The sequence below is a fragment of the Zingiber officinale genome, chromosome 9B (genome assembly GCF_018446385.1).
Source record: "Zingiber officinale cultivar Zhangliang chromosome 9B, Zo_v1.1, whole genome shotgun sequence".
Taxonomy (NCBI): Eukaryota; Viridiplantae; Streptophyta; class Magnoliopsida; order Zingiberales; family Zingiberaceae; genus Zingiber; species Zingiber officinale.
The window spans coordinates 113,410,688-113,477,523 of NC_056003.1; the positions used below are offsets into that span (position 1 = coordinate 113,410,688).

General features: G+C 34.1%; 2 protein-coding genes across 6 annotated transcripts; both read right to left on the bottom strand.

Annotated features, from left to right (window-relative positions):
* Positions 1 to 2,863: 2,863 nt before the first annotated feature.
* On the bottom strand, positions 2,864 to 21,949 carry LOC122023599 (serine/threonine protein phosphatase 2A 57 kDa regulatory subunit B' theta isoform-like). 2 transcript variants are annotated; one of them, XM_042581799.1, is made up of 3 exons: positions 21,791 to 21,949; positions 19,942 to 21,315; positions 2,864 to 3,612 (listed from the first exon to the last, which is right to left on the bottom strand). In XM_042581799.1, the coding sequence occupies exons 2-3, from the start codon at positions 21,136 to 21,138 to the stop codon at positions 3,301 to 3,303; spliced, it is 1,509 nt and encodes a 502-aa protein (XP_042437733.1). In that variant the 5' UTR covers positions 21,139 to 21,315; positions 21,791 to 21,949; the 3' UTR covers positions 2,864 to 3,300. The 2 variants fall into 2 exon arrangements, with proteins under 2 accessions (XP_042437733.1, XP_042437732.1); XM_042581798.1 differs by having other exon boundaries at positions 19,942 to 21,334.
* A 26,379-nt stretch (positions 21,950 to 48,328) lies between these two features.
* Positions 48,329 to 60,109, bottom strand: LOC122024216 (putative polyketide hydroxylase). 4 transcript variants are annotated; one of them, XR_006123372.1, is made up of 12 exons: positions 59,699 to 60,109; positions 57,973 to 58,055; positions 57,616 to 57,751; positions 57,042 to 57,523; positions 56,681 to 56,728; positions 55,661 to 55,835; positions 50,634 to 50,746; positions 50,447 to 50,543; positions 50,148 to 50,367; positions 49,631 to 49,793; positions 49,067 to 49,557; positions 48,329 to 48,807 (listed from the first exon to the last, which is right to left on the bottom strand). XR_006123372.1 is itself a non-coding variant. In XM_042582778.1 (11 exons), the coding sequence occupies exons 1-11, from the start codon at positions 59,913 to 59,915 to the stop codon at positions 49,153 to 49,155; spliced, it is 2,139 nt and encodes a 712-aa protein (XP_042438712.1). In that variant the 5' UTR covers positions 59,916 to 60,109; the 3' UTR covers positions 48,329 to 49,152. The 4 variants fall into 4 exon arrangements, 3 of the variants coding, with proteins under 3 accessions (XP_042438712.1, XP_042438713.1, XP_042438714.1); XM_042582778.1 differs by having other exon boundaries at positions 48,329 to 49,557; XM_042582779.1 differs by having other exon boundaries at positions 48,329 to 49,557; positions 57,042 to 57,402; positions 57,962 to 58,055; positions 59,699 to 59,953.
* Between the last annotated feature and the right edge of the window lie 6,727 nt (positions 60,110 to 66,836).

Genomic DNA, 66,836 nt, shown 5'->3' on the forward strand with positions numbered 1-66,836 from the left:
CATCTTGACTAGATACTGAGCAAAGCTAGAAGACATGGCAAGTCAAGGACCCCATGTGGGAAGTCTAGACGAGTCAATGGACTGGATGTCTAGTAAGTCGATGGGTCAACAAAGCTTGGACATTGAAGGAAGCCATAGGGTCAGAGAATCGGATGCTAAGCAGAAATTCTAAACAAGGTCTGAAGGACTGGATGTTTAGCAAATCAGGTAAATGCTCCTGAGTTGAGAGATTCTTTTGAAAGGAAGTATGTGAAGATGCATTCCCATTGAGGAACATTAGGTATCGATCCAACCGAAAGGTTTCACTGGAAATCCTAAGTCAAGATCGGACAATTGAATAATTATCCAAATTACACATATTATATTATTATGTTAACTATGTAGCATAGGGACTTGAAATTGGCAAAGTGGACGAAACAACAATTTTAGGCGACCGGAGAGGATACGGGCGATAGGAGGTCCAGACAACTGGAGAGTGTCAGATTGGATGAGGCCTAGCTAGGGGCGCACGAAGGCTATATGCATAACCGGAAGGGACTATAAAAGAAGCTGTGAATAGTAGCCTCAGAACAACACCTACGACTATCTTCCTACTCTCATCTTGCTCTAAAATTCGGACACAACACTCAGGTGTTGCTTTGATAACCATGCTTGACCTTGGATCCTTAAAGTTGTTGGTATTCTTATTTCTTTAAATTATCTTTTCATGCATTAATTCGTAAGGAGCGATAAATATGTTATCGTTCCTCTACTTTTGTAAAGGACGAATCTTTACATCCGAATCATTATTCGAAGGAGAGATTTTTAATGAATTAACTATCGAAAATGGTCAACAATTGCGGGCCTTGGACTAGTAGCACGGGCTATGAACCAAGTAAAAATAAAAGTGTATGTGTTGTGTTATACTGTTGCGCTTTATTTTGCTACGCACTTCAAAAAAGTGACATGAGCTATTCACTCCTCTCAAGCGCTCTTTTCGATCCTATAGATCAGACTTAAAAACTTCACCTTAGCTAAGATGGTCCTCAGAAAAAAAAAAAATTAGTTTGGATAGATGGGAGGCATGCCCCTCAATCTACGAGATGTTGGCTGCATTCAATGATGATCCAGATCATATACCGACCCCGCTACTAGGACCTCCAGCACCTCCACCTTCACTTACCTTAGAGGACTGGATTGTTGGGAATACAATTAAAGTCTTACATTAGAAATATATAAAAAATATCATGAGTTTAAAAGATAAAAGATATTTTCATTGGTGTGAAACATTTTGAGTAGAGCCCAAAAATAAATCCATAAGGGCTAAGTGGGTAATATTATACTATTATGGAGATATATAAATTTTTTTAATCCTAACAAGTGGTATTAGAATCATGGTCTAGGTCAAGTCATGTGGGTGGAATAGTGACCTTGAACTATAAGAAAAAAGTCCAAGTAGTTCAAGGGTGACCAGATGCTTAAAGAAAATCCTAGGAGTAAACCCTACATGGTGAAAATGTTCGGATCAAAGAAATTTAGATATCTCTATAATGATATATTGTCCACTTTAGACCTAAACTATTATGACGATACTTTTGAGATGCCTCCAATGGGTATGAAAGACTAGAGAGCTAATTAAAAAACAAAGGATTTCTTCTCATAGTGTTTGTTGAGTACTTGAGATAGAAATTTATAAAATTTTCTCTGTATTAATATTAAGAGAACAATAAGGACGCCAAATGTTTGGTACACAATGTGAATAACAATTTATCCAAAATCCTTATCTTGCATTTCATTAAACTCATGTTTGAAATTTCTTTTCATCAACTCTGAAATTAGATTAAACAAACTTTCTTTCCCTTCGGCACGGTGTCCGTCGGTATAACGGTTTCATCTTTTTACGGTAAAAAAATGACCTTGTGACCGCAAGATTCTATGACACAATTGTGGACCCCACGAAATCACCAAAATTCGTCGCTCTCTTTTTTGACCTTTTTCCTTTGTCTTTCCCTCTCCTTGTTCCTTATTTTTTTTCTCGTCAATTTTGTTTTTTCCAACTAGATTCTATTCATCTTCAATTCACACCCTAAGTAAACAAAGCATACGAGAACAATCCAAGATACAAGTGTGTGGTACACAATATGGACACCGATTTATCTGATACGATCATAGAATTGTTCAAATAACTCCTTCAAAATATTATAATTTAAATATACTATTATATTTATTATTAATTTAGATAAGATCATTAAATTTATCCCTGGAATAGATTATTAGATTTATTAATAATTTTTATATTGATTTAGTATTATTGTATGGCGGGTTTGTTACGCTGCACACCTAGCATACGCAACAGACATGCACGCGTAAGAGGCCTCTCCACGTGGCAACTGCCCACTACTGAAATTTTATTTTCTAGTGAGATGACAAACCTAAAAAAGTTAACCTCTTGAATAAATTTTCATAAATACTTTTAAATTTATCATAATGATTAATAAAAAAATTTATATAAAATCAGACTGATCATATTCATGTTTGATCAATTCGAAGAGTTAGATACTTAGATTATATATAAAACATAACAAAAACAAAATTCCTAGCCAATTTGTCACGCTTGCCTTAGACAGAATAAACTTACACCCATATATAAAGAAATCTCTGAGTAAATACTAAAAAAATGCAAGTATTTGTGACCATGGACATGATGTTAATATCTTCAACTATGGGAGACTGGTTTTGTCATTCATCTTTGTAGTGGCCTGAGAATAAAGAGTCAAAAACATACATATCTTATTGGTACTAGTCCTACAAATGGTCTTTTGATTGTGTTAATATCAACATAAGCATAGCAACCTTAATCCAATAATGAGTTAAGTCTGCTACATAACAACAGAAAAAGGTATCAAATTCATTCAAGAACCTTAACCATGGCCACATTCACAAGAAATAAAAACTGCTTCAATAAAAACACTAAACAAGTTGTAAACAACTCAGAATACAGCAAGTGGCAAAACAGAAGCCTGCAATTTTGCATATCACCATCAAATTTAATCATTCCAGCTCTTCCTCCAGTAATAATTGGTTGGCTCCCAGATTTGACATCTTTTCTTCTCTTCTCCAATCGCTCTATTGACCATTTAGGCCTGTATTCTAGATCCCAAAGTATTGGGCAAAATCAGCCAATGTGGAAGTAGTTGGGTGAGATAACACTGTGGACATCGATATCAATACGCATAACCATGTCTGATTAAGTATGCTGAGCTACCACATAACAACGATATCATCTAGAGGAAATTCAATGTGGTACAATGTGGGGAGGGGTTACCCCTTTGCAGCATTTGAAGCAGCAACTTCTTCGAGGCGCTTCCATGTTGCTTCGTGTTTTGAAATAATCTCATTGTTTTTTGCTTCATCTTCCTCAAACTTCTTCAAGCACTCGGCTACTAGATCAGGATCATGACTGGAGAAAATCTTGCGAACGTTGAGTGTGAGACTTTGAACAGCTTGATTCCAGTGGCTCTTTGAGTTTCTCTCCAATGCAGGAAAGATGATAGGTAGTATGACCTTGTTGTTCTGTTTAATCAAGTTCTCAATATGATCATTATTCCAAAGGAACAATGCTCTTTCTGCCACCTAAAACGCAACAGAAGATTGTATCAGAGACCTTGTATCAAACTGTGATAGATCCATCAATCTATCACAACCCAAGCAAGGTAGATGCAAGTAATCTAATTTACAGATCAGCAAATTAACATGGATGATAAGACAGACATGAAACAAGATCCATCATTCTCGTATAATTGTGAAAAGATGGATCATCATCATATATCACATTGTGTCGTTTAGGTCCAACCATTAATCATCTAACATAGATACTCAGTTTGTTCAAGTGCAGAAGGAGACATACAAAAGCTGGAATTGCCAAATCTACAGCTATTCGATCATCTCAAATGTTGAAAAAAGTAAGCTAGGAAATAGGAGTTAAGCTATGCAATCATCTCCAATGTTCAAAAAAAGTAAGCTAGGAAATAGGAGTTTACTAATCAGTCATACCAAGACTACTCCAGTTTATTCTAATATTATACACATGGCAGAAGAAATAATAAACTGGTTAAGTAAAATTTAACACAGAACTGCTGTTTCTAATGTTCTATAATATTAATACCAAAACTTTGGAGGCTAGGTGATCGATCTTTGACATTAGGCATGTTAATCAATTTCTGAGTTCCAAGAATTCGGCATGAACAGAAGTAGCTAATACCTATCAACAACTATCCATTGTCGTGTATAATTAAGATATCTAATACAAATAAGGAAACAAATATTGTGGAAACGAAAATAAATTAAAGAGATATTTCAAATTGGCTCATCCACGAAAGAAATTGAAAATCTTCAAGATTAGAAAATATTCAAGATCAACACATCAGCAATAAATGAAAGTAAATTAAAAAATATTCAAAATTGGTGTATCTATGACAAATTAAAATTTTATTTTTTATCATATCATAATTAGTATTTTTATTTTGGTAATAAATAGGGAATAATTATAATTTTTATTAATATTAGCACATTTTCTTTATTTAAAATATTTATTTCTATATTTATTGTTGAATCGATTTATAAAAGAAGCCAAAAATCTTGTATTTAATCATCCTTGAATTAATATAATTTCCAATTTCACTTCTCCATATGAGAATTTTTCCCTCTGGGTGACATAATTTTCTTTCTTAACTTTGCCAACTTGGATCCAAGTTCCTAGTGGTTCACTTCGACAGATCGATTTTGGTGTTGCATTAATTCATATTGGAGCCTAAGTCTGGTAGTTTGGTTTCAATACTAGTTATATGCATTATCCATCATTCCCAAACTTCAACTCCACCCCTATCCAGGACTCATTCGCAGTTGGTGACCTAGTTTGTTTCTTTATATCTTTCTTTAACACTACTCTATTTTTTATTGTGATCACATTTTGTTCCTACCACATCACCACCACAAGCACTAGTGCCACCGCCACGAATATCTCTGTCACTTCTGCTACCTTACCCTTCCGCCCCACTGCTCCTCATCACCCTCACCCTATCAGATCACCAGTCATTGCTTCCACCGTTACAACAAAGTTGATCGATGTCACAACCCATCAACTCAAAACATCACCGTTTTCTCAAACATTACACCATAATCTTATTGATTTGCTGCCTTCCCAATCCACCAACACTAGCTCATCACAATGACCATGACAGTAATGTGCTAGCTCTTCCTGATTGCAAACAACACACATGGGGGCAACCAAAAGGCAACAGAATCTCTAAAAAGTTTTAATTGAGCTTTTGCATTTTAATAAGCGAAAAAAGTCGTTATCTCTTCTAAATTCAACAAAGCACAGATTAACTATCTTCCTTAAGCAACTTCCACATCAATGAATCTCATATCATCTGGGTATAAATGCAGTTCCTCTTCTTAAAAATTTAATTTTTATTTATTTAATTGTTAATTTTAAATTACTAGCATTTAATAAGTTTTTTCTCACAAATTTATACATATTAGCATTTTATTCATATAAAAAATATCATCAAATTTTCCCATTTTAATTTAGCCTTCATTAAAAATTATTTCTTATTTAGTTTAATCTTCATCCATTAAAAAAATATTTTCTATTTTAGTTTAATCATCCATAAAAAAATATATATATTTTCTATATAATTTAAGTCATAATCCATAAAAAATAATATCATTATTAGTTTAATGATTATACTTGCATATTAGCATTTATCATATTCTTCAACATCTCATTTAATTATCACATCATTTTATTTTATAATTATCAATATTTAAATTAATTTAATGACAGAAAACACCATACCAACTACTAAATATATGTGAGATTCAAATTTTAGGAACATGAGATATCAACCAAATTATACCCATGTGATCAATGAACTTAATCACTATAGTAACTATTCTTCATAAATTGCTAAATTTAAGAATGACATGTATATAAGATCAAGATTAAATTGTCCCATATATAAAGAAGAATTTAATTATTTTTGTGAAACGCATTAAGTCGCATACCCCTATATTTGATGGAACTACAAACCCTAATATATTTCTTAATTGGTTAGACGACATTAGAAATTATTTTGACCAACATAGTATAAACCCTATTAGTTCACACTCCGCGGACCTACTAATAATTATTGGCAATGCATCCCAAGCATTAAAAACCAAGACAGACAAGAATCCATTTATACATTATCATGAAATGAAAAGACAAATGATGAAAAGATCAGTGTTACTGCCTACCACCTCGGCCGCCTAAGGGGTGCCTAGGCATTTGAATTTTTTTTTATTATTTTTATATATAATTAAATAATATATTAATTAAAGGATAAAAAATTAAATAAATGATCAAATTTTAAAAAAAAAAATACTATAAAATATATTAACTAAAAATAAAAAAGTTAATTTAATTTTTTAAAAATAACTAAGAATAATTTTTAAATATATATTAAATTAATAGAATAATTTTATTGGGCTTTAATTAAGCCAATTAAACTATCCCAATCATGATTAAAATTATTTAATTTAAAGTTTCAATTAAATTCTAAGTTAAAACCCTATTTATTCGGCGATCAACTTCGGTGTTTCGACGTCGAACGCGTCGCCTAAGCCCGACGATGAGACACGTCGCCCGAGTTTGAATTGGAAACGCTTTACCACCGTCCGAGTCCGAATTGGACAAGACGGTGCGGTTGAAGTTGACCTCCCGCCTAGGCAGTGCCTAGGCAACTGCCTCAACCGCCATTTAGAACACCGGAAAAGATGTCCCACTAAATTTTAATAGATGATTGCCTAACAAGCATGTAAAAATGAAAACTTAATTTTCAAAACCATCACCCGACCTTAATTCCCGTAAAATCGATGAGCTTGTCACTAAAATGAAAGAATTGTGTTTGAATAAACGTCCTCATAACCCAATCTTAGAAAAATCCTCCAAGAAGAATGCTCCAATAACATTTTGGATGATCCCTTTGATGATGTGGTATTAGGAGAACATCTCTTATTGCCTTAACTTCTTTGGAGTCTAATCAACTAGATATTAATCATGACTTTGACTTACAAAATATAATGCATTCATGTTATCTAGAAATGCCAAAAGAACTATATAGAACAAGCTACATAAACTAATAATGAAATATGCCAACTTAAAAAAATGTAAATTACTTGACATGAGTCCTCCCATAGCTATTTATATCTTTGATGTTCGTAGTTGAATGTTTTTTTATCTACCAAATTAAGAAATGCACCATGAGAGGTATATCTACCAAGGTGGAAATTGTATTGAGTAAAAATTATTATAAAATGTCTAGTGATATTGTAAATTTCTATATTGCATTTATTAATTCAAAATTCCATATCACAACTACATTATATAAATCCAAACTCATCAAATCTACTTCATTTGCTCATATTGTCGGAAATGTTTTTTATAATGCTTGTTCATTTTAACTTTCTAACTTATTTAAATACAAGTTCAATTTTTAAATTGGAGGATGTGCTAATTTGCTTAGAGAAGTTCGAGCATTCATCTTCGTATATTGATTTTATTATAGGTTTTGTGGAATCATCTCATCATTATTGCTTTGTGTCATATGATTTCAATGAAAGCATGAATATTTTATTCTTATCATACAACAAACTTAGATATTTCTTAATCGTTGGAAAGGATGACCAAAAAAGAAATATCACAATTAAGCTATAAAAAGAGAAACAAAATGTATCGATTTCTTTCTTATTGGAAAGGATGTCAATAGAATAAAATTAATGAAGAAACATTGCTAAACAGAATTATCAAATAATTATTCCTTATGCTTAGAAACGACAATCTAACTAGTCAGGAGTGAACTTATATAGACGACGACAAAATAACAACCACCTCCAAATCTTATCCCACTAGATGGGGTCTGTTATATGGACCCTTCTACGCTATTGAGCTCTATCCCCTACTATATCATCATTTATATTTAAATAAATTTTATCTTGTTTTATTGTTACTAACCAAGTCTTTTTTGGTCTGTTGCTTCCTCGTTTGATATGGACATTTGTCATAATTTCACATCGCCTAACTGGAGTATTTATTGGTCGTCTAAGTACATATCCGTATCATCTTAAACTTGTTTCCCTGAGTTTTCCCTCAATAGGTGCAACCCGACTTTCTCTCTAATATTTTCATTTCTTATTCAATCCATTCTTGTGTATACGCACATCAACCTTAACATTCTCATCTCTGTAACTCTATCTTCTGCTCATGTGCTAAAAAAAACTTATGTAGACAAGGAAACAAATATGGCAACAAAAATGCTCATCTATGATGAAGGAAAAGAAATTGAGAAATCTTCAAGATTAGAAAATATTAAAAATTTGCACATCTGCAATAAATTAGAGATTTAATTTTTATAGGAAAAAAATCAAAAGGGCATCCCTTGTTATCGTTTTTGTCAAAAGGGCACCTCTTTTTCATCATATAGCTGCTACAACATGCTAAAATTAGTCAAAATTATTATACATTGAGTACTATTATATCAAGATAATCTTACCAACTTGGTCAAAATTGTCTAAACATAATCAAAATCTCTTCAACATGTTTAAAATCGGGTCAACATTGTTATTGCAGCTATTGTCCATAGTTGCTACAATTATAGCAACTATGTCATAACTCTTACAGCGTTGTAACAGCTATGGCATAGCTACTATGAACCATTATAGCAACTATTGTCAATATTTGTTGCAAGTTGTGTTAGCTATATCATAACTACTACAATAGTTTTGAATTGATTTTGAATAAGTTGAAGTGATATGGACCAAGTTGGTAAAGAGCATTTTGCTATAGCAGCTACACTATAGTTGCTACAAGTTGGTAAACGTGTTCTATGTGTAGTAATTTTGATTAAGTTGAGCCGGTTTACTTTAACACACGTTGTAGCAGCTACACTATAGTTGCTACCACACTAGAAGAAGAGTTCTTTCGAGATTAAAAATATATTGGGGGCATTGTTTTGATTTTTTTTAAAAAAAAAAAAAAAAAAAGAGGCGCCCATTTGATTTTGCCCAATTTTTATCATATGGTAATTAACATTTTCTATTTTAATAATATATATGGAATAATTATAATTCATATTAAGATTACCATATTTTCTTTATTTAGAATATCTATTTCTATATTTTATGTTAAGTCGAGTCTATATAAAAGGAGTTAGCCCTCTATTTTAATCACCTTTAAATTAATACAATTTCTAATTTAACTTCTCTATGTGAGAAATTTTGCCTCTAGGTGAGGTGATTTTCTTCTTAGCTTCACCAACTTCATTCCAAATTCCTAGATGGTTCAATAGTTCCATTTTGGTGTTGTGTTAATATCATAGGAACAGACATGGATCAAGTTTACTATCTGATCTGCACAGTTCAAGTATGTGGACCCTGTATGGAGAATATAGACAAGTTTGAATTTGAACTGCCTTTTGTAATGAGAAATATTAACAAGTAATTGCCAATGATTTCATGTGTCAACAGGATCAGATTCATTAACATCTTAGATACTTGATATCGTACCTATGGTCGTATGCAACACAAATCTACATGCTGGAACTGGAGGGATCCAGACTAAGAGATATCTACTGACAGTATGACATTGATAGTGTAGATTTATATCCAACGGAATGCAGAGAAATGAAAAATCCCATAAAAGAAGTTCAATCAATGACAACTAAGCTGACTACAAAGGTAAGGACATAGATAAAGCTCAGCCTTCCCCACGTGTAAACTTAGAAAGTGTCATCTTTCACAAAGATATACTAAGAAACACTTGCAGGTGAGTGTTTACCTTATGATGATACTAACTCATCTGACTGTTTATACCTTATGATGATACTAACTTGCAAGAAACTGAGAAACACTAGCAGGTGATTTTACTTGGACAAGCAGATTATGTTTGAAGTATGAGTTGGAGTACATTTCTATTAAGTCATAAAATGGATAGTTTGGGATCAACTTAATAACAGAATCTGGGACTTCCAACCATATGGGAACAAACAAGTACATGGAAATCGAAGCATTGGGATCCAAAGCAATAGACTCAAGGTCTTCTGTACCAACAGTATAAGCTTTACTTCAATTCTAGACATTTGAATGCACATATAAAGTGACATTTACACATGTATTTTTTAGACGATGGATTGTTAAAAAATAATTTACAAAACAAAACAGAAATCAACAATAGCAACGCACCAACAGCTTTGACTAACCAATATAAGAGAGGGTGGAGAGGAACGGGGGAAGATGAAGATGATTAACTTTACCAAAAAAGAAATTGACGAGATAAAGCAGATGTTGATGGTAGAGGTGAACATTTAGTAAGGTTATGTTTGGTTGTGTGGAATGAAATGGAAAGGGGATATTTCACTTCCATCATTCCATTTACATATTTAGGTGGACAATTAGAGTGAACGATCATTTCAAAGAATGAACCATTTCATTCCACCTATTGCATAACTTAAGCAGTGGATTCCCTTCATTCCACCTCTCTTAAATGTAATATTTCATGACATTTTCAAATCTAAAACTGAGAAATATGATTGAATTAGGTGGCTTGAGTGGGCAAGACAGGTTGAGCAAATGGGTTACATTGGCCTAGTGAGTCAAATGGCAAGATAAACCAAGCGGATGGAGTGGATTGGGCCGAACGATCCATGTGGGACAGGCAAGCAAGCCAAAAGGAATGGGTTGGTTGGTCAAGTCACACTAAGATAGACCAAGCAGAATGGGCAAAGCAAACTGAAAATAGGAGGTTAAATTGGTTGAAAGAATTAGATGAATCAAATGAGTACATAGAATAAATCATTCTATTTCCTTTCCCATTGCGTTACTACAGTCAAACAAAGGAATCGTTGGATCACTCCACTCCATTCCTGATCCATTCCATTTCATCAGTTCATCCTACCAAACATAACCTAAGTTCATAACAACAGACTTGTAAAATCATCATAATCAAAAAGCAAATGAGAAGGTATAGTAGATGAGAATGGGAAAATAAAGTTAATGTTAAATTCCCTACCCCATACAATCAAAATCCTGAATGCATTAGCAATTTATCCTCAAAAGTCAACTTGACAATATTAAGATACACTCATGACGCCTAGTCTAGACTCAAGTTTCCAAGTATTAAAAACCAAAACTTAATAAATGATTCTAGAAACAAACAATTGATAATCAATCGTGTTGGCCTATAAATGATGACATTGAAAAATTCATACAAAATTCAGCCGGAGAGAGAAACATTCAAAACAGTATCATTCCATTTCAGTCGGATGCTGGCTTACTCCGAAGAGGAGAGGAAAAAAGGAGGAGGAGGAAGAAGAGGATGAAGAGGGCAGCTTGGGCAAAGCTCGTAGGAGAATGAAGAGGAGTTTGTATTGGAAAGAGGTGGATGGCGAAGGCGGAAGGCATTCATTGTGGCTCAAGTGGCTTGGTCAACTCAAACAGGAAACAAAGGCATAAGATGTTTTGGCACAGCTTGAGCAGAGGAAAATGCGGACAAAGGTGAAAGAAGACATGAACCAAGGCAGAGGAAAAAAAGGAAGACATGGACAAAGGTAGAGGAAGAGGAGGAAGACACAAGAGAAGGCATAGGGAGAAGAAGACAACACAAATGGAGGCGGATGAAAGCTTATCTCATAGACCAAGGTGCCTTGTTTGCTCACGGCTGCTCACTAAGAACATAGTTCTCATGGCCATGCCTCATGTCCTTCCACATTCTGATGAGCGGACGGAACGAAATGTTTTGCATGTGCCATCTGACATAGAACAAACCCTTAAACCTTGAGTGGTATCATGTCAAATCACCCAAAACAATCACACTTGTATTAAAACCAGTGAATAAAATTTCGTTTCGTGCCGGGCGGAACGGGCGAAACTTACCGTTCCGCCCGCGCACTGAAACCGGCACCGGACGAGTGACAATTTCTTCGCGTCGTGCGTCACGCGCCAGGAGGAGTCACGCGCGCAGCAGAAATCGTCGCCAGAAGCTTCGCAGCGCCTGAAGCGCGTTGCGGGCGCTGGGTCGCGGGGTAGGAATCACTGTGCAAAATTACAATTTAAATAAATTAAACAATTCCCATTTAATTGTGATATTTTAAAAGGGCTTTTTTAAATCCTAATTAAATTATCCCAATAAAATATAAAAAATATATTTAAAATTTTTAATCAATTTTATTAAATAATATTCTGAAATTATTTTTACTATTTTAAATTTTTTAAAAATTTTAAAAATTCTTTAAAATTAAAAAATTTTATAAAAATTCTATTAAATCAAATTTATATTCCTATATATATATTTTAATTATTTTATATTTTTTATGATTTAATGTTTAAATAAAAATATAAAATTACCGAAACCGTATCGGCACGGCACGATATGATACCGAAACCGTATCGTTCCGGTCTCGGACCGAAACCTCGGCACGGGTCGAAATTTTAAACTTTGATTAAAACCATTTTAATTTTAATGGTCAAATAAGAAAACAAGCACAGCTTTGACCAATTTACTCAATTAAAATTTAACATCTGTTCTGAAGTTCGATATGCTTAACCGGAATTATCTATCTAGTCACTGAATTCCTTCATCATAAGGTTAAAATACATCAAAGTGATTATCGTGGCACACTGATGCCAAAAAAGGATGAATAGAGTACAGAAATTAGAATTAATATAAGAAGGCAGAATGAGAGGGCAGTATCAAACATAGTATGCAAATTCATTCAAAATTCCATCAACAAACTCACATTTCAAGTTCAACTTTAGTAAATATATAGATGACTAGATAAACTGATATAAACATCAATTGCTGAAGTTAGAAAACAAAAGGTATTCCTTAAAAGGAATACTTATTACTTACTTAGACTACAACTTATGGCAGCCAACATCATCATTAGGCAACAAGTGTGCACAATTTTAGAGTGACCAAGGAAGAGCAAATAAGTGTGGCAAATAGAAAGTCTATGTCTGCCTAATGAGATGACAGAACATGGGGGACTTTTTAAAAAATAGAGACAGAGATCATAGGTGGGGATAGAAAAATAGAAAATTGAGGAAGAAAGTTTACAAATTTCTCTAATTAATAGGAAAGATAGGGAATAGAGGAGAATGCAAAGTTTAAGTTAATTACTTTGTTTACTTGGGAAGAAAAGTTAGCAATAAAAAACAAAATGTATAATTACCATATTAACCAGCCTAACAATCACATATATCCTCTACCCGTAGGTTAATTCATTGTCCTTTATCTCTCCTGTCAGCCAATTCAATGAACTTCAGATGCAAATGGAGAGAATTTAACGTAGAAAAACATATCCCTTAAACAAAGTAGTTATCAATCGGATTACAAAGTTATTCAGCATAATTACTAGGCACTCCTAGCAGCTAGGGTATAGGCAATACAGATAAAATGCATTCAGTAACATATATGAAATGGTTTTCTAGATGCAATAAATTAGAGTGGTGAGGCAAAGCAAAAAAAAAGTGCGGTGAATAGAAAGCCACACTGGGCTAATGAGATGATGATCCAAGTTCAACATTAGGTGTCATTGCTAAACAAATAATGCAGAACGAAACTCTCGTTCCTATTTTACAATTTATGACTCTTCGGCAAGTCACTCTTGAAAGCCCCCCTAGCTTTTCTTCTTCTCGTACTTCTTTCGGAGATAGAGAAGCCTCTTACAATTCTTTACAAGATGAACAATGAGGCTAAGATATCTAAGGCCTAAGATTAGTCAAGAAAGAGCTCAGAATATGAATACAAATAAGTGTGAATGCCACCTTTAATTGCTCCCCATGCTCCTCCTTTTATAACTCTTCAATGTCTTGGATCCACCATCTGTCAATTGTTTTCCCAATTGCAAAAACTTCTAGACTGCCAAAGGCTACCATAGTTGACTGGATTCCATTATGAATCCACTGGTTTCTTGTAGTCCTTAGACCACCTATCGTTGTCATTCAATTTGTATCATAAGGTCACTTGAATTTCCCATCAGGTCTACTGATGCCACATTCAGTTAGTTGGTTAATCAGCTTGAATTGATTACTTGGTGGATTCAACCTCCATCAGTTGACTAACTAGACTGACTCTGAACCAATCAACTAGTCAACTCAACGAGAATAGAGATATTCCATGGTTGATAAATCTTGAGTCCACTACTTGGTCCACACAACCACTGGTAAATTGAAACCACTTTCAGTTGCAAGGATCGTCGACTACAACCATCCTAATGGTCAAGTCATTGCCTGAATTAAAGACTTCCCTCTCCCAAGTACAAATTTCTCACTCTCAACTCATTCAAGAGTTTACCTAGAAGTCATTCACCATAAGGTTATCTTCCGTCAAGTTATTCGGTCCTCGGATGCACCGAGCCCTCAGCTCACTCCATGTGTCATCTTCACTCTTCACCAATGTAGTTCCAATTTGACTCAACTAAACCTGATACTTCTCATCCAACGGTCCCTCAAATGTCTCATACCATCCTTATCCGAGATCTAAGCTATTGAGCCATCAAACTAATCTCTGACCTTGGCTAAGCCAAGTCTTCATATGCATACAAACAAAAAATGGAGTGGTATTATTGTAGATAGTTCATTAAAGGATGAAGTTGTAAGAATAGTTAGAAAAGGGGATAGAATTATAGCTCTCAAGATAGTAGTGACGAAAGAAACTATAAACGTAATTAGCATATATGCACCTCAAGTAGGATTAGAAGAAGCTACCAAATCAAGGTTTTGAGACGACCTAGATGAAGTATTACAAAATATTCCATCAAATGAAATGATTTTAATAGGAAACAATTTAAATGGACATGTCGGAGTAAAAAATAAGGAATATGAGAGGGTAGAGTCATGGGTTTGGAATGAGAAATAAAGAAGGGAAAATTATATTGGATTTTGCGATAGCATATAACCTTATATTAGCTAATATATTTTTTAAGAAAAGAAAAGAACACTTTGTCACATTTAAAAGTGGGAAAAATAAATTACAAATTGACTTTCTTATGATTAGGAAGAGAAAGATTACGGGTCATCTTGAAGAAAGCTTAACTACCCAACATATGTTAGTAATGTTGGATAAACACCTCAAACATAGTATCAATAAAAACAAAAATATATACGACTCTTAGAATTTAATGGTGAAAGTTAAATGATGGGAAGCAAAACATATTTAAGGAGAAGGGAAGAGTACAAGCATTAGGTGAAATATACGATGAGTCTAATACGACATGGGATAAGTTAATATCAAAATTGAAAATAATAGCTAAGAGAATTTTGGTGGTGGAATGAGAAAGTATAAGAGAAAGTTTTAGGAAAAAACGAATAGCTTATAACGAATTATATATTTGTAAAAATGAAGAAAACTTAAAAAATTATACAATAGCCAAAAAAAACTAAGAAAATAATGAATGAAGCAAAAAATGAAATTTTTGAACAGTTATATCGAAAATTGGATAAAAAGAAGGGGAAAGAAACATTTATAAAATAACTAAAGTAAGAGAAAGGGCAATAGAAAAAACATAATAGAAAAAAATAATAAAGGAGATCACGGTGACCGAAAATTAATTCAGGTTCATGCTTGGAAGGTCGACAATAGAAATTATACATCTTCAGATCTTCTCATACAACTAATTGAAAAGTATTGGGAGCAAAAATAAGATCTACATATGATATTCATTGACTTAGAAAAATCTTATGATAGAGTCCCAAGAGAAATTATATGGAGAATTCTAGAAAAGAGAGGTGTTAGCGTAGCATATATTGAACTAATTAAGGATATATATATGAATGTAACGACCACTTCAAACAGATTAACTGAAACATTTCCAATTAAGATGAGGTTACATCAAGGATCAGCTCTAAGTCCCTATCTTTTTAGGATAATTATGGACAAACTCACTTGCCACATTCAAAACACACTACCGTGGTGCATGTTGTTGGTAGATAATATTATTTTAATAAATGAGACACGTGAAGGAATAAATATTAACCTAGAATCTGGGTAGAAAACACTAGAAATGAAAGGTTTTAACCTTAGTAGAGTAAAAACAAAATATATAGAATTTAAGTTTAGCAATATTAGACCTAATGAGTCAATTATTAAGATAGGAGATAACAAGTTGTTTGGAACTTAGAGCTTTAAGTATTTAGGATCAATTTTTTAAAACAATGGAGGGATTGAGAGAAATATCTTACATAAAATACAAGCAAGATGGTTAAAATGGATGAGAGAGTCAGGTGTTTTATATTCTACAAAATAGCGATTAGACCTGCTATGTTACATGACGTTGAATGTTGGACTATGACTCGAGCACAAGAGTAGAAGATGAGAGTTGCAGAGATGAGGATGTTAAGGTGGATATGTGGACATACAAGAATAGACAGAATAATAAATGAGAGCATTAAAAAGAAAGTCAAAATTACATCTACGGAGGAAAAACTCCGAGAGACACGTTTAAGATGGTACAAACATGTACTTAGACGGTCAATAAATACTCCAGTTAGGCGATATGAAACTATGAAAAATACGCACATCAAACAAGAAAGAGAAAGATAAAAAAAACTTAGTTAGGAACAATAAAGCAAGATAACATTTATTTAGCATAGATGATAATATAAGTAGAGGATAGAACCCAATAGCATAAAAGAATCCACATAGTCAACCCACCTAATAGGATAAGCCTTGTAGCAAATTTATGCAACACTTCTTGCTAGCCTTTATTGTGAAACAAGCTCACGTGCCAAAAAAAAATTGAGGTCATTTTGTTTACCTAGGATGCTCTAAAATCCCAATCTTCCATCATATGGATGATAACAAGAAAGAATGTTGCATGTTACTAATTCATAGGGCAATGGCCAGGTGATTTGGTTTGAGGCAATAAACATATGTTCCCAATTTCAGAGTTTACCAATATACAAATGAAACACAAATATAATGAAGCTCGTGCACTGCTAATCCATACAAAAATCATCAAAAGTTAGTGATGGTCTATAAGTATGTCAGCATAAATTTAAAGTTGGTGAATGGTATATAAGTATGTCTTCATAAATTTATACTTCATAAAAACAAAGCTTGAATATTCAACATAACATAGGCTACACAAGTTTTGTAAATGAATAACTACTCCTTTTGAATTCATTATACTCATTGCTAGCACATATATTGATTTGTTGGGAAAAAAAATCAAAGGGCGCTCCAAGTTGATAGAACCATCAAACATGCATCCTTTTTAAATTCTTTTATCAAACCAGCACTCCCCCAAATTACTCCTACTCTCATCTTTGTCCATCCTAGCTTCCCTCCTCCTTGTCAATGTATACGCCTACACTCACTGTCAACCCTGCAACATTCCCTATCGATGGTTGCAACAACCGTAATGTTAGCATCCACATTGGAGTGTCAAAGTTGGTGGCAAGCAGCTCCATATAGTTGATCCACATCTACAGCACCAACGAACCAGTGGCGACATGGGCATCGACGAATTAATCTAGCAAGTTTAGAAGTTCAATTATGCTTGGCACTCTAGATGTCGATGACTCCTTAGTGTTATGACGCAAGCATCACCGACTCCTTGATTCAACAATGCGATTGTGGGTGACTCCTTAGCATGGAAACAAATGCGCAGACAACTCTTAGGCATTGGTAACTACTTCAAACTCAAGAAGTCCAAGAACTCTCATAGTGGCGAGAGCATTAGTGACTCCTTGGTGCAACAACGCAAGCAATGACAGCTACTTAGCATTGTGGTGATTTCTTGATGCTCTAGAAGTCCAACGAATCCAATGGCAACACAACCGTTGATGATTCCTTGGCACTCTAACACACACATCAACACCACCATGACTACAACCCTTGAAAGGGGGTTGCGGGAGTGGAAAAGGGTGCAGGCATATACGGTAACAATAATGTAAGGGAAGTAGGGATGGAGAAAGATAATGACAAGATTAATTTGGGAAACATGGGTGTCAACTTGAAAAAAAAAAAAACTTCTAAAAATGCCTCTTTGATGATTTTATAAATTTGTATCGTCCCCTTGATTATTGCCTTAGTTTATTTGGATATTCAATTAGAAATATACATTACATAAATAGAATATTGAAAGCTATATACAAAACAATATATGATAAGTTTGATCAAAATAAAGACATCATGATTGTTATTAGCATTGTGACATTTTAATATGATTCAAACTCATAAACAAGTCTTTCAATAAGTTAATATAAAATTTGATTGTTTAAATTATTTATAACAAGTTTACTATATTTACATGTCATAAAATACTTTGGATTTAATTTATTAGCTTGAAGTGAAGATTCACTTAACTATGTGGCTCTAGTTGGAGAGTAAATGTGACTAAGCTAGAGTTTGAATCATGCTTGACAAGCTTTTTTGATAAACAAGCTTAAAGTCTTTTAAAATCGGCTGAACATGAATCTGACTTGATCTTGCTACTATTTTTTAATAAGCAAGTTTAAATATGGTTGAACTCGACATGACTCGACTTAACTTGTTTACAACTCTAGGTCTTAAGTTTTTGTGACTTTCAATGGTCTACATCATGTAGTCATGTTGCATATGTAATCACTTGATCAAGTGTACCTCAATTTTACTAGGCATGCACCAAATCCTCTAACCTATAGGCGCCTACTTGTGTCTGACACATTTGAAATGTCACAATGCTTGCTTGCAGAACTGACATTGATGTTATTTCAAATTGGATTGCCAACAATTAACCCTTCAGCACTCAACTAGAATAGCTATATAAGGTTCATGATTTATCCTAATGCCTATAACTAGAGGGAAAAAGTTATATTTCCTTGAAAAAACTTCAAATTTAAAATAATAAAACAAACGAAATTACAACACTACCAAACAAAAAGTTATATGCATGTCCAAGATCAATGCATGCACCAAAAGTTCAGTGATAAATTTATTCTATGCAAAACAAAGATGTGACTTTAACTACATGCAATGGTAGCCTGTCTTTGTATACACTACTGCGATGTGTCTAGATATTAGTTGAAATCATTAATTCATCCATTCAAACATTAAATTAGTAACAAATCTTATCAAATGTTACCTTATCAAACAAACTACTTATTTTGATTACCACTATTATTTTCAACTTAGAATATTTGTCCTAGAAGAGAAGGAAAATGATGAATAAACCAAACTTGTTGCAAATAGTTAATTCAACTCAGATGGGATGAGGTTAAGAGTAACATAAACCAGGAAAAAAAAGGATAATATGGTGCACTTCTGCAAATCTTCAATCACAAATTTGAATAACAAGTGCAACTACCCTCCACAATAGCAAATAGGTTCATCCAAAAACTTCTTATGACAAGCTAAAGTTGTATAAATTACAGATGTGGTGAGCAGCTTATTATGAGAGGAAATTTTCATACTTCCAATTAGGTGACACTTTAGTTGGAGACTACACTGGCATAATATACGTAAAGTACAGTTATAACTACTTACCAATAAATAGTATGACAAAATCCATTTATGTAATATTATCATAATGAGATCATGTATTAATTTAACAATGAAATGGAAATTCACTCGAGATCTATTGTGTTGGCAAAAGAAAAAAGACCGATGTAGATATGGCATGCACATTTCTTATCTAATGAAGTTAATTGATGTGGATAGCTTACACATGTGAGAGCGTGGCATGATTATCATGGCAACCTAGAAAAAACTTTTAAGGATTAAAAGGCCTATGCCAACTAACAGCTAATTGCTTTTAGAAAGCCTGAAAAAAGTAATGAAATATAAGTTGTGGCAGGAAATATATTTTCAGAAGCAAGAAGTATACATGCATCTGTGAATGGCCTAACATGAAAAATTTATAATTCAGATAATGGGGTTGCTACCTGAAAGTGAGAACTGTTCAAACATCGAGCAATCTTGTAGAAAAGTGGAACCATGCATCGTTGAAAATCTGCAGGCTGAGTAGCTTCTAGAACCTCTTCTAACTCTCCCAAGAACATGACTTCTTTTGTACTGTTTGTAAGAGGCCAGTATTTCAATAAGCCCCTTATAACAGTATCAGCAAGTTTGCAATCCTTCTCAATAAATTGGGTTACGCAATATGATAATTGCTGATGGTACATTGCTATGCACCTTGGCTTGTGAAGTGGGATCAGGGCCCGTACAAGGAATAATTTATGCTCTTCTTTTAATGGCAATGCAAACCCACTGATGATACTTCCTAAAATCTCCAATAGCTCAGCAATCCCATTGTGTTTTTCTGTCTCAAAGATAAAACGATAAAATATGTTGTTTATAGCTTTTCTGATGTAGGGTCGGTGCACCATAAATTTTCCATAGATACGATGCAGTATCGTCTTTAAGTACTCCCTCTCTCTAGGATCTTCAGAATCAAATAGATCAAGGAGCTTAAGAACAAAGGAATGATCTATATACCTTTTTGCCAACTTAGCATCAGTCTCAGGAGATGCAACAAACCGTAGAAAAAACTCATAGACAACCTGCAAGTGAGGCCATGCTGGATCCATTACAGGCTCTTCCTCTTCTGCATCAATTTTTTCCAAAACCATGTGTTCTCGAGGTGGAATAGTTAGGTTTCTGAACAAGTTGATAGACACCATCTTGGTTGTCTCTTGCATGACATTTTCTGGAAATTTGCTACTTGCTGAAGTCACATAGTCAACAAGTTCCAATAAAGTCTGACGCTTTATGTCTTTCTCTTTCAAGTTCTTTGTTGGGTCAATGAAATCAAATATAGCACAACACAAGTCCAACTTTCTAATGAACAAACTCTGCCTCTCAGACTGTTGAACATCCTTAAAGCTAGGCAATGCTTCATATATTGGGACATAGTTCCCATTCAATCTCGAATTAACAGATAGAGAATATGTATTTAGATGATTTGACCCAGGATTTGAACCAGGAGGGACCTGACTGTTGAGACTTGTGGTCCTATTGCCTTGCAAATCTCCACTCCTCGAACTGCTAGAAGAAGAGGTCGGAGGAACCGATCCACCAACTGAACTATCAGATGATTTTGATGGTTTCCTTGGGAGCCGGTTTAGTATCTGCTTAATCATGCTTGAAGGTAAGATATTTAAGTTGGAAAATAACAACAGTCTGAGATCTTAAGGATGTCTCTTCAGGGGCACAAGTCTCATAGTTAATGGTTGCCTTAGCTGGCAGACACTGCCTTTAACCTCATGGTTCTTCCTTTGCCTTTTCCATAGATATCCAAGGAAATGTTTAACAAATTCCTAGACAAGTTTCAAAATCCTGAGAAAAAATATTTTTTTTTCACTTAAAAGAAGATTGTTGGAACATCCACAATCTAAGGAACTATCACACAAGCAAAGATCCATTACGTAGAGCAGATCAAAAGAAAAAAGAAAAAAAAAAAACCGTTCAGCTGGTCGTTATCTCTGTAAAAAAAAAAAGAAAAACAGCAAGCGCCGGCACCCAAATCAACCCGACGCTCCACTCAATCAGCAGTGCATATTTCCACTCACCGCCCCCAAATTTGATGGGCTGCCCGAACAGGATCAAAACGATCTGTGCGATCCCGAGCGGTCAAGGTCACGCTTTGAAGCGAGAATTGGAGAGAAGTTGCAATAAGGGCGAAAGTTAATGACAAAAAACAATTATTAAAAGACAGAATTTTTGCAAATCCAAAGCCACAATTTCGGAGAGGGAGGAGCAATGAATGGAAGAAAGAAAGAAAAAAAAAACTACCTTTTTTGTGAGACGAAAGAAGGATCTCACGCACTCGCCTCTCGATCGGCCTCTGCCTCTTTCCTCCTATTACGAACGAGCCAGCGAGAAGAAGACCCTGGTCCTCTCTTTTCTTTCGTCTTTCCTTCGTAGTTTATTGAGCAAATCGGGATTGGGGATGAGCAAAAATAAAAAGGGTATAAATAAAATTTATATTTTTGAATTCTTTTTTATGAAATTAAATAATATTCAATTGAATTGAAAAAAACTTAATATATTTTCTTCGTGAATATGTTTACTTTATTTTTATAATATAAAAAATCTAGAACAAACTCTGATTTTGTTACTAAACAAGTATTCAGGAGATGAACTAGATGGTAATAAGGCAGCCCAGACCGCCCACTTGCAAAGCGATGAATTAATCCTTAATTATTTAATTAAAAATTATATGAAATTAAAAAGTTTAAAAGATAATAATTAGCTTGATTAAATCGCTATTGGCATGAATTGATGACTTAACACAGGACAAGAGAGGGAAAATGAATAACTTTATAATTTTTTTATTAGTAATTTTTTACGATCCAACTAATGTTTAAGATGATTAATTTAATCCTATCAAAATTTTCCTCCAACTAATAAAATAAATTGAGAAGTACAAATGTACGGCTCAATGTCATAAATTGTTTAAATGTAATTTGCTATGCGTGAGATTTAAACTCTCGATCTGTCAAATTTTTTACCATTGCACCCAAGTCCAGGGGCATGAATGACCTTATACTGTCCTCTCGGATGGATCTAGTGGCTAGCGCATGAGGTGTTATCATCATGAATGGCTTTACACTTTATCCCCTCAAATGGATCTAGTGGCTAATGCTTGTCTTATGTGTTAGTCACTATTCTAAAGAGTAGTAGCCGCCTGTGATTTACCTCCTTCGTGTTGATCCTGGAATGAATTAACGGGGAGCTAGGGGTGAACGTATTCGTCTTTTATCACCATGAATGACCTTACGCTTTGATAGATGAGGTGAGGAGAATTGAAAGATATGACACTTCTCATTTACTATATTGGACTAAATATGGTCCATTCTTCACAAGGAAGTTGTTTGTGACAATACACAATCTAAATAATTATAATTATAATAATTATCAAAACTTTATTTATTTTTTTTACTTAAGCCACGCTATTATATTTGTTGGGTCAATAAAAACATACGAGTAATGTGCTTACTACACTTATCTACACTATTTTTCCTATGGCTTTAAGCATGGCCGGAGACAATGTGAGCCCAATAGTCATCTACATTGGCCATAAAATAATAAAAAATTATTATACATATTTTGACCCAAGGCCCTCTCCAAAAGGAATAGCCTGGCTTCGTCTCCTTCCAACCTTCTCTCTCCGTAACAAGCTAGCAAACGATGCCTTTGGTCTAGATTGTCTTCTTTTCTCTCCATAGCAAACAACCCTCCGTCTCCTTCTATCTCTGTGGTAAGCTAGCAAACAATGTCCTGTATCTGGACTGTTTCCTTCCCTCTCCATAGCAAGCAACCCTCTATCTTCTTCCCTCTCCGTAGCACAAACAACCCTCCGTCTCCTTCTATCTCCGTGGCAAGCTAGCAAACAATGTCCTCTGCCTGGACTGTTTCCTTCCCTCTCCATAGCAAACAACCCTCTATATTCTTCCCTCTCCGTAGCAAGCAACCCTATGTCTTCTTCCCTTTTCGAAGCAAGCAATGTCCCGCACACAATAAGCAATATTTTGCTCAAAGGTAATCCTAATTTTTTTCTTGTTCAATACAAAAGATACAACGCGGCGATGCAGCCGCTTGCGCTGAGGCAGTGATGTGGCAGCCCCTGAGCGGTCACTGCCCCACCAAACAACAACACGATCACTGCCTTACCAGGCAATGACACAACCGCTCGTGAAACAGCCATTATATTGCTTGCAAGGTAGTGGTGATGGTGCTACTTGGTGCTGCCATTCGCGAAATGGTCATTGCCCGTAAGGCAGCGGCGTGGTTGCATTGCGCAACGACCACATCACTACTTGGTGGGGCAACTATTGCTTGTGAGATTGTCACATCATTGTCATGTTAGATAGTACTAGCGACCATGTCTATACTGAATTAATATCCTAGCTCCGCTCCTGGACATGGACGTGGAGGAAGTGATAATTCATATTATAGCAATATCACTCAATTATTCACAACTTCATATCGACTTGCTTATTTCATGAGAGTTCAATTTCTTGCATCGATAAGGTCTTCACTTGTCAAACTAACTTTGATCCTCTCCTCCCTCGTGCCTTTCCACGCCCACAACTAACAATGATAGATGGAAATTTTGAGTCTCTAATGTAGCTTAAGATTATGTAGTCCTCTTTACCTTCTCACGAACATTGCCCCTCCTTTTAGGTATACAAAGCTAGAATTTGGCAAAGAGGTTGAGTGCATGATTCTTAGGTATGGGTCATTATAAACACTTAGATGAAAATTTACATATACAATGAATTTGTTATAATTTTATATTGTATATAAAAGATTTATTATTTTTAAAAGTAAGATGATAAATTTGTTAAACTCATAAAATACATTATAAATTAGCAATCAATTATTATAAAAAGAAAAAATTACATTTCACTCGAGATTTACCTTGTTAATTTTTACCAAACGCCTTCAAAATTCTTAAGATAGACAAAATACTCACAATTATGATGATGCAATCTTCTATCATTTTGCATTTCATTATGTAACATGATGGTGTTAGTTAAGCAAAAGGTAAAAATAATAAAATATTTGTTCTTTCAAATTGTGAACATAATGATGATCCTAAAACTCAGAAGTTCTATCCATTCTCTCTATATAGGGAAAAATGTATAAAATAAAATTTATACATACCGAAGTTGGTAGGACAAATTTATAATAAAGGTTTGTATTGAAAGCATGCAATAGTGATACATCGGAACGAAACCATATGGTGCATCGTAGGATTTAGTTATTATCATCTGTTATGTTACATTAGAAAACCGAATGTCATGGCAAGAGAGTACTGATCTGAATCCATCGCAAGAGTCATTGTTCCTTACTTATGGTCGGATGAATTCCTACAAACCATAAAAATCTTCTATGAGAATGAGCGACAACCTTAGTCTTTAATGGGAAAAGAGGAGGAAGATGAAGCAACCAAAATCAGGAGCATGCCCAAATGTCTCAAGTCTTCTTCCTTATATACTAGGCTCATCTTACAGTGATCACCCACTTAAAGCTCATAATTCGTTAATAGTCCATTAATGTTAACGAACCAAGTTATTAGATCAATACATTGAATCTACATCCAATAGTCTAAACCCCACTTCAAGCTTAAAGTGTTATATCACTTAATTGAGGTTTAAATCCTTAATGACAAAATCGTTATGTGTTATTATCAATCTCATATTAGGCCACCAAATAGAGGCGTAGGCTGCGTTTGGTAGGGTGTAATCTGCCTTGTAATGTAATCCAGATTACATTACAAGGCTGATTATTTTGTTTGGTTTCATTTTTAACTTGTAATATAATGTAATCTGGATTACAAAATATAATGAAGTTTTGTAATCTGGATTACAAGACAAACTCATTGTAATCCGATTACATTACGAGGTCACCTTTTTTAACAAAAATTTGAATGTCAAATATACCCCTAGTCTGTCACCGCCCACCAACGGCAAGCTCCGACAGAGATGTAGCGCCCGCTGGTAGAAGTCGTAAGTTATTTTTGTCATTTTATAATAATACGAATTACATTCCTTATAAAAATAATGGACACCAAACAAAAGAATGTAATTACCTTTGTAATCAAAGATTACATACATTTCATTACCAAACGTAGTAATGTAATCAAGATTACATTACATTACAAATTTGATTACATTACAAGCTCAATTACATTACGCTCAACCAAACGTAGCCTTAATCTTTCAATCTCTCACTTCGGCTATATGTGATATTGTATGCACCACACAACACCTTAGTTGTGCTCAACATGCAAAAATTTTAGATTAAATACTCCTTTAAATAATCTGGCTCATTAATTCAATTAGTATAGGACTAAAGAAATTAGAGTTACTATAACTATAACAAGATCCAACAACAATCACGGTACTAATTTTATTAATGACATAGATCAAATGTGGATGTGCAATATAAGAATGACACGAAATGTGATATGTATATGTTTATTCTCAATAAGTCCTCCTTATACCCAAATTAGGTCCAAATCATATTTGTTAATACCTTATGATAAACCGTAGTAGTAAATCATGATTTAACCTTATAACTCAAAATAGAGTCCTATATCACATTTACAAATACCGTATGTAAAATAGTAATAGTAAGTTGTGATATCTTTATGTTAGCATGTAAAAACATTAGTACATACGATAATATATGTGTTCATTAAGATAAAGTATTACACCAAAATATAGATTCCTACTAAATGAGTACTTCATCAAAATGAAGAACCCTCATATTCAACACATGTTAATGAAACACTTTGGGTGACAAGCCCTTGGTGAGTGGATCCGCTAATATGGAATCTTTCCTTATATACTCTATCATAGATTCATAATTTAATCACTCTAAACTCTTTCTTTAACTACCATAAATGTGTTTAAATTTCGACAAACTACGATTATTTTTAGAATATATTTTTGTAATTTTATTATCATAGTTGATCATCAATGACCTGTCAATGTCCTCAATGATCTATAATTCTGTAATAAGGTTCTACATCGATATCCCTCGATTGGAAGTTTCATAGCAAGTTATAAATTCTACCTCTATAGTGGAAGTGACTATTAATTTGTTTGACGCTTTTTCATGATATAGTCACTCCGGCCAACATGAAGATATAACTTGAGGTGAACCTCCTGCTATCTAAGCGTCCAATAAAATCAGAATCTGAATATTTAATAATCTCTAAATGATGTAATCTCTATTATTTGAGTATGTAATCCTTAGTTCGTTGCAAATATCGCATACCCCTCTTTCTAAATTTTTAATGCTTTAGTTTAGGATTACTCAAATATCTACCTATAATATCCCTAGCAAAATCTGGACGCATATATACTTAAGCATATATTAAACTCCCTATTGCTGATGCATAAAGGAATTACCGTATCTCTTTAATCTCAAGTTCATATCGTGGATATTACTACAAGTTAAGTTTATCACCCTTTGACACAGATGTGTCGCTAAGAGCACAATTTTGTATGTTATAGCTAATGAGTACCTTTTTTAAATAGGTCTTTTATGATAGTCCAAGTTTTCACCTTGAACGATAACGAATAATCTGTATGTATAAGACAAAAGATGTATCACTAAGATTCTTCATTTTAAATTCACTTGATTAAAATTACTTGGTTTCTAACAACATATCATTATCATTGTTTATCAGTAAAATATAGTCCAAATACAAAACAAGTATAATAAATTTGTTCCCACTAAACTTGATATATAAACATTGATCAATTTAATTCTCTTTAAAATCGTATGAAAAAAATCACTTGATCAAACTTCATAAACCATTGCCAAGATGTCTGCTTGAAACCATAAATGGATTTTTTTTTTTTAATTTACATATTATGTGCTTTGAATCTCCTAGCTTGATGTTCTCTGGCTGCACCATATATATAGTTTTTTCAAAATTTCCATTGAAAAATACAATTTTAACTTTATTTGATGTAACTCTAGGTCATAATGAGTTACAAGTATTATAATTACCCTAATGGAGTCTTTTATCGAAACCAATGTAAAAGTCTTCTTATAATTAATATCCTCCTTTTTTAAAAATTAATATTCTCCTTTTGAGTGAATCATTTGATGATTAGATGAGTCTTATACTTTCCAACATTATCATATAAATCCTATTTACTTTTAAATATCTATTTATAACTAATAAATTTTATATCTTCAAATAATTCGACAAGTTTTCAAATATCATTATCCGTCGTATACTTCATCTTTTTTATCATGATTTCAATTTATTTATCTAAATGGGGATATTATTTGACTTCTTGGTCGAAGATAAGGATATTATCATTTTTTTAATTACACTATTAAAGAAATATAATTGAGCTTCTTAAATATGATTGAATTAGAGTTCAAGATTGCTTTGCTTTTCTTGTAGTATAATTATAAGCTCCTGTATTTAAAATTTAAAAGTGATTACGACTAGTCCTATGCTTACGTATGACCTATTGGGTTTATCCCGATCGACACTATTGAATTCCTTTTTTTTTCCTTTTCGATATGTATTTTTTTAATCGATTTTCTATAGAAAATTCTAAGTTGAATAATAATTGAACCCATAGTTTACAAAATCACGATCCGGATCATAGAATCGTACGATCCTACGATCCAGAAACCCAAAATCGATCCAGGATCGTGCAGAATCGTTTTTGCAGTAGGATCGCTGCAGGATCGGTAGGATCGGAGCAGAATCGGTAGAATCGGAGCAGGATCGGAGCAGAATCAGAGCAGGATCCGTGGAAGCTTTGAGAGGTCATAACTTTTAACTCAGATTGAACCACGGGGCCTATAATATATCAAATTTAAGCTCGTTCAGATATCTTTAATAAATTTCAAAGTTTATCCTTAACCATTATCTTTTTTTCATCTTATTAGAGTTTTAAATTATTTAAATATATGTTTAATTATTTTTGAGTTAATTTTTTATCAATAATATTCTGTCATTTATTTTTCTCAAAATAATAAGTTTTTGGATGCCTATTGTCTAGTATTATGTGGCATCAATCAGTCTTTACAAGATTATTTCCGACATTCATATTTGAATCAAAGGATTCAATAGCTTCTGTTATATACGTTAGATGCTTTGTTGACATTTAAATAGAATTATCTTATAAATCAAGGAAATATTTTTGACATTGTATGTGTTATTATTATTGTGGTAATAGATATTTTATATTTTTTCATTTTATGATATGAAAATATAAATATTATTACTATGCGAGATAGTTGAATTACAAGTTAATTTAAATTTGTACATGTAGTAATGTAATTTGATGTGTTAGTGTAAATAATTAATATATATACAAAATTAGTTATTTATTTATATGTAAATGAATTTTTAGGTATTTTTTCTAATTATTAATCATGTATGATAAAATTTTAAGGATTTTTGGTAGGATAGTATAATTCTACGATCCGATCTTGACCCTACGTAGGATCGCGATTCTACCAACTATGATTGAACCTATCGATTCCATCCAATTTCAAGAATAACAGATGGGTTGGGGTCCCAGAAAACTCTCGAGATGCGTGGGGTCCATGGGCCACCCCCAACTTTATTTGTCAACCGATCCAATAAATATTAAAAAAAATTATTATTATTATTATTTTTTTGTTTTATGCAATTATTAAGAATCTCTAATACGGACAAACAATATTATTTGCAATTATGTGAAAGTGTTACATTAATGCAGCAATTATAATGGAGCCAAGCTACTTAATTAAAAAAAATAGCTATTGCCAGCTTCTTAATCCATGATCTAATTTGCTCATTATTAGACATTTTTAACTATATTATTTGATTGCCTATTTATATAGTATTAGTAAAAGTGGTCAATAATTTGAAGAATGTTTTTTAATAAAAAAACGGAGAAAATGCCACGACACATTTAAAAAAAAATTGAAAAATTTAATTACTAGCGGCATAGTTAATTATTACCATGCATTAACCTTTTTACATATTTTTTTTTATTAATTTTAAATTCAGCAAATGCTAATTAATTAGTGATGCTTGTTGGCCTAAAGGATCGAGCTTAATTTTGGTGTGCAACACAACGCGGAAGTTTGACGAAATGGGATGGGAAAAGAAGGTAGACGACATCTCAACTACCGATCGACTCGACCCGAGAACCTTCGAAATGAAAGCAGGACCAGAAGCCAAAGAAAGAATTCAACGCAGACCGACACGCTGATTCGACGTTAGCGGGATACCTGGCGTTCAAAAAAAAGTAGAACCCGGTTCGGCCAGCGAAGGGGAGAGGCGCCTGCCGGTCCGGGTTGTGGAAATACTAACGGACCGAGTTAAAAAAAAAATCAAAATAAAAAAAGTATTTCATATTTAATCAATCGTCGAATTAATCTATTTTATATATAATTATTAAATGGATATTCCACCGTATATTTTTTTATTTTGAGAATATATTTATTTCAATTATAGCAGCTATGACTAAGATAACGTGTAAAAGCTAAAGAGTGATAAATACAAACTCCTACCATGCGTAGATGTTATGATATGATAAAATTATATATCAGTTAATAATTCTCTAACAACATTATAATAGCTGTGTAACAACTATTAGGACACATGGGGTAAATAACTCTTATTGCTTCCATGATATTACACAGTAATAAACTTGAAGCGATGCTAATAAAATAAAATAAGAACACAATTCTACGGTGAAATCCGTCATCCTAATAAAAATAATGACTGCCTCCTACTATTAGGAAGAAGTAAATAAATTATTGAATAGACTCCTATGTGAGAGGTTATTTTTATAATTTTGTCGAGATTCAATCTTTACGTAATTATATAAATTTATCATATGATTATCAGCTTAAACACATTTAGGGGGTATTTGGTTTAGAGAAATAGGAGTGGGGAATGGGAATGGAAATCATTGATTGTCATTGTTAATGTTTGTATTATGGGAATAGGAATACAAATAAGGGAATGAATCCTTGAAATTGGGTAATAGCTCATTCTCATGTACCTCCCCTTCAATGAGCCATTACCCCATTTTCATCAATCAAAATATTCCCTTATTCCAAAAATACTCTTGACCTAAAATTAAAATTTTCTCCCTTAATATCAAATATCAAAATATATTTATTTATTTTTTCTTTTGTATCACTTCTCTCTCCTTGTTCTCTCTCATCATGTTTTCTCTCTCGTCATTTTATCACACACTTTCTCTCTCCTATCACACTATTTTTTTCTCATTACACTTTCTCTCTCCTCAATCTCTTCCATCGCACTCTCTTCCTTCTTTTTTTCTCATCATACTTTCTCTCTCATCATACTTTCTCACTCCTCAATAGGGGTGTCAATTCGGGTGGGTCGGGTCGGGTTGGGTCGGGTTGGATTTTTTTTTTGTTTTTTTTTAACCCAACCCAAACCCGACCCGAACCCGACTTCAACCCAAAACACCTAAACCCGAACCCGAACCCGACCAACCCGATCAACCCGAACCCGACCCATATAACCCGAAAATCCGATTCAAAACGACTTTTTTGGACTATTTTCCCTATAATTCTTCACTTTTATCTCAATACTCCATCATTATCATACAAACATGATATTAATATACATAAAAACATCTAAATTTTTAAAAGAAAATTTGATTTAACCCCAAAAAATCCCACAAAACCCTATATTTAAGTCAACCCGGGTCAACCCGGGTCAACCCGAACCCGACCCGACCCAACCCGAAATTTTTTAACTCTCCAACCCTCCAACCCGAACCCGACCCGAACCCGAAAATGCCCAACCCGAACCTGATTTTTTTCGGGTCGACTCGGGTTGGGTCGTCGGGTCGGGTTCATTTTTGACACCCCTACTCCTCAATTTCTCCCATTACACTCTCTTTTCTCTTTTTTTTCTTATCACACTTTTACTCTCATCACATTTTCTCTCTCCTCAATCTCTCTTGTCACACTCTCTCCTTTTTTTCCTCAACACACTTTCTCTCCCATCATACTTTCTCTCTCCTCAATCTCTCTCATCACACTCATTGTTCTTTTTTTTTCTCATCACACTTTCTCTCTCATCTTACTTTCTCTCTCCTCAATCTCTCTCATCACACTCTCTCTCCTCGTTTTTCCTCATTACATTTTCTCTCTCTTCATCCTCACCCATCATACTTTCTCTCCCATCTTCTCCCATCATGCTCTCTCCTATCACACTCTCTTTTCTCATTTTTTTCATCACACTTTCTCTCTCTTCATTCATTGGCATCACACTTTCTCTCTCATCATTCTCTTTCATCATATTTTTCTCTCACATTCATCTTTCTCTCATATATAATTTTTTCTCTTATTTTCCTTTAAGGGTAAAAAAGGAAATTTTGATTTATTCAGATAGAAAATATGCAACTAACCAAACATTGTTTTTAAGAGTGATATCCATGCTCATACTCATTCTCATTCCACAATACAATGATTCTCATTCCGATTCCTATTCCTAGGAATGAACCAAGCGCCCCCTTAGTTTTACTTGGTTCACTGCATTCCAAAGCCACTACGTCCAATGTCTAGTCTTAACGATTACCACCACTATCCTTCTCATATATCTTCCGGAGGTGGAAACATTTCTTACAATTTATTTCTGCAACAAACACAATCAAATATAAACATACAAATGAAATCAAATTAAAAGAAATTGAAACAAACGCATTTACACACGTGAACTTTGCTTTGGATGCTTCTTGTTGCTTTCAATTGTTTCTTATTAGTCTACAATTTCCTCTTAACAATCAATTGCCCAATCAATTGTTTCAATATAATTCAACCGTTGACACCTATAACGGCTCTTTCAACGCTATTTGACTACCATCAATCAATTACTGAGACACAACAATCAATTGCTAGCCACCATTTGAACTGGTCAATCAATTTAAGAGCATTCTGTTCGCTCGAACTGATTTAACAATTGATTGGTAGCATCATATGTGCAATCCAACTCGAGCCTAAGTGGGATTGTCGTCGACTGCCGTGTCCTAATCCCGAGTGGGTTGAGGTCACGATCGAACGCTGAAGCCCGAGCCTAAGTAGGTCATCGATGATTGTCAAGGCCCAAGCCTGAGTAGGTCGGGTTGACTACCATGTCTTGACCCCGAGTGGGTCGCAACCAACTGTCGTGTCCCAACCATGAGTGTTCTACGGTCAACTATCGTGTACTCAGCTCGAGTGGGTCATCGTCGATTGTCGTGTCCCGAGCCCGAGTGGGCCCACCTAATTATTGTGTCCCGACTCCAAGTCCCGAGCCCAAGTGGGTTCCTGAGTGTCAACTCAACTGAACATTGACTCCCAAGCACAAGTGAGTTCCCGAGATCCAACTCGGCCGAACATCGACTCTTGAGCCCGAGTGGGTTCCCGAGTTCTAACTCGGCGAAACCCTTGCCTGAGCACCATGACCCCATTTTTGTTCACTCGAACCTCTTGCCTTGAATTTGGGATTTAAGATTTGCTAGTCAATTGCTACTACCTAGCAATGGACTACTAGTCTTATTTTAACATTTTCAAAGTTAAATTCTCATCTTGCCTGATATCCGATTGACCTCAATCTACCAGAGCTTTCCTTTGCCCAACATTCGATCCACCTTAACTTGTCAAAGTTTTTGACCCAAAGTTTTTGATATATGACTAAGGTTAAAGTTAGGTTAATTATGATCTAACAAGTTGTGCCAAGTTTGCAAGTGAAGGATACTTGACAAGTGTTAAAATCCTGATTGTGAACCATGCAGTAACTAAGTCCTAGTGGATCTAGGTATCTAAAGTCCTGATTGAAAATTAGGCATGTGCTAAATCTTGATTGGAGACTAAGCAACAAATTCCAAGTGGAGTCAATTGAGAGTTGAAGTCTTGGCAAACAAGTCCAAGTGAAAACAGCCGGGAGCTGCAACTTGGCGCCTTAGTCTAGATGAGTTAGCTGGAGGCTGAATATCTAAACTCAATGTAAGTACGAGTAACTTTATATTTGATTTCATATTTATTACGTGTACCAACTATAAGAAAGCATGTTTGATGATTCTAGGCAATCAGATAGAGTCCAAGGGCGGTTGACTGGTGATAATTCTCGATGAAGAGATTTTAGAGGGTCCAAACGATTGGTCGGGGATAGGAGCAACCAAAATAACTTCTAGGCGATCAGAAGATGACATCATCAACAAACTGAGCAAGTTGGGTCAAGATGAGATTTAACCATTCTCCAGACAACCGAAGGGCGTTTGACATAATTCGTATTGAATTTCCAAATATCATGTTTATTATATGGATTCAACTCTATTAACCATAGCTCAAACATAGGAGAAGATACAAATTTCGCAAGTTACTGAGGCTAGGATTTAGGTCTTGTTAGATTTAACTAGTTTAACTTATTTTGACTTGTCAAATGATGACTTCTTTTGCCTTTAAAGTTAAACATAACTTCAGATGTTGATACTTAGCTAATTTATCAAGATACATGATTATATTTTTATTTTGACTTGACCTCATTTGATTTCAAAGATTTCATGCTAATTAAGCCTACCATGTTTTGATGTACTAAGTAGATATTTGAGCTTACTTAAGATGATTATAAGACTATTGCTTACTTAGAGCTTACTTATCTATACTTACATGATCATTCAAAAGCCTATTAATTATTCAAGCCATGTTAAGTTAATTATCATTTTAAAACTTAAGTTATTACGTATTCCCTCGTTATAAGTTTAATGCTTACATGCTTAATTAATTTTTAGACTTGGTTTGACTTATATGAACTCGTATTGACTTGTAGTGACTTTAGTTGACTAGTTTTAGCTTTTATGTTGACTTGTAGAATGTTTAATTTTATTTTGTCTATTCTATTTGCAAGTTCTACTTGATTACTAGCTAAATGCCTTTAGTCTACTTTGAGATTTCATGTGACTTCAAAGTTGTTAAGACTTAGACTTAAATTCAAGCTTATTAATTTATCACCTATCTAATGTCATTGAAGCTTACTTACTCGATCGGCAACAGCCCGTGGCTTTAAATTTATATTTTCACATTCAGCTTATGACATTAGTCAACCGGCAATGGTCGCATTTTGAAAAAACATTTCAAGCCGCGGGTCACGCTAAAGCTTCAATGACATTAGATAGGTGATAAATTAATAAGCTTAGAATTTAAGTCAAGTAAACTTAACAACTTTGAAGTCACATTAAGTCTGAAAGTAATTAGAGTTCATGTGACCCCGCGGCTTTAATAATCAACAGTCTGCGGTTTTAAAAATTCCAAATTCTTAACAACGTTCATTTCTCCTCTAACGTCATGTTCGATCTTATAATTTGAACTTTCTGTTTCATGTCAATTTTTTATTGAACTTCTATCGTCAAGTGTTTAGTCAATCGTAACTCATTTAAAATTTTCATATCTCCGATTTTCCCGGAGGCGTGATTCGCTCATTATTTGAACATGGACATACATCCATAATTGTGACGATGTAAACACATGCAATCTTATGGCAATGCGAACAAAGCCCTCATTGTCACGGCATTTGGTTTCGTTCGAAGTATACAACACGTGAATATCCACGAAAATTAGTCAAAGATAAAGATGGTCTCTCGATGTCCAGTGCAATGATATATACTGATGTAGGTCCATTTTAAAGGGCATAATTTTTTATTCGAGATTTGGAATCAAACTTAATATTTATGTGTACATAATTTTTAAAAATATATTTATTATAGGATATCCGTAAGTGTTAACTTTTGGATCTAAATTTTATCATTTAGACCCCCAACTGAGAATTTAAATATTTTATTATTTTTAAATATTTTTTATTTTTATAATATTTATGATAATTTTGATATTTCTAATATTTATATATCCTAATTTATTTATGTCAGTGTCTATTATGTTAATTTCGATTTCATTCAAGAAGTTTTTTTTTCAAAAGATGTCTATTCTTTCTATAAAATTAGAATTTAAGTACATATATTAATCTATTTATTATTAATAAAGTTTTATTTTTTTGATAAATTTGATGAGTTGTTCTTTATTTTAAGCATTCTCCCTTCTTGATTTTTATTTCAATTTCTTTTTCATTGACAGTAGGATCATATACAGAAAAATTTCTTGTTTTTTACTAATATTATATTTATTTTATCATAATTTAAGAGATTTTTTTTTCACTGAAAAGGTGGGCAACGGAGCATAAGAATATATACCCAATGACTGTGTTTGTAATAAATAGCTCGTTAGCATTAATGAAAATTTAAGGAATTTCTTAACCTGCATTACCTACACGATTAACTTAAATCCTAAACTCTAAATCATCCATCTACTTTGATTAAAAAAAAAAAAAACATGCTCCTATGCGTTGCTTTTATTTATGGAAATTTATGTATGGCTTTTGTGGTTTTGTTATCTCCTTGTCATCTATGAAGATTCCTAGCGCGTTGCTTTTATTTATGGAAATTTATGTACGGCTTTTGTGGTTTTGTTATCTTCTTGTCATCAATGAAGATTCCTAGTTCACACCATGAATCTTTTAATAAAGAGTTCTACATTAGAAATGAACAATGAATAAAGAGTCATTTATATATTCTTTTTAATTTTGAATATGTTAACTCCATATAGTAATTTTAGATAAAACTATTCTAAATTTACAAATAAACATCTTTATGACCGCCAAGGTTGGATAGTTTGTAAGTGCATAAGATAATGATAATAATGGGGGGTTGAGATTCAAAAGAGAATTTTATCACTTATGCAGACCCATACATGCACTTATCAATTTGAGTTCGATCCTGATGAGCTCCCTTTCAATGGCGTGGGGGTAGTCGTGAGGGGACCGTTAACATGACATAATCATATTTTTTTACAAATAAACATTTTATACGCTCTTTGCCCCCTATGAATGCACCAATTTTAGATAAAATTGTTATATTATTTTTAACTATTTTAGAATTACATACCAGTATCAGTAATTTCTCAAAGCGTGCACCTAAAGTTGCCGAATTCTCAAAAGGCATACCTAAGTTTCATATTGCCCAAAGAGTACACCTCATTCTCATTTTACCTCTCTCACCAACAACTTACCTTATTCCCTTTTTCCAAGCATCTGAGCCGCATTTTAAAAAAAAAATTATTTGGTTCAGATGCACATAACCTCGACATTTCTTTCTAATCAAGGAATTACTAAAATATCTTCTATCTCTGCTCGGGGAAAGCAAATATCTTCTCTTATAGCTCATCAAAAGAAATCTCTCTCTCACGTCGCCAAAAATCTTAGAAGTTGAAACCCTACACACATGTCATTTTGTTCCCCTCTCAACTCGCGACAAGTGAGTTAAGATTATCGTCGAAACTCACTTACTAATAAGTTTTTCCTCTCCCATTCGAGTTTAGGGTTACGCCAACACTGGTCATCTCCCTCCTCTCATATTGTAAACTGTACTCCTATTTCAAAATCACACAAGAAGATGTTTTCAACCTCTCTAAAAGTATGTATCCAGTTTCTAATGTAGTCCCCATCTCTTGTACTTGTTTAGGGTTTGCCTTTCACACATTAACTTGCATTCATTGATTTTGTATTGGGTTTAGGACTTAGGGTCTGTAAATCCATCGATAAGTTTTGATCAAAAATTTATTGGATTTCAAAAACTAGAAATACTATGGCGTTGCAATTCAATAACCAGCACTAGGGTTCATTGGATTTCAAAAACTAGAAATACTATGGCGTTGCAATTCAATAACCAGTACTAGCGTGCACTACAATAAAAATACACAAACACAACAGTGAAAAAATGTTGTGAAAGAGGTAAAAAAATTGTTGTCATTATTTGCGTTGAGAAAGATAGGATCGCTCAAAGACAATTGTTAAAAACCATTGTCTATTTACTTGAAACACAATGATTTTTCACAATTGTGTTTTAAGTTGAACTGTTGTGTATGTGATAAATATTATAATGTTTTTTTTTCAAAAATGACAATAGTTTATAACTGTTGTGTTTAAAGTAAAAAAACAAGAGTTTTCCCGTTGTCTTTGAACGATCCTATCTTTCTCAACGCAGATAACGACAATGATTTTTTTGTCTCTTTCACAACAATTTTTACTATTTTATTTAAAAAATATACACATAAAAATCTAATGATTTTTTTAGTCTGATACAACAGTTTTTTACCATTGTCGTTTGTCCATTTTAAACATTGTCATTTCTCAACATATCAATTTAACCGTTGTCATTTCTAAACACACTAGATAACAATAAATCGTTGTCAATAAAACATTGTCTATAAACAATATACAATAATCAATTTTCTACAACATAAATATCCTAATTTAAATGATCACTTTTTATATATACAAACTTGTAGCAAATCATATATATTGACTCTTTACCATATACACAAAGAGTACATTATTGCAAATTAAAGTAAACAACCATAAAATATAAATTCATACAATGATATCTTATCACCAAAATCCTTCTGACAAATAATATTTTAGTTTTTCTATACGTCGTGACCTCTCCTCTGCAATGTTTTCAAAGCCAAGATTTTTGCTTCTTCTCTTCTTCTACAATCAATTAATTTCACTGAATTCAGGACAGAAGTGTCGTCTTAGAACTCTACTTGCAAAGGACAGATAAAGGACAGATCAGGATAAAGAAAATTTGATTAAAAACAAATTTACCTTGGCATAATGAGGATGTTGCAACATTCCCAGCAATCATGGTAAACAAGCACCTGCACAAGTTTTGATGTTTATAGTCGCAAACATTTGATGTGAAACTCACATAACCAAGTAAAATCATCAGAGTACCAACAAAGATCACAAAAGGCATACTCATTGATGAAAAAAAAAAAAGAGTTAATAAATCTACCATTGAAAAGATAAGAGACAAATTTAATGAAAAAAGTTATAAAAGACAATGTTGTCTATAAACGTTTAATGAAGGATAACAACAAGTCCAACATGAACTAAGAGAGAAAAGGAAAAATAACTATGACTAAGTGGAAATTAAATACTTGCTTTCTGTTTAACACCTCTAGCGAAGACCATTAGTATTTATAATATCTCTTATATGGTAAATAACATGCTCAAGTAAAGTTTCGCATTTATTAAGCTCTTCAATGAAAAATTTCAATACAAACTTCCATCTTACATCCCCATGAATGAATCACAAGCCACTAATGCTCTAAATAGCTTAGCCAGTTTAATAAGGACCAGTTCAGTTTTTAATGGTAAACTCTATGTATATCATGAACCAGTCACTGACTAATCAAATCAGTAAAAAAATGGGTATATCCCAAAGTCCAAATGAAACGAAACCAATTACCCCCAATTCCCATTTGTTGTGTCTTTTGTCATAATTTCTCAATAACTTTTAATCAATCTGGACGAATCAAATAGTATAGGTAAAAACACAAAATAAACTTTAATTGTCTTACTTGCAATCTAGGCTTAAAGACACTTATTATTAAGTACTGGAATATTCAGGCTTTTGCTATAAATGATGAATATTTTGACATAGCTATATGTTTCATGGTACAACATTTTCTTGGGAACGCCACACATGAGAATTTTTCTTCTAAAAGTAATAAATTTTTAGTTCTCATTATGCTAAAACCATCATGCAACTATAAATAAAATTAGAAATAGTTGTTTTCATAATTAAAATATTTCGCTCTTTAAAAAATGAACCTAAATGTGCACGACTATCATGACACTGTCGAGTCATTATTAATAGGAAAATTTATCAAAAATAAAATATTTTTAAAAAATAAAGATAAGAAAAGTTCAATGTAGAATCGTGAATATAACATGAACATAGTTCACTTTTCAAGTACAATAGTTCATGACCACCTAATCATACTGATACCTCTTGTAAACAATCATTGAACATAATAAAAACAAGGTAGATGGAGATGACTTATGGAAGAACAATGTCCTATCCAAAAATAAAACACAAAAAAAAGATCTAGAGATAAAAAAAATAATTGGACTATGATTAAGCTGAAATAAGTGAAACATGAGAAAATAAAACTTCTGCTGACATAAACTCAAAGGAAATAGCATATATTTTCTTTCATATACAACTTTAATGAGAGACTAAAAGTGCACATACAGTGAATATTGAAGGTGTTTGTTAAAATCTCTGAAAAGCGAGCCACATAAGCAACAAGGAGTGCATAATGAATAAATAGATAGGACCAGCTGTAAAGATATATTCCAAGTCAACACCATAGCAAGGATATATTACATTACTCTTGAGAAGCAAAAATGTAAAATAGAATAAATTAACGAAATTAGTCAAATAACTTTATGATATTTAATAGGCTGGAGTCTAGTAACGCAATATTAAAATAATAACGGGAAATTAAACTTTAGTATGCTTCATAGTTTTCAAGACATTGCAACAAGAACAGTTTTGGGAACTCTACCGTAGAGCTTGATAAACAATTTGTATCATACAAATAGAATAAAATCTGGAAGAAGTTATTTCTCAAGACATTCAAAATTGCAGGAGACTAAATGCACAGAAAATCATAAACGTTGTTCAAAACTTCAATCCTAGTAATTGTGTTGTCTCTAAGTTATGCTATAATACTCTTAAAAACTTGTCCGGTGTTAAGATTAGAGGATAATATATGTAGCAATAATTGCAAAGCTCTAGATTATGTGGATACAATGGACGCAACTGCTAGACCAAACAACAACAACAAAAATGTAACTCATCCAGAGTTCATAGCTAATATGCAAACGAAAAAGATGAATAAAAGGGAGGATAATAATATATAGTTCCCACAAGCAGTTTCAGCGAGTTATATCAGGTATTTCAAACTTCATATTGTCCTCCTAGAAATGTTGTTGATACATGGAAATTTAGGTAGAAATAAATTAAGCAGTTGATCCCAAATAATTTCGACTACATGAAGAGTTCATTCCCTTCATCAAAAATTATGGTGAAGAACCAGGTAAGGAATCAAAGGTGATGTGTGGTGGGTAAGTCCAAAGATGTTTCTCACCATTCCACAAAGTACCTGCCACTAATTGATTAGAAAATGCAAAAAAGTTGGAAGCTAGAAGTTCAAAATATATATACAATACTTCTTACAAACATATATAAATACTTGTAGTTTCTCATTCTCATGTCTAGTAGATTCGGCCTCTATTGAAGTCAGCAATGGAACTTTCTCAATTTCAGAGTTCTCCAAAGGATAGCTAGTTGGAAGCTTTGCCTCTGCTGATACAAACTGATACAATGATTTCAAAACCTCATCAACAAGTACTTAAATAAATTTTCTTGTATTTCAAATAAATTGATGCCAAGATTTTTTAATTACTAGAAAATATACCAGAGAGAATAAGTTTGCATTTGGTTTTGTTTGCATTATCCTTGCTAAGCAATCAATTAACTAAGGGTCTAGCCACAACTTTGCAAACATAACCTTTGATACACCAATGAGGACTTCAAATGGAGTGATGTTGTCTCTAACCACCACCACCTTCTGCTTCTCCAAGTCCACTTCCAACGACCTCACCCCTGCATGGAGATTAAAAACTTGCTAAAAAATAAGACCAATTGAAAAAAAACTTCAGTCCACTTAAAAAATACACATAATATTATTTGCATGAATTTATTCACAAAAAATGCACACATATCAAAGTACATATAACCAACATGATTTCTAGTGTAAACATGAATGCCCATACAACCCTCTGTTACTGAAGTAATAGTTGATAAATCTCCCCTTGATCAAACCAAAAAAAAAAAATTCTATTTCATTAGTATTTTGCAGTACAAGAATAATGAAGGGCAAAAGAACATTTATAGAAAAAGTAACAAAGTCTTGAGAAAAGACAAATTGAAAACCAACAATATTTAGAATTCTCTAGCGAATTCAATCTAAGATAGCACTTATTTAGCATAAGGAAATGCTAATGATTTAAATAGGTGAGATGCAATTTAAATACGTAAGATGCAACACACGCAGAAAACTGAAATAAAACAAATGCATAATGTGTCCTTATCTAACCTAAATAATATCATCCATTAGCAATCAAAAAGTTTATAATTTTGGATGCTTTAGCTGATTACAATTACCAAATGTCAGAACAAAAAAAAGGGCAACACAAGTATAAAGTAAAGAAAATTGAAATATTTTGACAAGTCTTCAAACAACAAAATTGACAATCATAAAACACATGAAATGCACAAAAAAAAATTACAAAGAAATATGAACAATTACAATACCTTAGCTACATCAATACCATCACGATAAAATTGACATATTTTTCCAAGTGCTGAAACAACATTATCATTACATTATCTAATTGCAATGCATCAGGATGTCTAATCACATTATTCAAACTAAAGAGAAATTTGTACAAAAATAAATATTAAATAAATTGTTATTAGCAACAGCATTGAGGCATTAATTTGTATGTAAAAACAATCTTATACAAAGCTACCTCCAATCTCTGATTTATCTATTGCACCAGATGAAAATATGGTTCAACCAGTGTTTCTTTTGAGTCACAAAGACAAGTTTAGGTTTTGGTTCCCAACTGAGTTCCTTTGATCACATTGAACACTCCTTTAGAGCAACAATGCAACAAGCATTGGTGACTATAAGAAATTACTCTAAACTCCTAGTAAACACCATCTACTACAAACAATCTAAATTTCACAAAAACTTTCAATTACACTACAGATACGCTCATTGTAAAACGTTGTAGGAGTGGCCACTTACAGAGAATCCTCACCGAGACCTATAATTTTTTCTGTTAAAACTAATATTACTATTACACATTTGTAAAACGTTGTAGGAGTGGCCACTTACAGATACACTCATTGTTAGACTGTTAGCAACTAAACAGCCAAAATGATATTCACACGACTACTCAGTCCCAGACTTTCCCTAGTCAACTCAAGACTCCATTATTTCTATTAACAGTCCCCTATTAATGCTTAAAATGTATGCAAAATGGTAAAATTTGTACAGTGATTAACGTTACCATGTCATCTTTACCTTGCTTCCGCTAGCGCAGATTAGTTCTAGTACTGCAGTTCCTACAAGTAGCCCAGCAACATCGCCACCTAAGAAGCAATTCTGACGTTGGTAAGACGATTAATATAAGATTGAGTAACGGAAAAACAAGTAAAAGAGATACCTTGCGCTTAGCCCTCGATGAGCCCGACTGTGATAGTGCAACCAACGATGGAATTGCGCCTTCGCCTACTAGGAGCCCTTGGATACGAGGGCTTTTGGCGGCAAGTTGCAGCAGCACATGCACAACAAATTCTCTCCCAGTTGTTGGTCCTGTTTCCATTGCCTCTATGAGGACGACGATCCCACCCACCGCCACCACCGCTTCCCTCCCCTCCGGTATCACTGCCTGGCTTCCAAGCACCATAAGCACCTTCTCAACTGTGCCTCCACCGCGTTCCCCCACCAGCTCCACCAGTGGAGGCACAACCCCAGCAATGGCAACGACGCACAGAGAGGGAGAGGAAGAAGAGAAGGCCATCGTGAGATTCTACATCTTCTCCATCCTCCTCTTCTATTTTTCTCTTTTTTGTTTTATGGTAGAGCGGTGAAGCAGCGAGGTCGAAGGCTGAAGTGTAAAAAAAAGAGTTGTGCAAGAATATATCTAGGTTAAAGTTTTTTATTTTTTATTTTTTTACATTTTCCCATGCATGAGTTTTCAGGCAGAAAAAAAATACAACGGTTATAATTTCAATGATATTGGTTTATAACCGTTGTCTTATTAGGACAATAACAACGGTTTATGTACTGTTGTTCCAAGTGTTGTAAAAGTATTCTCATTAACAATGGTTCATTATACCGTTGTCCCAACTATTATTAAAATTATCTTTTGGAGTAACTGTTGTATCAAAGACAACGATTTTGTCAAAAACCGTTGTCTTTTACTAAATTTATAATAGTTTTTCCTAAAATTGTTATCTTTCCGCTATTAAGAAAGACCAGATTTGTTGTAGTGGCGGTTCTAGATTTGAAAGAACACCTTGACGAGCAATTCTCAGGTATTCAAAACAAGGTGGTTTTGAATTTCAAGAAACAACACCACTATGGTGTTAGATTTCAAAATTCAGCACCACTGTGGTGTTGCTATTTAAAAACCAACACCATCCAATTTTAAAAATAGAGAAATCAGACAAATGTGGTTTTGTTTATGAAAAACCAGTACCACCATATTGCTAAAGATAGAGAAGTCACATGACATGGTGGTTTATCAATGCCAAAATCTTATAAACACGATTTGTGCATCTTGATTATGAGAAAATTAATTTTTTCCATGTTAATAATTTATATTTTTAAAAATTATACAGTTGATATTGGTCAAAAACTCGAATGGACTAGTATGTTAGGCCACTTTAATTATTTTTTTGGCACTCTAACAAATAAAGGAAAGTATCGTAGTTCCGTTCGTTTACATGATTAACACAAAGCAAACATTAAATAGTCTTCTTTTGCTATTTTTTAACATACAAGATATTCAATAAATTTGTGGTATATTGGTGAAATATTTCAAAGTTGGAATTCAACATCTTAAATCTTTATATTTTTAAGTACATCTTCAGGTTTGAAAGTAGAGAAACCTCATATTTTTTAAGTTTAATCGGCATATAATATCTCATATTAGAAAACTATTCATTTTAGATTTTCAAGTACCTAGTTGCTTTAAGTAGAAGAGATGTGTCTCTGTTGTTTGGTATTGCAGACAGAGGTGCTTTCGTTCCTATGAACTCAACTAATGCATCGAATGATTTTTTTTTCTTGCTCACTTCTCTAATAAAAAACAACTTACTACATCAGGAATTGAGGAATTGCTTAAAATATATTCCCATAGAGTTGAAGTAGATGATGATGTTTTAGTAGCTTATAAATTATACATTATATATACATTTGTTTATATGTTATTTCCTTCTAGTATATATAAGATTCCTATAGGGCTGGTAGATATTGTAAATAATTTTGACAATCTAGGTAGATTAAATTGGGTTGAAGTCATCCATCAATTTATTGCTCCCCAATTACCTACCATTATAGGGATCTTTTCTCATTAATTAAGATATATCAAACGACCACCTTCCTTACCTAAAGGGATTTATGGTCTTTTGGTTGTAAGTTTCTATTTTATAGTGAACTAGATTTTTTATATGGATATTAATATGTATGTAATACTTCGTATTATGAAGCAGATATAGTTTTAGAGCATGTCAATCCAAAAATCATATAATACTAAAGGAGCATGAATAGATAAGTGGGCGTATACTCCTTCATATATTAGTAAAGTGAAGGTCTTGTTGGACCAAATCTCACATGAAAAGGTAAATATATTTTTTTTCTAATTCAACTAGTCCTTACCCTTTCTGAAAATAGATTAGTTGAGAACCTCCATTATCTCGATGATACTCCACATATATTAGAGATTGTTGGTGTAGTTTGTACTAATAATCAAACTCAGATTTTGATGTATGACAAAGGTTAAAGTTAGACTTGTGATTTAACCTATTTACCAAGTGTGCAGGACTGAAAGACTTGGTGGGACTAAACACCAGCCTAAGTCAAGTCGGGGTCAAGGAGGATCAGACAATTAGCAGGAAGTCCAGCTAAATCAGAGAGGACTAGATAGCTAGCAAAAAGTCCAGTCGAGTCAGGGAGGACTAGATAATTAGCTGAAGTATAGATGGGGCATCTGACAGGAAGACATAGTGGGTCAAGAGATCAAGGTAAAGTAAGTCTGCAAAGGATAAGTGGAGGTAAGCATTGAGGAGAGAGATCCAGTGATGACGCGTTCCTGATTAAGGGAATAGTAGACGTTGGTCCGACTACGATTTTTAGTGAAATCTAAATTCATGACCGGATAGTCCCAAAACTGTCAAAATATTAATACTTAATTTTCATATTATTGCATGTTTTTCTAACTCTATGGTGCAGGAAATCAAAGTTGAAAGTTGGCTGGAAAAAGGAGATCCAGGGGCCCTGGAAGGGTCCAAGCGCCTGGAGGTCTAGGCGGCCCAAGTGGGTCCAGGTGCCTAGATGGGGCCAAACCCAACCACACATGCAATTGAGTTGGCACACATTGATTGGACGACACACGTCAAGGTCCAAGCGCCTGTATCGATCCAAGTGCTTGGAGTTGAATCAACTTTCCCGGATAGAGCTTCATTGATGTGCAACCATGGTAGCGGTCCAGGAACCCGGGGGTGGTCTAAGCGCCTGGGGTGGATAACTCAGCATCAAAGCAGGATAAAATAGACCTCATTGGAGGCGCCCGAGGTGGTCTAGGCACCCAGAAAGGGCTATAAAAGAAACTTCGACCAACAACATCAGAGCATTAATTGCTACAACTTTCATACTCAAACACTACTCCGAAAAGCTCTCTACGATGCTGAAAAGCCACTTCGATGACTACACCTAAGCTTCAACACAAAGTCGCTGATATATTTGTATTTACTTACTTGCACTTTAATTTTCTATATCATTGTAATTATTTAAGCTTATAGTGGATTGCCCAATAAGTGCGGGTCTTGGAGTAAGAGTCGTCGATAGCTCCAAACCAAGTAAAAGAAACTTATGTTAGCCGTGTTCTTTTTGTGTAATTCTTTTCCGCTACTGTCTCGTGATTTTATGAAAAAGTAAAAAAGTGACTCGCCCTATTCACCCCCTCTAACACTTTACGATCCTACAGAGACATCACCGTTACATGTTATAGAAACCAGATGCGCAAGTGATACTGAATTCCCTAACTACATTATTCATAGAATCAAATCAAGCAGCTAACAACTGAGAACATGTAGCTACATGAAATGGTGAAAGAATTATTTAAAATAATAGAAAATCAAGGCATCTAGGTTAAACCAAGTGACCCAGTAGTGGATCCTTATCTTGAACCAGTTGCTTCTATAACTAAAACTAGGAGAGGATGTGATCGAACACCCTATGATTACAAGGATACTCCTATTGATAATCCTATATGGCACGAGCTTTTATCTTATAAGAAGAGAAGTAAGATACAAATCTGTGAGCTTTCTGAGAACATCATAGGACAAGGAGTAGAAGTAGTTGTAGAGAGGGGGAAAAAATTTGATATGGATGATATATAAGAAGAGAGAGATACTTATATCAATTCCCCAAGGTAATTATGAAGAAGAGGTTGAGAAGGAGGTAACAAGCTAGAATTGCCAAACTTAACAAAATAAGATAGGAAGTCATTGTTGTAAGTATGTATTTACATATCAATTAATTTGAGTAGTTTGATTTCAATCGCTAATTACATGTGTTTTTTGTTTATGGTAGTATGTCCAGAAACAATTTAAGACTCCCAAAAAGAAAAAATAAGACGAAGAAGTGATTTACTTGTTAAATACATTGTAAAAATTAAAGTATGATAACTTTAACGTCTCATTAGATAGTTAATTTAATTTATTACAAATTTAATAATTCACAGGTTCTGATGTTTATTCATCTTAGTGGAAATAATTGATTTTCTTTGCAAGCCTACTATAGAATTTGTCTAAGAGGAGGCACCTTTCTATTTACCTATGACTTCGTTCTTCTCTAGTGTAAATGATACTATTTTTACAATAGGGGAGTTAATTAATACCTATTGGTCATTCTATTTAGGGGGCCTCCTCATCTGATAGGTCATATAACAAGTTTATATATTATTCAACCGGTTTCATTGTAAGAAATTTAAATTATTTGATAATATATAATAATTGAATATATTATATTAAATGGTTATTATATATCTCTTTGCATAATTATTAAACATCTAAATATTTAGGGAAGACCGCCATGACACATATCTTAAAAACTAATATAGAAGATAGAGAGAGGTTAGGTATATTTTATATCTATTACCACCGATAATGCATATTTTCACTTGTTGTCTATCGACATAAAATAAATGACTTTTAATCATTACAACTCTCTTGCATATAATGGTAATTCAGCATTAAATTTTGAAGTAGCGTTGAGCATACGATATTCATGTTATGTTATTATTGTAGTATAAATTAAAATTTAAGTTAATTTTTTTAAATTTCATTCTTATAAGTATAAGTATTTGAATTAAAAGAATATCCTTATGAGAGACTTACTGTTATTCATCCTTATTTTAAGTATTACCACCCCATTAACAAATGAATATCTATCACACTTGATAAGTAAAAGAGAAACAAGATAAATATGTACTTTTTTTATTAAATTTCAAATACTAAATTTCTCATGTTATTTATTGCAATGATTGTAGCTTTTTTGTGATGTAATATATATCACACTTGATAAGTAAAAGAGAAACAAGATAAATATATACTTTTTTATTAAATTTCAAATACTAAATTTCTCATGTTATTTATTGCAATGATTGTAGCTTTTTTGTGATGTAATATATATAGATGTCTGACTATATGATATGAAGATGGACTACAAATAAGCACACATGAAAAAAAAATAGAATTGATGTATCAATATCAATATCAATTTGAGGGACAAATTCTCAATAATTTCAATTTCATTATCCATCTTGTTGTAACAAGAACACTTGGGTAGGGATTGTAAAACAAAAACTATATCATTATGTTACTTGTATATTTGTATTTGCAAGATACAACAGAGCTATGGTCACATCAGTCCTGTAGGATTTATATACTATATTTATAACAATGTTAATAACCATATTGAATAATTGTATTATGTTTGTGTTATTAATGTTGTTAATCAAGTATCAAATATGTTATTATGAAATGTTAAATTTATACTGATTTGTCACAAAATTACTTTATTAACAAGCCAAACAGAATACATAATATTTATTTTCATGATGATGCTAATATTCAAAAACTAGCACCGTCGGTTGTGAGAACAGAACACTACGGTGTTGGTCTTTGGATAATATTTATTTTCATGATGATGCTAATATTCAAATTTGCCTGATAACACTATGTGGAAATCAGCAGTGGCAGCAGTTACTTGGAACTCCATTTCAGCAACCTTCACATATCAGAATTCCAGAGAATCAGAAAACAATGGCTAGAATTGCATACCCACAACCAGAAAGATCTCTACTGTGGCATTATCTCTTCACTAACACACTTGTATCGAGTACATCATTCATCTTTGTATCAGAAAAATCAAACAGATAAGCATTTTTGCTTTCTTCCAAGGAATGATGATATAACTGTTGTATTCTATCTTGCTTGGCATAAATATATCTGGCACTTCTAGCAATATATGATGCATAGGCACTGAAAAATGAGAGATTTGTTTATCAGCCAGAGTTACGTAACCAAATCACAAAACACTCCTAGCATTCAATAAATTAATGAGCCCCTTGCACATTCCACAAACATTTTACTGTGGAGACGCCCAACTACCAATCCTGGCTAGTGTGGGAACTTTAGCCACCGAACATTAGCCGAGTAGTGAAGAAACATCAAGGTACAATCTTTAAAACTGACTAATTTAAACCCATTGTAGAGTTTGAGCATAATCCACAACACTTACGGATGGGCAAAGCATCAGAAAAAGCAAGAAATGTGATGGATGGAGCTCCCATAATGCATCACCACCCTAGTGTCTCAAGGATTTCTTCAAGTGTCAACTTCATCGAGTTGCAGTATCTGAGAAAACACTCTTTTCAACTCCAGATAGCTATCATTCATGCTGTTAGATTCTACTTTCCATGCAATGTGTTCATCTGGTCTTACTAAAATGACTCCATTGGATGACATTTGACACAGCTCCCACCATGATTTTGAAGATCTAGTAGCCTCCTCAACATCAATGAAATTCTTCCAGGGCTCTAATACAACCTCACTGCTGTTCACATTCTGGATGGATGAACCTTTAGGCCAGATGATGCATACTTTAAGTGGCAATTTAAATTCTTCAGCCACCTTAATCGAAGAACGTGCGAGTGTATATGAACTTTGAACTGGAGCTATAATGAGTATGAATTCAACTCCAGATATTAAATCCAATGTCGAGAAGCCGTCCTGTTAAAGTATGCAAATAACATGAGAAAATAAAACAAAGCCATCACAAAAGGCAAATGTAGGACAGACAAACCTTAGTGGAAGATCCATTCAGAGCATCAATTGGCATATGAGGCAAACGACGCCCTGGTTTAGCAGAAGGGAAATAAGCCCCACAACCTCGATTAGGGGAACCAGATGCTACTGACTCCAGCACATCTTCACCACCCTCAGTGATGAGGGCTCCTTTTTGATAACTATAACATATGCAGATTATAATAGTAATAACAGTAAGGGAAAAGAAAAGAAAAGAAACACATGAGTGCAACGAACACACACTGACAGATGAAAATGGTTAATCTCATATTTTTAAAACCAACCCAAAGAAAAAAAAAAAAGCATCCAAGAACCCAAATTCTTTCACATCAGCATAAGTGAACTACATGTAGAGGGAAAATTCTGCTTCCTACATAATACTCTTTTTATAACAGTGGATGAGGTGAAAATTCCCATGGACAACAAACATAAAACCCCAGAGGTAATTTGCAATGCCCTAGTGATCCAATGAAATATCAATGAAACCCCAACATGTTAGCACAAGTACCACTCACCAAAAACCAAGATCCTCCAAAGGAAACTGAAGTTGAAGGCTTTGTCCCTCATCAAATATTTTCTTAAGTCTAGCTAGTCGCAATGATCCTATTGGGTTGTTGTCATTCAAAATAAACTCTGAAACTTGAGCACGTCCTATAGAAAAAATTCCCTCCAAGGCAAACTTTTGCAGGCTTTGAGGTAGAATAGAACAAACACTGCTGTTTATTATTTGATGCACTGCCAAGAATAAGTGATAGTAATTAAAATAATGGAAAAATAGAAGCAGTATGAACAAGACAACATGGAAAATTGCTACCTGAATTTGCAACAGTAGGATCAAGGCCAAGAGCAGACGGAACAGACATTGCTGCCTTTAGGTTCTGAACACTCAATACTGTATTAGAAATGGCAATCTGAAACAGTCAAATTTTGACATCAAATACCTTTCCGTAATAGATCAACAGAAGTCTAAAAAGCACATAAATAAAATCAAGAAGATTTACCGGCCTTCGCTCTGTTTCATAAGTTTGCATGATAGAAGATGAAGCAATGGAATTTAATATTAAGCTGATTTTCCATGCTAAATTATGTGCATCTTGAATACCTGTATTCATTCCTGCAAGATTATCATTGCCACAACTATGACTATTGAAGATCAAATTGGATTTAAAAGTGAAAACAAAAAAAAAAATTGAACAGATATAAAGAAAATGAGTGTGGCATTAAATAGTGAATGTGAATTCAGGTCCAATGTTAGATTAAGCATGGTGGTTAAAGTGCCTGTCTAGGGGCTTCTTTCATGAGTTATCATCATTTTTTGCTATGATTTTCAACCATATTTTTTGAGTATGTTCCAGCGGGAAATCAAATAAGCAAGAAATTTAGTTAACCCAACACGGACACTCTCAATGAGATAGGAACCTTCAGTGCCAACGTGGATGTCCTCAACAATATCCCTATCCTTAATAGTTCCTTGCTTGTGATAAACTTCATCTCCTGTTAATTTCACTCAAGTAGATCTCGTCCACCACTATATTGTCAGCATGTTGGGCCCCGTCATGGATATTCTACGTCCTCCCATTCATCTTGTGCCACAGCTATGAGAATTATGTCCTTCTCTAGCATATGTTAAGGTATGAGTCCTTTCCTTCCGAGGACAAAGATACAAACAAATTGAGGTTTCCATGTTGGGGGTTGCAACCTGTAGGATCCAACCAACTACTTCCTCTTCTTTAACCACCAAGTGTAGTTCATCCTAGCTCAGTGCTAACCCACCATTGACTAAGACAATGTTATCAACCCTATTATCTATCAAGGCCTCCAAAACCACAACTAAGTCACCTCCATGCCCACCTCCTGGCTAATGGAAAAACTTTGTGCATGATTCCTTTATAGCTCTTTCAAGGAAGCATTTTGTGTCTCAAATGTAATAATGCAAACAAGAAAACAAATAATGCACAAGAATTATTCAAGATTAGTGAGTCTACAATAAATTCTAGATTCAATTTATCATTTGAAAATTTATAGCATATTTTCTATTTATAGGATACAACAACAATCAAGACTTTATCCCACTAAGTAGAATCAACATTTTCTATTTATAGGATAATAAAAAAAATTATAATCCCAATTAGAGTTTAACATGTTATATTTTCTGTATTTATTTCCCATTTCATTAGGATCAAGTCTATAAAAGTGGCGTTGTATTTATATAATATTCAACTTTTGATTAATCATATGTTCCACTTTTCAATCTTTGTGTGAGGTTATTTTCTCTTCATAAGATAATATCTCTTCACTTCATCAATTTGGTCCTAGTTTCTAGGTGATTCAATGATTCAATTTTGGTTATGCATCAATTGGTATTAGAGTCAAAACATGGTGGTTTGATCTCACTACTAGTTACCTCCTCTATTATCCATTATCCTCAAGCTTGCTCAAACATGATTGCTCTCCTTCGATCGCCACAAGGCACTTCCATTTGTAGGGAAAAAAAGAGAGCACATTAGGAAAAAAAGGCAAAAAAATGAATTCATATGCCCACTAGAAAAAAAAAAACTATGCTAAAAAAAGAATCTATTGCTACAACGATAGTCAACAAAAAGATGCTTTGCCTTCCCTTGGACGATCTGCTAACCTTGCCTTCGTCACTGCCTCCAAATTGTGTTCTAAGTCATCACTACTTGAAGGGTCCTCTCACCTTCGTCACCACCTCTAGATCCTGTTCATGAGCCATCCCTACTTGAAGCCTCCTCCCTTCATTAAATCCCATTGTTGTTCACATGCCTATATCCAGAGTGAGTACCACTTCCTACTACTGTCATTTGCTTGCTCCAGCAACAACAATGCCAACACTACCCATCTTGCACATTCGCCATTCATCCCAGCCGCCCTCTCCAGCTGCTTACTGTGACTTCGTCCAGCTTGTTTTCTCATCACTTGGAGCAAAGAAGCTTCACATGAGAAGAAGTGAAATGTGTGTTTATAAGCCATAGCTAACCTATCCATCCGTTATTCCCCTTAGCCATGATAAGCAGCTTTGCTACCACCAAGTGACAACAGATTCAATGATCACTTCATTTGTCAACCCCCACGAACAGAATATCCAACGTCCCAACACAAATCTATACTTCTCTTTTCTAGATCCCAAACCCCCTTTTTTCAATCCTATACTATACAACAAAACTCCCCATCCTGCTTTGCTAAACTACCTAATTGGTGCAATGCAATCACTACACCCTCAACCAAAATCAGCGCTCCCTGCACACCCTTTGCCTAAGTTGGTCATCACTTAACCTCATTTTTATATTTTGCACTTTGTTCCAAAGAGTTTTAGCATTTATATTTCAGTCCTTTCTAAAAAATTGTTGTTATTGTAGCAAACCATGACAAACAAAAAAAATAAAAGAGAGAGAGAGAGAGAGAGAGAGAGAGAGGGGTAAATAATAGAAAAAAGCAGATATTGAAAAGAGAAGGAAAAAAAAGGTTGTTTGAAGAAGGGATCTCCTCAACTAAAGCCAACACGAACCTCATGGCAACTTCAACATTGACGAAACTTACATTATCTTGGTATAATCACATTTCCTCTTTTTAAAAATTATTTTGTTTATTCGATTGGTAATTTTAAATTCCTTGCATTTGATTAGTTTTTTCACAACTTTCCACATGATAACATTATTCATCAAACCAAAAAAGTATATAACATTATAATGTTTCATGTTTAGTTTAATCATCATCCATGAAAAAATATAGTTTCTTTTCTAGTTTAGTAGTCATCATTTACAAGGAAAAAAAGTATATTCCCATGTTTTGCATTGCTTTTATCAATTTCTCGGTTAGTTTGATCCAAAAAGATAAACTATTCTCTATATCACTTCAAGTATCCTCCTTTCTCAAGTAGATATGAGAATGTAACCACATCTTCGCTCTACCTTTTCTCCCTGTTATCCAAAGTTATTGTTGATTTTCTCATCTTCTATCATTTTTTTTTCAATCCTGCACAACTTGTCACTTTCTTTGCAAACTTAGATATTTTCATTTTAAAGGAATTATGATGATTATATTCAAGAAGATTTAACATTTTCAGTCAGCTTCATTCAAAAGTGTAAACTTCACTCGAAAGTGTCATTCATGCATGCAAAGTGGCAATTTCCACATCATCTTCAATGTACTATTTTTCAATTTGTTAACTTTTTATATTTCATGTAACAAGTTGAACATAATCAATATTGATGCATTGACTGAAAGGGAGTGCTAGTCGATCATTATATGGGTATTAGGTATATAGTTAGTCTCAATAGGATATTATGTCATTAAGTATTTATTAGGATCAGATATCTATAGTTGAAATTCTTTTTGCATTTTTATCCTTCTCAATTTATACCAAAATAAATTATAACATAAAATAATGTAATTACATAATTGTTGAAGAAACAAATAGGGAAGAGAAACTATCGACGTATTAAAAGTAGCAAGGTTTAAAATCTCAACGTGTGCCGAGATTTTGATTCCAGACCGGAATGATACGATTTCAGTATCATATCGTGCCGTACTATCTCAACGTGTGCCGAGATTTTGATTCCAGACCGGAATGATACGATTTCAGTATCATATCGTGCCGTACTGATACGGTTTATATATATATATATATATATATATAGTAATTATTAGATAAATATGTTTATTGTGTATAATTTAAAAATAAGTTGTATATTATTTTTATATAAGTTCTCAATTATTGAACAACTTAATATTGTTAAAGAAAAACAATCTATAATAAGTATATAAATTAACACAAAGATACTACTTTATATATAAAAATTATATAAATTAACTATTTATTTATTTAAATAATATATATTTAAAATAGTAAAAAAATACAGAATATCAATTAAACAGTAAACAGTAAAATATATTTAAAAAATAAAAAAAGAATATAAATCTGATTTATTAAAATTTTTAAATAAAATTTGAAACAGTAAAAAAAAGAATTTTCAGAATATCAATTAATAAAATTTATTAATTTTTTAAAATTTTAAATATATTTAAAAAATATTTTTTGGATAATTTAATTAGGATTTATAAAAACATATTCGAATTATCACATTTAAATTGGGAATTGTTTGAATTAATTAAATATTAAACCTAATTTTTGATTTTTCAATCGTCCCTGAACCGTGGGCATCGTGTGGGTCTAGCGGTGTCGGAGGCGTCCTATGACGCCTCCAGCCGGGACTCCTCCGATTGTTTCCTCGCCGCCTCCCCTTTCAGTTGCATGATGCACGTGAAATTGTCACACATGTTGTGTCGGTTTCGCTCCCGTGGTGGAATGGTAAAACCCTCTATGCTACCAAACACATAACGGTATTTCAATCATTGAAAAGTAGGATGGGAACATTAAAAAAAAACAAGGTAACAAGTCAACTCAAAGAATGATCGTGAACTATGATGTTGCTGTCAATCACAAGAAAACAATTATAACCTATCAATTCCAAATTCTTCTAAACAAGGAACTAAGCCATCTGGTTCTAGATCAACATAGTCAACTGCTTATTCATTTAATAGTTACTTCTGTTTTCAGAATGATCCAAAAAATATTCTAGAAAGATTTGGACAAGGAAAAGATTAACTTAAAAACTCTTGACCCATAAAGACAAACAATCTTAACGGAGATAGCTATACAGGGTTGCTAATAGAAAGAATGTTTAAGATCTAAACATTCTGAAGAAAATAGAAAGTCATCGAGCAAACATACAAAGCTAATATATATACAAGAATGTTACCCTACTTACCTTATGAGCACCAAGTATATTTTTTTTCCTTTATTTTTTTAGAGCTTAGGGTTTAGAATTTAGGATTTGGGTTATAGTATTAAAACTAAAGAATTTTTTTTTTAAAAAAATACACATGGTGCTCACAAGGTGAGTACCATAAGGTAAGTATGGTATCAAGACTATATATATATATAGTTCATGAGTGCAAGGAGGTACTGCACAATCAGATTCATAGGACAGATTTTCATGCAAGTTACCAAAGCCACCAGCTGGTGGAAAACGATGAGCAGCATCACCAACAAGTACAACTCGGCCGCCAAATGAAACATACTTCTCAGCTACTTCTGCATGCATGGCCCATGGTTTTATATCCAATACTTGCAAATCAGAAAGCTCCCTACCAACCAGCTTGAGAATTATTTGCTCACACACCTGGATTAGATTAAACATCTTGAAAAGTAGGGGGAAAAAAACTTGACGGTGCAAAATGTTACCAAAGAACTATTATGTCTTATAGGTTAATTGCATAAAAACTGGAAGATACGAGATCCATGAGACAGGATAGTTATTAGCCTATTAAATTGGATAAGCACTCTCCAAGAAATTGCAAATCACAGTTTAATATTAACTGATTAATGGTCAAGGAAAAACAGCCTCTAAATTTCTTGAAAACAAAGAGTAATAAGTCATTATGACCAAGGTTAAGAGAACAAATACCAGAAATCAGTTACCAAAGAGAAATTTTCTGTATGACCAGGTTCTTACTGAAATTACAAAACAAAAACATGGTGTGTAAGGTAACAATCATAATAAAGCTTGCTCTGAAGATGAATGTTATGGCACTATGGATTGATAAATTGAACTTGTAAATGAAATTAAGTTTTGTTTTCTTTGTTTATCATTTCAAGTTTACCATTAAATTAAAATCACCAAAACAACTTTTAGATTGCGTCTTAAACTTGAATAGTAATCGCAACCTTAAAGGCCATAAGATTAAGAACTAAATGCCTCAGCTTATTGTAAGCACAAACACATTCAACTCATAAATATCTTTCACATGTGCCTGATAAACTCAATATACGAATAGAACATTATGTTGGTAAATGAGTGAAGAGAACAATCACATATATATTACTGAGCAGGGAAGACACTGAAATAGACCTGAATTTCATATTCATATGGTACATTATGAAATCATGAGCACAACAATCCAGAGTCTGTTTGTCAAGAATATATGAAATTAAATGGATACAGTAACAAAATCACTCAATAATTACCTTAAGGTTAAAGTCCTCAACTTTTTGCTGAGGAGAATAATACGGTACCTGAAAGATTGTAAAGAAAGAACTTAGAGCTTCATCATAAGCGGAAAACATTCAATAGATAATCTCCATCAGATTACGATTATTGGGAAAAAATTTGAGTCTCTAGGTAGTCCCTCTGCCTCTATCCATATTCATTATAGCAACTTTACAATTTTTACACCCTACTAGATCTCCTATTTACACAGAGGTCCCTAACATATCACAAGCAAATGATGCATATTGATCAACGCATAAATCAAGGAACTTTCAGCAATAAATCAATGAAAAAATCAATCAAATTGCTGAAAATCATTTTGATTGCTGACTGTTTTACCTGGAGAACAAACTCTCCCTGGTTCAGATCATGTGCAACAAGTACCCCAATAGCATCAGGATTAAAGATAAAGAAGAGCATTCCAGGCCTTTCGTGAAGCAGGTATTGCCCAAGATCTCTGCTTAAAAAATGCACACTAACAAGGTTCTGCAAGTTTCTTTCACCCTTCATATCAATGCCAACCAGCTTTCGAACTGTACTTCTAGCACCATCAGACCCAACAAGGATGCTGCAGTGAAAAAATCTTTCTTCTATCTTCCCTTCCTTGCAAAAGGAACTTCCGACCTTTACACCATCTTGTGTAGGGTGGATAGAGATGCACTCGTGGCTCATCAAAATTTTCCTATCCCAGGTTGAGCTTCTAGATGAATTGGGATAGCAAACAGAGAAGTTAAGATTTTCAAGCTTTGTTAGTAGCAATTTCATCAATTTGTACTGAGAAAAGTGTGCAACACAAACAGGGCTAAGTTCCATGTCCACATCTGTAAGAAATATAGTAAAGAATAACTTCCACAAAGTTAACGAGCAAGACTGATATGAGCAATTGAGTGAAAAGATAGATACTATTTGTAACCTTGAGACTTCATGTGATCCACGGATCCAAGAACTAAACCAGATAAAGAAGTGCAGTATATGAATTTCCTCCACAAATCTACAGGTGGCTGCAAATTCTGGATTTCCTCTGTCAGACCATCTAGCTTCCGGAACACCTGTGAGGAGAATTAATTACCACGAATTAAGCATCATGATATTAAAAACTCAATATTTGCAAGTTACAAAGAGAAGAATCAGAAATTGATGTTTTTATGGACACACTGGTTTGTTACTCTTATCTTCCGACATAGTACCTAAAATGAGAAACCCTATAACCAAATATCACTAACATATTTAAAAAATATTCTATGCATTAGAAATGATACAATTTTGAAACCTCCATGGTCCTATTGTTAATGAAGTGAGCCTGTGGATGTTGAGAAAAAGCCACATTTTTCTCCAGAATTGAGCATTTGACACCTACAAATTGGAGAGAAACAATCTTAAAGAACCTTTCATGCAAAATGATAAGGAAATATGCATATTCTCATTTTAGTTAAATTCTTAGTCTGCAAAAGTATAGTCTAGAAAAACTACCACAACACTGTGTGAATATGGTCAAAATGCAAAAGTCTTAAGTTACTTCCAAAATAGCAAATCATAGTGCATAAGAAAGGAAATGCACATGCCAGATGACTTGATCAATTTTGGTTCTTGTTGAATGCATTGTTAAATCAACCAAGAGGTGTATCACATATTTCTATTTACTTTAGGGATTGTACAGGAGATATATCTGTAAGTTAAAATATTGATCACGAACTATGCAGTGAATGAATATTCATGTCCTTTGTTCCTTGTATTAAGATGTATTGGATAATGTGAGATAAGTCAACATTGTTAGGTAAAAAATTAAGTTTTTCTCCACATCTAAATCAGCAATGCAAAGTACATTACATTCGAAGCATTATTTCTAGGATCTTACATAATTATCATATTAATTCTTTCTGCACAAATCGTTGGCTGATGCATAACCAAACTAACACATCTTTCAAAAATTAAGAAGGGCACAATTGATAAACCTTGGCAACAAGATACTTGAGAATGAAACATGATGACAGATATTCTCCTGTAAACCAGGATGTTCTCTAAACATTAAATGCACTTAAAGAAACTCTTACTAAGGCTTCCCAACATTTTTATCATCTACTATTAGAAATGTATTTTAGTACTTTTTGTGAAATTTAGCAAGACTCATAAACCAGATTTAGTTTATAGAAATGGGCTAAGTTCCATTTTTTACCCCAAAAAAAAAGGAATCAAAAACTAAGAAGCATGATTATCCAATTTTAATGGACAAAAAATACAACAAACCTCTACATATTGTCCAGTCAAGAGGCCAGTCAAATAAGAATCTAACAGCAATCAATTGGCCTTGGAACCGTGGAGGAACTTTTTAGATGTATTAGACAATTACATGGCAGTAGCACTTAGTTGTGTCATTTGGGTAAGAAATAGTAAAACACATTCTGAAGTTCAAAATAGGCTTTTCATGGTACTTTCTATAGATGTCCAGGCAGATAATAGAACATCTCCAAAATCATGGTAGGAGTAGTCATGCTATGCAGTGGCATTTCTGTGAGACCCGTTGAAAACATTGCAGGAAGCTCAGTGGTGCTTATGGTGGAAATGTTCGAGCATGTGACATTAATACTACAAAGTTTCTTAACTTAAAAATTGTTCATTTGCTTTTGGAATATGTATAAACCAGTAGCTAATGTAATAATAAACCAACTTATTGTGGAAAATGTTAAAGCAGACAGACTGATAACGGCAAGAAGAGACTGATGCAGAAATGTAAAAAAAGTGCGATTATCATGTGCCCTTAAAAAAAATATAGTCAAATAGTTATAATACACGTCTTGTGTTGTCGATTGGAGTCTCTTTCAATCTCGCTGAACCCGAGCGAATCAAAACACAAGATATCCTAGCTATGGATCATAGTTACCGTGAAAACCAACTAAATGACTCCTCAATTACCGATCTGCACCTTTCTGTCAAATGCATTTTCTAATACCCGGAGAGAGAAAGGAGAGAAATATTGAAACATGTGAATAGGCGCATACCCAATTTGGCGAGCAGGATAGAGAGAACGAGCCCGACAGGGCCAGCGCCGACGATAAGCACGGGTAAGTGGGGCACCTCCCCGCCGCCGTCCTTCCTCGCATCGACGGCATCGGAGGAGCACGAGAAGCAGCGGAGGCTGTTTCTTCTGTTCGGGCGAACGCGAATGAAGTTAGCGAACCTCCTCCTGGAAAGAAATACCGCAGCCACCGACCTCATAATCGCTCTTTCTCTCGTTCGGGCTTTGGGCGCTAGGGCTGTAAACGAACCGAGCCGAGCCAAGCTTTGGGATGTTCAAGCTTATTTGATAAGGTAATCGAGCCGAGCCGAGCCGAGCTTAAAATGAACCAAGCTTTTGAAATGAGTGTTCAAGCTTGGCTTGGTTTATTTTTTATGAGCTTGAGCTTGTTTGAAGCTTGACTTGAGCTTGATTCGTTTAGATGTTATCAAACTCTCAATTCAAGCTTGGTTCGAGCTTGGTTCGTTTAGATGTTATCGAGCTTTCAATTCAAGCTTGTTTGATTGTTTGAAACTTTTAGTTATTTGATTGGTTATTGAGCTTGGAAATTTAAATTTATTTATTTATTTATTTTATTTTATTATTTATTTAGCATATTGAAAAGAGTTTTATTAATGAATATGGTTCGTGAACATTGTTCACGAACATTGTTCACGAACATTGTTCACGAACGTTGTTCACGAACGTTAACGAGCTGAACACATATGTGTTCAAGCTTGTTTGTTTAGCTTAACGAGCTATTCAAGCTTGTTTGTTTAATCAATCTTGTGTATATTGAACGAACATAAATAAACTCTTACCAAGTCGAACACCAAGCTTGTTCACGAACGCTTGGTTCATTTACAGCCCTATTTGGACGTGATGCGAGTCGAAAAAGAGGGGTGAGAATAAAATGTGGGCGGAAGTGGCCTGTAAATCTCAACGGGATGATGTAAAGCGCGGTTTGGTTGGACCAACGGTCGGGATGAATATTCAAGCAATATAATCTCTCGAAACTTCTATTAATTTAAACTAAAATCCAGATACGAAATGCACTTACAATAATAATTTTTTCAATCGTTTTTTCTTTCTCATTTTAATAACACTCTTTTAATAATCTTTTTCCTGTTTGAATATCATCTTAAATTATTGAATAAATAGACATAAACATTTGAGAAATGATTAAATTGAAAAATATTTATTAACGGTAAGTTTCCAAAGGATACCTCTAAAGTTTTTGATTGCTCAAAAAGTGCACATAAATTTCATTCTTCGTTAGATACATCTCATTTTCATTTTACCCTCCCCTTAACCGTTTACTTTATTTACATTTTTCCAAAACATCTGAGTTATATTACAAAAAACAAGAAAAGAAAAAAATATTTCTTTGGTTCGGATGCATGTAACTTTGATCTCTCTCTCAGATCAGGAAAAGTAAATCTCTTCTCTCTCAACTCGCTAAAAGCAAATTTCTTCTTTTTCTCAGTGTCATCCAAAATCTCATAAGCCAAAATCTTACACCTGGAATTGACTTATTCATTAGTTTTCCCTCTCTCATTTGAGTTTAGGGTTTAGTTTGGTCATATCATCCTGTGGCCTTACACTAGTCATCTCCCTCCTCTCTTTTCTATTGTAAACTGTACTCGTATTTTAGAATGGCACAAGAAAGTGCTTCAACCACTGGATCTCGATCCTCTCCAAAAGTATGCATCCAATTTCTAATGTAATCCACATACATTGCACATGTTTAGGCTGTCTTTCACATGTTAACTTACATTCTTGATCTTATATTGATTTGCATGTCATTGTTTCTAACAATCACACTATTTTGTTGAAGTATGTAAATACATCGATGAGTTTTGATCAAAAGATTTCATTGGATTTTAAAAACCTACATTATTATGGTGCTAGATTACAAAGAACAACACCATTTTGTTGCATTTCAAAATCCAATACCACTTTGGTGCTAGATTACAAAGAACAACACCACTCTGAAGAGCAATTATAGGGTGTTCTAAACAACGTAGTTCTAGATGTCAAAAAGAAACACCACTGTGTTGCTGCTTTTCAAAAACTAGCATTATTGTATTGATGTTTTCTAAAAACAAGCACCACTTTGGTGCTGCAATTCAAAAAACAACATCTAATTTTAAAAATTGAGAAGTCAAACCAACATGATTTTGTTAATGAAAAACCAATATCACCATTGTGTTGCATTATGAATACCAACACCACCGCCCCCGCGGGCTGGATCAACCGGTTAAGGCGTGGCATCCTTGCACAATGAGTCGTAGGGTCGAATGTCCACGGACGCGCACTCGATGAATAATCTGGGCCAGCTGTGTTAAATTCCGGAGACACCACGCTTTACCCGGGCTAGCATTCACCGCTGATTTACCTCCTCCTAGGATCCCTGTAGGGCCAGGCCTAGGGGGCCGCTGGTCGACGGGACCCGCCTTTTGCACAATGAATACCAACACCACCATATTGCTAAAGACAAAGAAGTAAAGGATATAGTATTTTATCAATGTTAAAATCTTGTAACTATTGTTTGTGCATCTTGATTATGAGAAATAAGTTTTTTCATGTTAATAATTTATATTTTTAAAAATTATAGGCATTAGTTAATGTTGGCAAGAAACTTCAATGGACTAGTGTTTTAGATTATTTTAATGATTTTTTTGGTGCTCCAGTAATGAAAGGAAAACATCGACATGATTCTATACATTTACATGATAGGCACATAGCATTCATCAAACAATTCCATTTTGTTATTTTTTTAACATACAAGATATTCAACAGATTTGTGGTATATTGGTAGATATATTTTAAAATTAGGATTCAACAATTGAGAGCTCTTGACCTATTGGCTCTAGTCTGAGGTCAATTGACCTCATAGTGGCAACAACATTATACATATCATTCTTCAAAAAAATTGACAGCTCTTTCACAAGAAATAGGTAAATATATAAGAGGTAATACCTCAAAAAACACCCAACAACATACAAATCAAGAGTTAGTGGTAGCTATTAACCTCTAACAGGAGGTATTCACTACCATCAACCCACATTCTCAACTACTCAATCAAGCTTACAATCACTCAACACATAGCCTACTAACTGCAAGTCCACAAAGTGATACACATGTATTTGGATCTTGCGAAGCATCCCATCAACATGGACCAACACCATCAAATTGGCACCGATTGCAAACTTCCCACAAGACATAGATCATTCTTGAAACCCCAATGTGCCTCGCCTTCATATTCCTATTGCCTCTGTTGTAGTGCTGCCATAATATTTGAAAAAGTCCATCTACTATTCGAACATCATGTGCAATCTTCAACCAATGCATTGCCTTGTCCCATAGTGCACGAGTGATGGAACACTCAAAGAATAGATGCCCGTTAGACTCATCTTGCCTTGGCAGAGTACACACTCTCTGTTCATATCATATGGCATCTTGTCCGTTGTTTGTAGCTTCCCATGTGCAAGTAAGTAAGTAACCATACAATGAATCAGTGCTTTGGTATAATTTTAGGCCGTTACACCACCAGAACCCAAGCCACTCCCAATCCTCTCTGTCTAAAAAAAATCATATGCAAGTGCAATCACCTTCTTCTTTGCCGTAAACCATCCAATCATCTCCATGTTGGCCGCCCCTTGTCCATTAGATTTCTTCAAAATTTTGTTGTGTATATCCACCAATCACTTTATAAGGGGAGAGTATGAAGCTTTAGTCTGTCATTGCCAAAAATCCACCCATTTAATGTAGTGGTGATGCACTCAACTCACCCAAAGAAAGTCCGTCTTGGATTGAATGTCCTATAATGTTTTGTTTAGTAGAGCATCATTCCAAGCATGTCGGTCACGAATTCCATATCCACCATCCTGTTTAGGAAAACAAACTATGGGCCATGATATTGGGGATGCTTGGAATACCACACAAACATCCGACATATAACTTTAATCTTCTCAATCACACCACTAGGGATAGGAAGCATGGAGAAGTAAAATATTCCACCCCTTGAATAGTCGATCTAACCAATTTCAATCGACTTGTATATGATAGGGTATGCTTCGACCAAGCATTCCTTGATGGTCTAAGACCTTGGTGGAGGACTAGGTATGCATCTAAGATTTCTCAGCAATCATATTAGACGCTCTCGAGATGGAAGAGCTTGTCTAATTATTTGCATTCCTTGATAGTCTAAGACCTTGGGTTCAAAAGGAGCTGAACACGAGGGATGTAAAAAATTAGCAGATATATATAAAGATTGTAACATAGCACCTCATTGACTATTCACCCTTAAATAGGAATGAAGGCTAACCTTTGTAAAAACTCTCAAACTCAACAAGATCAAGGAAATTATAGGGGATGATCAACAAAAATGGGCCTCCTTTAAAGAAGAACATGCAAAGACACCAAGATGTCCTTGAGGCCAAGATTTAGACATAATGAAAAAAAAGGAAGTCATGCTTGTGCCTGATACTAAAGAGAGTGGCACTTGGTCTAGCCATTCAAGCAATAATGGTGAATATTTTGGTGATTCTAGCATGGGGTTAGACACAAGGTTCAAGTTAAAGAGCCATTGACTGAGTTGAAAATCCATGTATCTCTCCATGAGTTGGCTTATATGGGCAAAGCATTGTAGTAATCCCAACCAAAAGAGACTTATTGAGAAGCATATGATCTCTACCTACCTTACAATTGAAGAAAGGGGGTACAAATAGGGTAAATAATTATAGTGGCAACTATAAAATTATCCAATAGTTAGTAATGACCTACTAATAGTTAGTGGTTAACCACTAACCAAATAGAGAACTTCCTAGTTCAATAATTCCTATAACTTATTCTTTTTCCTGTAACGAAAAACGAAGCCACCCAGAAGGAAGACCTCGATGATCGAACCGTGAAGAAGAATATTAGAAGAGGGGAGAGACTTGAAAATACTGTTTTATTTTTCTTGCATACTAAACACTTACACCATCGACCCTTTAAATACACTACAAGAGATAAAGATAACATTATACTAATCCCACTAAACCATGTAAGTAGGAATGACTCGTACCACTAACCATGTAAATAGGAATGACTCGTGCCACTAACTATGTAAATAGGGATGACTCATACTACTAACTTAATCTTAAGAAATAAAAAAATCTTATCACCACGTCACTTTAATTTGTAACACTCCCCCTTAAAGTGATGTCTTCCGAATCAGCCCAAGTTTAGAACGTAGGTCTTCTAACGGACCCTTTGAAAGGGGCTTTGTAAAAATGTCAGCGATGTTATCTTCACTTCGAACAGCAACCATGTCGATAATCCCGCTAAGCACTTTTTCACGGATGAAGTGATGCTCAAGTTTCAATATGTTTCGTCCTTGCGTGGAAGACGGGATTTGATGTAAGCTTGATAGCACTTAAGTTATCTCCATGAATAGGAACCGATCCATCAATGGGTTCTTGGAGATCTTCAAAAAGTCTACGAAGCCAAACACATTCTTGAGCGGCATGAGCTGAAGCTTTATACTCGGCTTCGGTGGTGGACAGTGACACCGAACTTTGTTTTTTGCTGCACCATGAAATACTTGTTTTCCGCATAAAAAAATGAATCCGGATGTTGATCTTCGATCATCTAAATCTCCACCAAAATCAGCATCCACAAATCCTTCCAAAGAGAATTTTGCACCCTTCTTGTAAAATAAGCCCATGTCAAGAGTGGAATTAATGTACTTCAATATATTCTTTGCCTCCTCGAGGTGTGGCTTCTTCGGTGCTTGCATATATAGGCTAACAACGCCAACAAAGAAGGCAATATCCGGTCTTGTTATTGTCAAATAAATCAGGCTTCCCACAAGGACACGATAGAGATGGAGATCCGATAGTTGTGTTTCTTCATCACGACGAAGCTTCGTACCTACATCGAGTGGCGTTGACCGCTTCTTCCCGTTTATCATTCCAAACTTCTCAACGAGCTTCTTGGCGTAGCTGGATTGAGACACAAAAACCCCATCATCCAAATTTTCAATTTGTATTCCGAGAAAGTTACTCACCTCGCCTAGCTTCTTCATGTCAAAACACAAGGATAGTTCTTCTTGAAGTCGAGCAACTTCTGAATGATTGTTGCCCGTTAATATAATATCGTCGACGTATAGTAGAACAACCACAAAAAATCCTTGGCTTTTCTTGACGAACAGACTTGAATCCGAGTCGGATACCACATAACCACAAAATTGTAAAAATTCTGCAATTTTTCCGAACCAGGCTCGCGGGGCTTGCTTTAATCCATAAAGTGCCTTCTTCAGCTTGCATGCAAAATCTGGATGACTTTCGGATTCAAATCCGATTGGCTGCTCCATATATATATATGTCTATCAAGCTCTCCATATAAGAATGCATTTTTGACATCTAGTTGCCATAGTTTCCACCCGAAATTAGCTGCTAAGGCAAGAATGGTGCGTGCCGAAGTCATTTTCGCTACTGGACTGAAGGTTTCCTCGTAATCTTCTCCATATTTTTGTGAGAATCCCTGAGCGACCAGCCTTGCTTTGAACCGATCTATGCTCCCGTCAGCCTTCCTTTTAATGCGAAAGACCCATTTACATGAAACCGGCTGCACTCCGAGAGGCTTCGAAACTAAGTCCCATGTTTCATTTTTCAGCAATGCATCCATTTCTTCCTTCATGGCAACCTTCCACTCCTTTACTCCTTTGGCTTCTTCATATGAAGAGGGTTCTTCGTCATCAATTTGATTAGCAAGAAAGCATGAAAAAGTAGTGACGAAATTTTCATCTCTATAACGAGGAGGTCGATCAACATTTCTTCTTGGTCGTTGATTGTTTTGAACATTCTCGCCTTGGTCCACACTCCCCCTTTCTTCTTGAGTTTCTAGAGAAGAATTTTCTAGAAAGCGAGATAGCGGCAAGATAACCATGTCATTCTCTTCTCTAGGTGGCTCTTCAAAGTGATAGGAGGAAATCTCGTCGAAGATGACGTTGCGAGACACAACACATTTATTTGTTGTAGGATCCAAATATCTCCAACCCTTTCTTCGTTCATCGTAGCCGACGAAAACGCATTTAATTGCTTTTGCATTCAACTTACTCCTTTGAGAATCCTGCAAATGAACATAGCAAAGAG

Excerpts from the sequence above, each read along its gene's own strand:
- LOC122023599 (XM_042581799.1), bottom strand. The coding sequence starts at position 21,138 with ATGATTAAGCAGATACTAAACCGGCTCCCAAGGAAACCATCAAAATCA. Across the intron at positions 3,613-19,941 it reads TGAACAGTTCTCACTTTCAG|GTGGCAGAAAGAGCATTGTT; the intron begins GTAGCAACCCCA and ends GTTGCGTTTTAG.
- LOC122024216 (XM_042582778.1), bottom strand. The coding sequence starts at position 59,915 with ATGAGGTCGGTGGCTGCGGTATTTCTTTCCAGGAGGAGGTTCGCTAAC. Across the intron at positions 57,524-57,615 it reads GGATCACATGAAGTCTCAAG|ATGTGGACATGGAACTTAGC; the intron begins GTTACAAATAGT and ends TATTTCTTACAG. Across the intron at positions 49,558-49,630 it reads TGAATGGATCTTCCACTAAG|GACGGCTTCTCGACATTGGA; the intron begins GTTTGTCTGTCC and ends ATACTTTAACAG.